This window comes from Pongo abelii, chromosome 12 (genome assembly GCF_028885655.2).
Source record: "Pongo abelii isolate AG06213 chromosome 12, NHGRI_mPonAbe1-v2.0_pri, whole genome shotgun sequence".
Classification (NCBI taxonomy): Eukaryota; Metazoa; Chordata; class Mammalia; order Primates; family Hominidae; genus Pongo; species Pongo abelii.
Genome location: NC_071997.2, coordinates 111,606,748 through 111,678,836, shown reverse-complemented (window position 1 = coordinate 111,678,836; position 72,089 = coordinate 111,606,748). Strand labels below are relative to the sequence as shown.

The 72,089-nt window shown below is 37.3% G+C and overlaps 1 protein-coding gene across 1 annotated transcript; it reads left to right on the top strand.

Moving 5' to 3' along the window:
- Window positions 1-20,958: 20,958 nt before the first annotated feature.
- On the top strand, window positions 20,959-44,329 carry TDRD15 (tudor domain containing 15). Its single transcript, XM_054548336.2, has 4 exons — window positions 20,959-21,141; window positions 24,544-24,654; window positions 35,443-35,528; window positions 38,120-44,329. The coding sequence occupies exon 4, from the start codon at window positions 38,123-38,125 to the stop codon at window positions 43,925-43,927; it is 5,805 nt and encodes a 1,934-aa protein (XP_054404311.1). The 5' UTR covers window positions 20,959-21,141; window positions 24,544-24,654; window positions 35,443-35,528; window positions 38,120-38,122; the 3' UTR covers window positions 43,928-44,329.
- The last annotated feature ends 27,760 nt before the right edge of the window (window positions 44,330-72,089 follow it).

Genomic DNA, 72,089 nt, shown 5'->3' with positions numbered 1-72,089 from the left:
TGTGTATGGTTGCTTCAATTAGGATAATGCTTTTGAGTTATATCCATGTTGTTACATGTATCTGTAGTTTGGGTTTTTTTTTTTTCTTTTAAGTGCTAAGTAGTATTCCATTGTCAAAGTTGACTGTTCTGTTCCATGAATCTATTTGTCTGTATATAAATCACTGTGTTGATTATGTGGCTTTTGAGGATGTCTTGAAATATGGTAGGGCAAATCTTAACAATTTAGTTCTTTAAAATAGGCCGTTTGTAGCTGGGCGTGGTGGCTCATGCCTGTAATCCCAGCACTTTGGGAAGCCGAGTGGGGTGGATCATGAGGTCAGAAGTTCTAAGACCAGCTTGGCCAAGATGGTGAAATCCTGTCTCTGCTAAAAACTACAAAAATTAGCCGGTGCAGTGGCAGGCACCTGTCATCCCAGCTACTTGGGAGTCTGAGGCAGAAGAATCGCTTGAACCCGGGCAGCTGAGGTTGCAGTGAGAGATCGCGCCACTGCACTCCGGCCTGGGTGACAGAGTGAGACTCAGTCTCAAAAAAAAGAAAAAAAAGTGCCAATTGTGATTTTGATTGGGATTGTGTTAACTCTGTAGATCAATTTTGGGAGAACTGACATCTTAACAGCATTAAGCTATCAGATCCATAGCACTGACTATGTCATCATCTATTTAGGTCTTTAAACATTTCCCTTAGAAACATTTTTATAATTTTCAGTGTACAGGTATTCTATATATTTTCTCTCAGTATTCCATTGTTTTTTTTTTTTTTCTTTCTCTCTTTCTTTCTTTTCTTGAGATGGAGTCTTGCTCTGTCACCCAGGCTGGAGTGCAGTGGCATGATCTCGGCTCACTGCAACCTCCTCTCCTCAGTTCAAGAGATTCTCCTGCCTCAGCCTCCTGAGTAGTTGGGTGAGTGCCACCACGCCAGTTAATTTTTATATTTTTAGCAGAGATAGGGTTTCACCATGTTGGCCAGGCTGGTCTCAAACTCCTGACCACAAACGATCCACCCACCTTGGCCTCCCAAAGTGCTGGGATTACAGGCGTGAGGCACCACGCCTGACCTGTATTTATGATGATATTATAGATAATTTTTAAAATTTGTTTTTCCAGTTGTTCAATGCTAACATGTAGAATTGATTTTTTAAATGTTGACTTTGTATCTTATTACCTGCTAAATTTGCTTAAAAATTCTAATAGTTCTGTGAATTCCTTAGGATTTTCTACATACAGGACCAAGTCATCTGTGAATAAAGGCAGCAGTACTTTTCCAATCTAGATGCATTTATTTCTTTTCCTTGATCTATTAAACTGGTTAGAACCTTCAGTACAATGATGAATAAAAGTGGTAAGAGTGAATATTTCTGTCTTGTTTTCTGATCTTATGAGGAAAACATTCAGGCTTTTAAGTGTGGTATTAGCTATAGGAGTTTTTAAATCAAGGTGAAATTCTCTTCTAGGTAGTTCCTAGGTAGTTTGGAGTTTACATCATGAAAGGAAGATGAAGACTGTCAAATGGATTTTCTGCCTTTATTAAGACGATTATATAACTTTCCTGTTTTAATTTCCTAAATTGATGACATATATTGACAGATTTTTAAATGTTAAGCCAACCTGCATTCCCAAATGTCACATGACATTTTCTTTCTATATTTCTGGACTTGCTAATATTCTCTTAAGGAATTTTATGTTTATGTTTGTGAAGGATACTGGTTTGTAAGTTTCCTTTCCTTTTACAGCTTTGCCTAGTTTTGGTATCAGGGTAAGGTTTGCCTCATAAAACAAGTTGTGAAGAGTATCTTTCTTTTCTATTTTTTGAAAGATTTTGCAAAGGATTGGTATGATTTCTTACTTAAATGTTTGGTATCATCCACCAGTGCAAACATCTGGGCTTAGAATGTCCTTTGTCTTTCACTCATGTCAGGTGAATGAGTAAGGAATGAAGCCAACCCCACAGTATATAAGTATTCCTTTTTCTCCACAACCTTGCCAGTATCTGTTATTTTTTGATTTTTTAATAATAGCTATTCTGACTGATATAAGATGGTATCTTATTATGGTTTTGATTTGCATTTCTCTAATGATCAATGATGTTAAGCATTTTTCTCATATGCTTGTTGGCCACATTGTTGTTTTTTTTTTTTTTGATGGAGTCTTGCTCTGTCGCCCAGGCTGGAGTGCAGTGGTGTGATCTTGGCTCACTGCAAGCTCCGCCTCCCGGTTTCATGCAATTCTCCTGCCTCAGCTGGGACTACAGGTGCCCACCACCACGCCTGGCTAATTTTTTGTATTTTTAGTAGAGGCGGGATTTCACCGTGTTAGCCAGGATGGTTTCGATCTCCTGACCTCGTGATCCGCCCGCCTCGGCCTCCCAAAGTGCTGGGATTACAGGCGTGAATCACTGCTCCTGGTGGGCCACATGTATGTCTTCTTTTGACAAGCATCTGTTCATGTCCTTTGCCTACTTTTAATGGTTTTTTTTTTTTTTAATTTGTTTAAGTTCCTTGTAGATGCTAAATATTAGACCTTTGTTGGATGCATAGTTTGCAAAAATTTTCTCCCATTCTGTTGGTTGTCTGTTTACTCAGTTGATAGTTTCTTTGGCTGTGCAGAAGTTCTTTAGTTTAATTAGATCCTATTTGTCAATTTTTGCTTTTGTTGCAATTGCTTTTGGCATCTTTGTCATGGAATCCTTGCCCATGCCTATGTCCTGAATGGTATTGCCTAAGTTGTCTTGCAGGGTTTTTTCAATAAGCCAGATTTTGGGTTCTTTTATTTTTCACTATTGTTTCTTTTCTATTTTATTTATTTTTTGCTTTGATTTTTATTATTTTTCTTTATTCTTATTGATGTTTAATTTACTCTCTTAAAGTGTTTTAATGTAAAAGTTTATAACATTATTATGAGAGCACTTAATATAAATTTCCCTCAAAGCACTACTTTCTATATATTGCATGAATTTTGATACACTGCCTTTTAATTTCCATTTAGTTCAATATATTTTCTATTTCCCTTGTGATTTCTTCTTTTACCCTTAGTTATTTAGAAGTGTATGTTTAATTTTCAAATACTTAGAGTTTCTCTAGATATCTGTTTGTTACTGATTTCTAATTTAACTATTGTGTTCATAGCACATACTTTGTATGACTTGAATTCTTTTACATCTATACAGACTGGTTTTATGGTTAAGAATATGATTTATTTTGGCACATGTTTTGTGTGCAATTATAAAGATTGTTGGGTGGAATTTTTATTAAATGTCAATTTCAAGTTAATTGAAAATATTGGCCAAGTCTTTATACCTTTACTGATTTTCTTTTTACTTGGTCTACATTTAAAATCTTTAACTATAATTGTGAAATTTTCCATTTCTCTTTTCAGTTTTAACTTTTTTGCTTCAGATGTTTAGGATCTGTTATTATTTGTGTATACATAGAAGACCATTATGTCTTCTTAATTACTGAAACTTATATCATTATATATTTACATTGTTTCACTCTGGTAATATTCCTTGCACTGAAATCTGGTTTATTTGATATTACTATGACCACTGAAAGTTTCTTTGGATTGTATGGGCATGGAATTTATTTTTCTCTCATTTTACTTCTAACCTGTCTATGTATTTATATTTAAAGTGGGTTTCTTTTGGACAACATACAATAGATTCTTGCTTTTTAATCCAATCTGACAAACTGTGTCTTTAATTGGACTATTTATACCACTTATATTTAATGTGAGTAATATTATTAATATGGTTAGGTTTTTATCTACCATCTGCTATTTGTTTCTTATGTTCTACATCTTTTCCCTCTTCCCAATTTTCTTGCCTTCTTTTGGTTAAGCTAATTTTTTTTTATAATTTCATTTTTATCTCCAGTCTTGGATATATATTAGATTTTTCTCTAGGGTTTACAATTACATTATGAACAATTTACAGTTGGACATTTAATCAAAATGTACCACTTTCCATAGAGTGTAAGAATTTTAACGCAGTATACTTTCATTTTCCTCTTCTATCCTTTGTGCTCTTGCTATTGTAAAACTTACTTCTAATACGGTATACATTCAACAAACTTTTGGTTTGGTTTTAAACAATTACTTCTTAAAGGTTTTTTTAATGAGAAAAATATTTAATGGTTATTTTACATATTAATAATTTTCAAATGTCTTCTTTCTTTGTGTATATCCACATTTCCATTTGGCGTCATTTAATTTCTGCCTGAAGAACTACCCTTAGTATTTCTTGTAGTGGGAAAAAATTAAAATTCTTTCTGGATGATGAATTTTCTCAGCATTTGTCTGTCTATGAAAGTCTTTATTTAGCTATCATTTTTGAAAGACAGATTTTTTTGCTTTGTATAGAACTCTTGGTTGCCAGTTTTTTCTTTCAGTATTTTAAAGATGTCACAGCATTGTCTTAAAGTCTGTCTGGTTTCTGATGAGAAGTTGCTTTCATTCTTTCCTTTGTTCCGTTGTACATGTAACGCTCCACCCCCGATTCTGGCTTCTTTTAAGGTTTTATCTTTATCATTGTTTTTCACCAATTTGATTGTGATGTGTCTTGATGTGATTTTCTTCATGTGTCCTGCTTAGATTTCAATAAGATTTCCAGATCTGAAGTTTTATAGTTTTCATCAAGTTTTTAAAGTTTCAGACATTATTTCTCCAAATGCTTTTGTTTCCTTCGTCTTTGACATTGTCCCGCAGCTCACCGATATTCCTTCCTGTTTGTTTTTCCCATTGTTTTCACTCTTTCATTTTGGATAGTTTTTGTTGCTATGCCCTCAAGGTAATTTAATCTTTGGTTCTGCAGTGTCTAGTATGCTAATTATTTTTAGTATATTTTTCATTTCACATCTTACATTTTCACTCCTAAAATTCAAGTTGTCTTACTTCTATCTTCCTTGTGTTCATGTTTTTCTCTATCTTCTTAAAGTGTGGAGTTGATTTTGCTGTTCTAACATTCTTATTTGTTAAATTTATCATCTCTGCCATTTCTGGGATTGATTAATTGATTTTTGCCCCCTCTGGCTGTGGGTTGTATTTTCCTGCCTGCTTGCCTAACTGGTGATTTGCCATTGGATTCTGGTCACTGATGGTTGCTGGATTTTACCTCTTTAGATATTTTTGGGCTTTATTCTGAGATTCAGTTAAGTTAGTTGAAATGAATTAAATAGTTTTTAAGGCATGTTTTTAAGTGTTAGGTAAATCCAAAGCAGATTTAGTCTAGGGTTAATTTGCTCCTATTACTGGGGCAATACCTTTTTGAGGATTCTGTTTGATGCTCCCAGTATTAGGAAGTCTTTCTTTCTTGTTGGTTTGAGCATGGACTACTCCTAATGAGAAGTGAGCTGTGAGCATTGTTGCACCTGTTCCTTTCTGATAGTTCTTTCTTTGGTGTTAGGTAACTTCCTTGCATGCTTGTGTAGTTCTGCACTCATGCAAAGACATAGAGGGGAACCCTACTGCAGATCTCTGGTGCTGTCTGTGTGTATCTCCTGACCTCCTAAAACTCTGAATTCTGTCTTCTCAAGTCAGCAAGGCTGCTGGACTCTGTTTTGTTTTCCCCCTTGCACTGTAGTCTGGAAATTCTCTTCAGGCAGTGAGCTGGGGCAATCACAAGGCTTACCTTATTTGTTTCCCTTCTTTTTGGGATTACTGTCCAGCACTGCCTGTTTTTTGATGTCTAAAAACCATTGTTTCATATTGTATCTGCTTTTCAAGTTATTTAAGATGTTAGGATAAATCCCATTCCTATTTGTCTGTCATGGTTGAAAGTGAAATTCTCCCTACAATTTTTTTTTCAGTTTTCCTTGTTCTTTATCTGGCTTCTTGAATTGAAAACTTAACTTATTTAATATAAATGTATGTATTTTTTTTAAAAGTGTAATTAAAAGCATATTAAATGTTATGAAGGCTAGGAATTTAAGCACTGCATTCACTGTTCCACAATTCTACATGTGTTGGTATGTTGCACTTTCAATTCAGTTTGAAATCGTTTAAAGTTTCCATTGTGACTTCGTTTCATGAGTTACGTTCCATGAGTTACTTAGGGATGTAGTTTTAGTTTCAAAATACTTTAAAAAATGCCTTTTATTATTTCTCATTTGGTAAGTTTAGATAATGTGCTGTGTGAAACTATTTTTTTCAAATTGTTGAAACTTTTGTGAACAACTATTTGATTGCTTTTTATATTGTCCCATATATATTTGAAAAGAATGCATATTCTATGTTAGGTGCAGTATTCCAGTTATATATCTAATGGACCACATTTTGTCAAATTTACTACAACCATACCAATTATTTTACCATTTAGATGTATCAATTTCTTTCATTTATTTATTTATTTATTTAGAGATGGAGTTTTGCTTTCTGCCCAGGCTGGAATGCAGTGGCACAATCTCAGCTCACTGCAACCTCTGCCTCCCAGGTTCAAGCGATTCTCCTGCCTCAGCCTCCTGAGTAGCTAGAATTACAGGCACCTGCCACCACGCCTGGGTAATTTTTGTATTTTTAGTAGAGACAGAGTTTTGTCATGTTGGCCAGGTTGGTTTGAACTACTGACCTCAGGTGATCTGCCCACCTCGGCCTCCCAAAGTGCTGGGATTATAGGCATGAGTCACCATGCCTGGCCTTTTAGATGTATCAATTTCTGATAAAGGTATGTTAATTTTTTTTTTACTGTGATCTGATTTGTCAATTTCTTTATGTAGTTTTCAGATTTTGCTTTCTGCTTAGAAGTTTTATTATTACGTTTTTGTGCTATATTAAGTTTCTGGTGCAATATGAGATAATAAACAACTCCAGAATCTCAGTGGCTTCCAAAAAGCATTTATTTCTTGCTGAAAGCTCTGTAGGTCAGCTGGGGTGGCTGTGCTTCAGGCTGCTGGGTAGGGTTAGGTTTATTCCATATTCTGTTAACTCCAGGACCAGTGACTGCTCAGGGCCTTTTCTTCTTAAGAGGGGAATTTATTAGAGAGGAAGCCACACCACAAAAGCATGTTTAAAGCTTCTGGTATATGTTACTTCTGTTTACACTCCATTGGCTGAGATAAATCACTTGGTTAAGCTCAACATCATTAGGGCTGGCAAATTAACCCTGTCCCAAGGGTGGCACTGCAAAGTTATATGGTAAAGGGGATGAATATATAATTCTCTTACATGGGGAGAGTAAAGAATTGGAAGCAATAATCTAATAAGCCACCAAAATTATATATTAATAATTTTGATATCTTCTTGGTGTATTAATTTATTCAACAAATACTTTCAGGATAACTACCACGTATAAGGCACTGCCCCAGGTAGATAGGAAATACTAGTGAACAAAAAAGACAAAGATCCTGCCCTAGGGGAGCTTATATTTTTTCAGGTGAAACATACTAAAAAATAAACACAATAAGTAAATTATATTATTATAGGTGCTATGGAACAAAGAAAATGCAAAACAGTTGAAGGGTGCTTGGGAACTGCAGGAGCAGAAGACAGGCTGTGGTTTTAATACGGTGGTCAGAGTAAAGGACTGTTCCATTATCATCTTTTTTTTTTTTTGGCTGATATTAACATGGCTAAACCCACTTCATCTCCATTAGAATTAATAAAGAAGAAAAGAGAGAAGAATCAAATAGACGCAATAAAAAATGATAAAGGGGATATCACCACCGATCCCACAGAAATACAAACTACCATCAGAGAATACTACAAACACCTCTATGCAAATAAACTAGAAAATCTAGAAGAAATGGATAAATTCCTCGACACATACACCCTCCCAAGACTAAACCAGGAAGAAGTGGAATCTCTGAATAGACCAATAACAGGCTCTGAAATTGTGGCAATAATCAATAGCTTACCAACCAAAAAGAGTCCAGGACCAGATGGATTCACAGCCGAATTCTACCAGAGGTACAAGGAGGAACTGGTACCATTCCTTCTGAAGCTATCCCAATCAATAGAAAAAGAGGGAATCCTCCCTAACTCATTTTATGAGGCCAGCATCATCCTGATACCAAAGCCTGGCAGAGACACAACCAAAAAAGAGAATTTTAGACCAATATCCTTGATGAACATTGATGCAAAAATCCTCAATAAAATACTGGCAAACCAGATCCAGCAGCACATCAAAAAGCTTATCCACCATGATCAAATGGGCATCATCCCTGGGATGCAAGACTGGCTCAATATACGCAAATCAATAAATGTAATCCAGCATATGAACAGAACCAAAGACAAAAACCACATGATTATCTCAATAGATGCAGAAAAGGCCTTTGACAAAATTCAACAACTCTTCATGCTAACAACTCTCAATAAATTAGGTATTGATGGGACGTATCGCAAAATAATAAGAGCTATCTATGACAAACCCACAGCCAATATCATACTGAATGGGCAAAAGTTGGAAGCATTCCCTTTGAAAATTGGCACAAGACAGGGATGCCCTCTCTCACCACTCCTGTTCAACATAGTGTTGGAAGTTCTGGCCAGGGCAGTTAGGCAGGAGAAGGAAATAAAGGGTATTCAGTTAGGAAAAGAGGAAGTCAAATTGTCCCTGTTTGCAGATGACATGATTGTATATCTAGAAAACCCCATTGTCTCAGCCCAAAATCTCCTTAAGCTGATAAGCAACTTCAGCAAAGTCTCAGGATACAAAATCAATGTACAAAAATCACAAGCATTCTTATACACCAATAACAGAGAGCCAAATCGTGAGTGAACTCCCATTCACAATTGCTTCAAAGAGAATAAAATACCTAGGAATCCAACTTACAAGGGATGTGAAGGACCTCTTCAAGGAGAACTATAAACCACTGCTCAATGAAATAAAAGAGGATACAAACAAATGGAAGAACATTCCATGCTCATGGGTAGGAAGAATCAATATCGTGAAAATGGCCATACTGCCCAAGGTAATTTATAGATTCAATGCCATCCCCATCAAGCTACCAATGACCTTCTTCACAGAATTGGAAAAAAAACTACTTTAAAGTTCATATGGCACCAAAAAAGAGGCCACATCGCCAAGTCAATCCTAAGCCAAAAGAACAAAGCTGGAGGCATCACGCTACCTGACTTCAAACTATACTACAAGGCTGCAGTAACCAAAACAGCATGGTACTGGTACCAAAACAGAGATATAGATCAATGGAACAGAACAGAGCCCTCAGAAATAATGCCGCATATCTACAACTATCTGATCTTTGACAAACTTGAGAAAAGCAATGAGGAAAGGATTCCCTATTTAATAAATGGTGCTGGGAAAACTGGCTAGCCATATGTAGAAAGCTGAAAGTGGATCCCTTCCTTACACCTTATACAAAAATTAATTCAAGATGGATTAAAGACTTAAACGTTAGACCTAAAACCATAAAAACCCTAGAAGAAAACCTAGGCAATACCATTCAGGACATAGGCATGGGCAAGGACTTCATGTCTAAAACACCAAAAGCAATGGCAACAAAAGCCAAAATTGACAAATGGGATCTAATTAAACTAAAGAGCTTCTGCACAGCAAAAGAAACTACATCAGAGTGAACAGGCAACCTACAAAATGGGAGAAAATTTTTGCAACCTACTCATCTGACAAAGGGCTAATATCCAGAATCTACAATGAACTCAAACAAATTTACAAGAAAAAAACAAACAACCCCATCAAAAAGTGGGTGAAGGCCATGAACAGACACTTCTCAAAAGAAGACATTTATGCAGCCAAAAAACACATGAAAAAATGCTCACCATCACTGGCTATCAGAGAAATGCAAATCAAAACCACAATGAGATACCATCTCACACCAGTTAGAATGGCAATCATTAAAAAGTCAGGAAACAACAGGTGCTGGAGAGGATGTGGAGAAATAGGAACACTTTTACACTGTTGGTGGGACTGTAAACTAGTTCAACCCTTGTGGAAGTCAGTGTGGCGATTCCTCATGGATCTAGAACTAGAAATACCATTTGACCCAGCCATCCCATTACTGGGTATATACCCAAAGGACTATAAATCATGCTGCTATAAAGACACATGCACACGTATGTTTATTGCAGCACTATTCACAATAGCAAAGACTCGGAACCAACCCAAATGTCCAACAATGATAGACTGGATTAAGAAAATGTGGCACATATACACCATGGAATACTATGCAGCCATAAAAAATGATGAGTTCATGTCCTTTGTAGGGACATGGATGAAATTGGAAATCATCATTCTCAGTAAACTATCGCAAGAACAAAAAACCACTCATAGCATATTCTCACTCATAGGTGGGAACTGAACAGTGAGAACACATGGACACAGGAAGGGGAACATCACACTCTGGGGACTGTTGTGGGGTGGGGGGAGAGGGGAGGGATAGCTTTAGGAGATATACCTAATGCTAAATGACGAGTTAATGGGTGCAGCACACCAGCATGGCACATGTATACATATGTAACTAACCTGCACATTGTGCACATGTACCCTAAAACTTAAAGTATAATAATAATATTTAAAAAAAAAAGAGTTCCTACAGTATTCTCACAAAAGCAATGCAAGGTAGAAGAAAGTAACCAAAATTTTCAAGTTCTAAAAAAAAAAAAAAAAAAGATTAACTTTAAAAACATCTCTAATTCTTTATTCTTCCCTGTATCCACACATTTTGCAAATCACCTGCAGATTTTTACCATTAAGTATAGGAGTTTGTTTCCCTATTCCTTGAATCTGGGCTGGTCTTGTGATAGAATAGAATTTTCTGGAATGATGCTCTGCCAGTTCTGAGCCTGTCCCTCAAAAGGACTGTGCACTTACTCCTGCTCTGTCTTGGAACCTGGCTACTGCCATGTGTACAAGCCCACGCTAGCCTGCTGCATGATGAGAGAAATGTGAGGAAGAGCTGAACCAGCTAGCCACACCCCCAAATACATGAGAGAGCAAAGCTAATCCATTGATAACCCATCAGATGACCCCATCTAACCTATAGATTTGGGAATCACATAAATGCTTACTTTTTATGTGGTTGTTTGTTATACAGGATTATTGTGGCAACAGATAATGGATACATATGGTATATACTTTTTATCCCTTCATTTTCAATCTTTGCCTATGGTGCTTTCTCAGTGTATATTTTGCAAGTCACATATAGCTGAATTTTAATTTTTTTTTGCCTACAGGGTTTGTAACTTTACATTTTAAATAAACTTAATTATACTTGTCTTTTTTTTATAATGCCCAGAGTTAATAATACATAGCTTCATCACACCAAATAAGATAATTCTTGTAAGAGACTTTAACTTCATGCTTATCTGTGCTCCTGTTCCTCTAAAGTATGTTGACATCACCAAGAGTTTTAGTTCTAGATAATGATTCAATTTGTTTAAATAGTGTTCCAGTTTTCTGAGGAGTACACACTTAATTATATGTTGTTTCACAGATGTGTCGCCAGCAATTATTTAAAATTATGCTAATTGCTTAATTCTAAGAGACTCTTTTCCTTCCCATTTTAACCCTTCTGATATAAGGAGGCATCTCAAAATTAGTGGTTACATTTTATATAGTATTTCTCCTTGGTTTATATTATTCTGACATTCCTCTATGTCCTCTGTCTCTGCCTGGTCAAGTCCTCATCCTTAAAGGCTTAATTCATTGTTTCCTCCTCCAGAAAGCTATCCCTAACCTTCTGGTTCCCATCTCCGTGCCTTTAATATCAATCATGTTTTGTTACAAAATCTGTTTGAGCATCTGCATTCCTCACCAGGGAAAGCTTCTTAAGGGAGGTTCTAACTACTGTCCACTTTATATTCCCCTTGGATCTTACATATTTCTAGAGGCATACATAATTAATATATGTGTGTTAAAAGTATAAATTAAACAACAAATTGAAAGGTAGCTTACAAGAACTGTGAGGGGTCTGAGATTTTACTCTGCTGCAAGCTAACAAGTCAGCTTGCCACAATGTCATGGATGCTGACAGAAGACAGAAGACCTCCTGAGTTAGAGTCAAAAACGATTACTCACAGCAAAAGCAGTAGCTGGAGCGCAAACTTGGTTGCATTGGTTTCTGGAGCACCAGTTCTGCAGGGCAGCTCAGGTGGTCCTAGACCTATGCTTGCACAAACATGGGTTGTGTCATGGGAGACGAATGTGGAACCTAGAAAATGTACCACTGACAGCAGCCGTGGACTGAAAGGAGAGCTTACAGCATCTCTCAACGTTGCTCACTGGAAATGGCCATGAGAAATGTTCTAGATAAAGAGTGGTCAGGGCCTTCCATCCTTGGCATAACCCACCAAGACATCCAGGCATTTAAGAGACCCATGGAGTAGTGTTTCTCATTAGTAGAGAAAGCAGTTAGATGCAGATGGTGTTTTTTACTGTTATGATAACAAAACAATAAAAAACAGACATAAGAACATTTGTTACTTCCTCAGGCCACTGAGCATGGGGTTAACAGTTCCTTCCTTGGCCTCCATTGTACCATAATGGAAACTCACAATGAAGACCTTGAACTATCCAGTAAAAGTTAAAACATTTTTTTTTTTTTTGAGATGGAGTCTTGCTCTGTTGCCCAGGCTGGAGTGCAGTGGAGTGATCTCAGCTCACTGCAACCTCCGCATCCTGGGTTCAAGTCATTCTCCTGCCTCAGCCTCCTGAGTAGCTGGGACTACAGGCACGCACCACCATGCCAAGCTAATTTTTGTACTTTTAGTAGAGACGGGGTTTCACCATGTTGGCCAAGATGGTCTTGATTTCTTGACCTTGTGATCTGCCCATCTTGGCCTCCCAAAATGCTGGGATTATAGTTGTGAGCATTTAAGAAGACAGGGTGTGTATAAAATATAATGAGTTTTACAGAAATTCTAGCGGAAATGCTTAAAATAAAGGTTTGGTTTTTAAAAAAGTAAGGTTCAGAAATCTAGAAAGTTAAGGTATATAGAACTAGTCAATCTTTGATAATGGTAGATAAAAATATTCAAAATTCTTCTTGTGAGATTTAAGGTAATGATATGTGGCCAAAGTTGATGTGTATTCATATTACTAAAAACTTTTTTTTTCACATTCTTGCCAGATGCTTATGTATATCTTTTTGGCTACTCATTGCTATATTTCAAATATATAAAATGTAGATTTTATTCAATTTACATTGACACTTTTAGAAGACTTTGAGAATAGCATGTAAGGGATTTGCTTTTCTGTTTCATCATGAATAATTTGACCCATGACTGGATGACATTAATAAATGATGTTCCATACTAAAGGCAATTCTTGATAAGAGACATTATATTGCTCTAGTACACATGAACCATGAACCAATAATTTCCAATTTCTAAAAGAATTCTCCACAAAGACCACAATGAATTTCAAGTGAGATTTAGGATCTCATTTAAATGAACTTAGAAAAACATTTACTTGTATTTTCTCTTGTTTCCCAACTACTCTCTAAATCATAGAATTCATGGGAAATATTAACTGCTTTTTAATTTCTTCTTGGGAAATTCACCAATTTTATACATTCTGAACTAGGAATTTAACTAGCTCCTATACGTTTACAGAAAGAAATTGACTGCCACATATTTGTGACTATTGTTATGAAAAGGTGAACACTTTATCCTCACTACTGAGTTGGGAATATATCTGGATGACATTTATGATTATTTCCTAAATCAAACAAGATATTTGGGGAAGCTCTACTTGCAAAATATATTAAATGGCAAAGAAGTTTTGGTTAGAAGTGAGGAGGGCTATAAGGAAGAAAGAAATAGATAGGAGTAGAAAATAAAAGGGCCAGAATAAATAAAAGAAGTCTATTTTGTAGGCTTGGGGAAGGGAGTGCTGAAGCTAAGGGTGGAGCAATGGCATGCAGAAGAAACAGGGGACTTCCAGGGACAAAGGGGAGGCTGGAGGAGAGGAGTGAGGAAGGGCCGGCGAGGTGGCTCCCGCCTGTAATCCCAACACATTGGGAGGCTGAGGCAGGCGGATCACCTGAGATCAGGAGTTTGAGACCAGCCTGACCAACATGGAAAAACCTTGTCTCTACTAAAAATACAAAAATTAGCCGGGTGTGGTGGCAGGCGCCTGTAATACCAGCTATTGGGGAGGCTGAAGCACGAGAGTCTCTTGGACCCGGGAGGTGGAGGTTGTAGTCAGCCTAGATCACTACACTGCACTCCAGCCTGGGCAACAAAGAGCAAAACTCTATCTCAAAAAAAAAAAAAAAAAAAAAAGCAATCAGGACAGGGATTGGCAAGGACAGGATATGGCAAGCACATCATAGGACAAGAAAGTAGACAGGAGCTTAGGGGAAGGGGCAGAGCTGGGGGTTTCAGGAAATATTAAGAAAAGGAGCTTGAGGGCAATGACGGTGGAGCTGGCTGGCTGCCCAACCACCTGGAGGGCTGTGCTGGGGAACCATAAAGAGCTGTGTGGGAAGGAAAGGGATTGGAGGTTAGGCACGGTGGCTCATCCCTGTAATCCCTGCACTTTGGGAGGTGGAAGCAGGAGGATCTCTTGAGCACAGGAGTTTGAGACCAGCCTGGGCAACACAGCTAGACCCCATCTCTAAAAAAATATTAAAAATTAACCAGGTGTGGTGGCACATGACTGTAGTCCTTGCTACTTGGGAGGCTGAGGTGGGAGGATCACTTGAGCCCAGGAGGTCAAAGCTACAGTGAGCCATGATCACACCACTGCACTCCAGCTGACAGAGTGAGCCCCTGTCTCAGAAAAGAAAAAGCTTATCAAAATGTGCAAAACCATTATAATAAAAGCTCCAAAATATTGCTGAGAAATCTAACAAATAAATAAATGATTATTTGGATTTGTTGTTGTCTTTAGATGGAGATGACATTCTTTTACAGCTTTCTTTATTAAAAAAAATAAATAGACAAAGGGAGTGGGATGAAACCTGGGCCTTGGAGAGGGAATAGGATAAGGAAGTCCTAGAGGAGGTTGGGGAAGAGAAGAACCTGGGTGTGTATGGGAAGCCATAGCCTTCTGCCTGTATAGGAGGGAGGCCACACGGCCGGGACACTGGAGCAGATAAGAGATACAGTGAAAAGGAAGCATGCTTCCTTTTCATGTCCCACTTACAATGGTCTTGTGGACCAGATCTGGTGATATGTATACCACATTTTCAGAAAAATTTAAATAATATCATTTTTATCAGCCTCAGAGCTACCTATTATATGACCAGAATGTGTTCTTGTTGGACATTTATGTTGTTTCTAGTTGATGTTTGTATGAGCATGCTGTACTGAATGTCCCTGTAGCTAAGTCTTTGCTTACGATGGCAATAATTTCATAAAGAGAAATTGCTGGGAATGGGAGAGTGAGTGTGGGGAAGGGGAATGCCAGAGCAAAGGACATAAACAATTTTAAGATTTCAGATAAGTAATTTTCAAATTGCCCCAATTAACATTCTAACACAAGCATATGATGATCTCTGCTTCCCCACGTCCCATTATCACCAAGTATTATTTTAAAAAAAGGTGAGATTTAATTACATCTTAAATAGAAAAGACATCTTTCTTTAAAAAGTGACAGGATGACTGCAGATGTACAGGCATCAAGAGAGATTATCAGTAGGCAAGTTCATGCTGCCTCCCGGTGGCACATAAAAAACTGACAAGATAGAAAACCAAGAAAACCAAGTCCAACCAGATAGGGACTATCTAAGCAAGTCATCAATGTTAATTTATTTAGAGCTAAAGTTTTAGAAAGTGAGTGGAAGAAACACAGAAAAAATGGACTTGATCTTAGCATATTAGAGGATATGGGAGCTAGAAGAAAAACATTCTTACCAATGACTAAAACATGTGACATGATAGTGCGTGATGCACTCAGAGATGATTTATTAAACTGACTGATAACAAAAAAAATTAACTTTTAGATGTCAGGCTCTGAGGAAGGATCACTCGCAACTTCCTTGAAGGGGCTATGGGACTATCTATATCTTGAGTATTTCACATCTGTTTCTTCTACAAGACAGTGAAGACAACAAGGTGCAGTCTTCTAAGATAACTATTTCCCTGAAAAGAACACTCATAAGAGTAATTATGTATTCCGTGTCTCAGACTACGTTTGGGGAAGAAAGTTTATTTTAACACTGAAATTGTTTCTGTGTGCAAAACGCTATGCTCTCTAGGCACAAAGCAGGAAAGGAAAAGGGAAAAAGTTGTGAAGACAAATGACGGTTTTTGTACTAAAAGGAGTTATCTTTTGCTGTTTTCCAGAGTTCCATCCTCTTCTCTGTTTATCTGTTTCTACATGATCTCATCTACTCCCAGGACTGCAAATACCACTTGCACAGTAATCCACTTGCTTATGGAATCTTTGACTTAGATTCACTGTGGATAAACAATATGCTTAGTATTATTTCCATGAGACTTGATGTTGGAGAAACCCACATCAAATAATCATATCAATAGGCATGTATTTCTAGATTATGATAAGTAAGGGAAAAAGTTCAGGTTACTATGAGAATGTATAACTTAGTGGTTCTTAAATATTTTGCTCTCATACCCCTAATGCTCTCATACCTGTAATGATTGATAATTAATTTACTGATAATTGGGTACTTGCCTAGATTCTTCAATCTTTTTTAAAAAAACAAAGTACTAAAATTAGAGACTACCTGACTTGAAAAATGATTTTCTACTTAGCCTTTAGAATGGTCTACAATCTTAATTCCTGGGAAGCTTAACAAAAGGACTCTAAAAAAATTATATGTGTTATTATTTCACCTAGATATGCCTTATTTAACACATATACTCAGAAAACATACTGTTAATTTTAAGATACTTTTTCAAAACTCTTTTTTCAATGAGGTATAACATATATATATAAAGTGCACTCATCTTCAGTGTACAGGTCAATGAAGTGTTTTTGTTTGTTGTTGTTTTTTTTTTTGTGTGTGTGTGTCTCACAGAAATTTGAATAATATGGAAAAAAGACACAATGGCCCTACAAAGGAAGGCTTCACGATGCTACTATTTTAAACAGCTGCTTATTTGTTCAGTTTTCAGGGGAATTTACACTTCAGGGTAACAGACAATAATAAATATAGGGGATGAAGACTTTTTTTTTTTTGAGATGGAGTCTCGCTCTGTCACCCAGGCTGGAGTGCAATGGCGTGATCTCGGCTCACTACAAACTCCACCTCCTGGGTTCAAGCGATTCTCCTGCCTCACCCTCCTGAGTAGCTGGGATTACAAGTGTGAGCCATCACACCCAGCTAATTTTTGTATTTTTGGTAGAGACAGGGTTTCACCACTTTAGCCAGGCTGGTCTTGAACTCCTGACCTCAGGTGATTCACCCACCTTGGCCTCCCAAAATGCTGGCATTACAGGTGTTAGCTACCGCACGTGGCTAGGAGACATCTTTATTTATAAATTGGAAACTGGGCAACAGTGAAAGGGAAGGAGAAAAGGGGAACCAACCAGCTGATTCTGACTTGCAGGTGGTTTGGTTCTTAGGCAGCTCAGCCTCAGAAAAAAGTACATTTAAAAGATGAGGGGCTGAAAATTGATTCCTTTGGGACTCTTATGCCAGTATATCCCCTTGGGAAGCTTTTGGGCATTTCTACATGTATAGTACAGTATTCCAGTCATGACTACTCACCCAGACTCAGAAGTCTTCTCAGAGGAAGCAGCCTATAAGCTGAGAACTGAAGGATGAGTATAAGTTAACTGATGTATAGTTAACGTAAGACCTATATGTTCACGGAGACTTCTTCCAGCAGATTTCAAGTTAAAAAGCATGTAACTTAGAAAGCAGTATGTGTAGCTTGTCTTTTCACTTTGTTAATGGTTTCCTTTTTGGTGAAGAAGCTTTTTAGCTTTTAGCTTGATGTAATCCAATTTGTAATCCAATTTGCCTATTTTGCTTTTCTTGCTGTGTTTTTGAGGTCTTACCTGAAAAATCTTTGCCCAGATCAGTGTCCTGTAGCATTTCCCCAATATTTTATTCTAGTAGTTCCATAGTTTCTAGTCTTAAATTTAAGTCTTTAATCCATTTTGAGTTGATTTTTGTTTATGATGAAAGATGGGGATCTGGTTTCATTCTTCTGCATATGGGTATCTAGTTCTCCCAGCACCATTTATTAAAGAGAGTGTCCTTTCCCAGTGTATGTTCTTGGTGACTTTGTCAAAAATGGGATAGCTCTAAGTGTGGAATTTATCTAGGAGGAAATATCTGCAAATCATCCCTCCAACAAGGGATTAACAACCAGAATCTATCAGGAATGGAATAACTAAATGCCAAAAAACCCCCCAAATAATCCAAATAAAGGATGGGCAAAAGACCTGAATAGATATTTTTCAAAAGAAGACACACAAATGGCCAACAGGTATATGAAAAAAAAATGTTCAACATCACTAATCATCAGGGAAATGCAAATCAAAACAGCCATGAGACATCATCTCACCCCAGCTAGAATGACTATTACTTAAAAGACAAAAAATAACAAATCCTGTTGAGGATGCAAAGAAAGGGAACATCAGTACACTCTTGGTGGGAATATAAATTAGAACAGCCACCATGGTAAATGGTATGAAAGTGTCTCAAAAAAACAAAAATAGATCTGATGGATATCACAATTAATCTGAGAGAATTGTTACACATTGCATACATGTATCAAAATATCATATGTATTCCAAAAATATGTACAACAATGATATATCAATAAAAAATACAAAAAAGAGAAAGGTGTGTATGTGTGTGTTTGTGTGTGTGTTAAAGTGTCCCAAGGTCCCTTGTACTGTTTAAAAAGAGGGTAAAAAGTTAACTTTAGAATTTACTCAATTAAATAAGTGTTAAAAATTGTTGAGTGGCCACCAATATTTAGATAGTACCAGAAAAGATAGTACCAGAAGGTAGTAGATAGTACCAGAAAGATAGTACCAGAAGATAGTACCAGAAAGAACTACTTCCCAAGTGGTAAAGCAGAAAATGGCAGGTGGGGGTAGGGAGTAGGAAGGAGACATGTAGGTAAAGAATAAAATTAAATCAGTTCAAGAGAAAGCCTTCCTGGAGAAACCTAGAAAAAGTAGGAAGACTTAACGCATAAAATAAAATGGTAGAAATCACAAAATATCAGAAATCATAATCAATGTCAATGGACCAAAGGTAAATGCAAGCTTCTAAGACTGACTAAACAAAGAGTAAATAAACAACACTGAGCTACATGTTCTTTACAAAGAGCCACACTAAATCATAAGGACAAGAAAGAAGGTTAGTAAATAAAAGGATATAAAAAGATACACCATGGCAAATACCAACTCAATGAATGTATTTAGCTATGCTAAATAAATGTCAGGTAAAATACCTTAAGGCAAAAAATTTCTTGACATGGAGAAAGTTATTACAAATTGATAAAACGGTCAATTCATCAGAAAGAAATCTTAAATCTTTATGTACTTTAAAAAATATATTCAAAGTATAGAAAAGACAAATAGGCAGACTTACAATATGCTGATAAAAATCACTTTCTGTAACGGATAAAGCTGACAAGCACATCAGTAACAATATAGAACACTTGAACACAATTAACAAACTTGATCTAATGGACATAAATTTTAAAAATGACTAGGTACTAGGGAAGAAGCAAGTATCAATAAATTTTAAGTAACTGGTATCATTGCAGAGCACATTTTCTGGCTGCAATGCAATTAATGCAAGTAAGTTACAAATGAATATCAAAAAGCTAATAACACATTTCCACATACTTGGAAATTAAGAAAAATTATCTTTTACCCAGATGGCAAAAGAAATCTCAGTAGGAATTAGGACAATTTTAAACTGGAAGATAAATAAATTATACCATTAAAAACTTAAGGGATACAACTAAAGTAGTAGTTGAAAGGAAATTCATAGCTTAAATATATTTTTCAGAAAATGAGAAAGGTTAACAATAGAGACAGTAAACATTAAACTGAAGAAAATGAAGTAATAAAGTCAGAGAAACAAAATACAGGGAAAGAATACAGAGAAGGAAAAAATAAAATGGAGAATAATTACAACAAGAAAAAACAATACAGATGATAAGACTTGTCAAGAGAAAAAGATATAAATAATTAACATACACAATAAAGCAGGAAATAGTCGAAAGAAACAGAAAACTTGACACCATCTGTTAGCATGAAACAACTGATGTGAGGCAAAATCTTGTCTCACCTAAAATACCTACCCAGATGACTTAATATAGTTGAGTTTCTAATTTTTCAAAGGACAGTTACTTTCTGTCCTTGTTATATAATGTCATATAAATTGCTGCAGAACACAAAAAATAGAGTTCTGTGGCTCATTTTGAGACTAGTAATTTTTCAAATACAGTGTTTCTTTTAAAATAATTACAAATTTACAGAACAGCTGCAAGAAGAGTAGAAAGAACATGTCCCCTCCCCATTTGAAAGTAAACTGCTGGCATTATGCCCAATAACCCCTGCTTACTTTGTCTATTTCCTATAAACAAGGACTTTTCCCTACATAACCCTAACATACCCACTGGGATCAGGAAATTAATATTGTATACATTAATACCATCTAATTCACGGACCCAATTCAAGATTCTCCAAAACAGAGAAATAGAATTAAATGCAATAACTTAAATATCTGATTAACTGGTGCTCAATAAATAGACATTTCTTTCACTAATTCACTGGGGACTCCTGAGCTTCTATCCTGGTAGTTGCAAGATAGACCTGTCTGCATGAACTCCAACCCTTGCACAGCCAGGAAGTGGGGTGATACCACCCCAATGGTTACACCCATATGACAAGCTACATCCTCTCCACCACATTAGCCCATCCAGAGTCTCTCCATGGCCTGTCCCTGAGAGACAAGTCTGTGAGGCTGCCCACCTGGAGCCTAATGCCAGCTTCAAGAACTCCCAGTGGGCACCACCCTTACCAGTCCGCACACAGCCTCGGTCCTCATGAAGGCAGGGACAGCGTCAGGCAGGACGCTTTGCGCAGCTGCAGGCGTCCCCCGCCGCATTCGGCCTTCAAGCTCGCACATGCTCCCTGGGACCCCATTACGAGGGGGTGGGAACAGGGCCCGAGTCTCCCGCCATCTTGGGCCCTAGCGGTGGCTTTCCAGCTCCGGGAAGAGCGGCCTGACCCGCAGCAGAGATTCTTGGTAAACCCCAGCTCGGCTTATGTATGGTTAGCCTGCTCCAGGTACTATTGGTTTCCATGGTACTTTCCCACTTTTCTCCTCTGACCCACAGGGGCTTTGGCCTCCCAGGGGCGGGCTGCGATCTGAAGTCTGTCGTGGGATCTTCAGCTGCTTCTGTTCTCCCTACCTCTAATGGCGGCGGCGGCTCAGACTCAGCCCTCCCACCCGGGAGCAGCAGCCCTTCCTCGAAAAATGCAGTTATCAGAGATGGGAGCACCCAGCATATGGGGTCAATGATGGCTGATCCTAATGCCAGGCTGTGTGTGAATGTGAGAGAGACCCTAATGCCAGGGTGTGTATGACACAGTGATCCTAATGCCAGGGTGTGTGAGTGTGAGAGAAACCCTGATGTCAGGGTGTGTGTGTGTGACTGAGTGATCCTAATGCCAGGGTGTGTGTATATGTGAGAAACCCTAATGTCAGGGTGTGAGAGTGTGAGAGAGACCCTGTCGGTGTGTGTGAGAGAGACCCTAATGCCAGGGTGTGTGAGCGTGACTGAGAGATCGTAATATTAGGATGTGTGAGTGTGAGAGAAATCCTGTCAGGGTGTGTGTGTGTGAGACCCTAATGTCAGGATGCGTGAGTGTGAGAGAGACCCTAATGTCAGGGTGTGTGAGTGTGAGACCCTAATGCCAGGGTGTGTGTGATTGTGAGAGATCCTAATGCCAGGGTGTGTGAGTGTGAGAGAGACCCTAATGTCAGGGTGTGTGAGTGTGAGAGAGACCCTAATGCCAGGGTGTGTGTGAGAGAAATCCTAATGTCAAGGTGTGTGTGTGAGAGAGAAATCCTAATGTCAGTGTGTGTGAATGTGAGAGAAATCTTAATTTTAGGATCTGTGTGTGAGGGAGAGATCCCAATGCCAGGTTGTGTATGAGAGAAATCTTAGTTCTAGCGTGTGTGTGTGAGAGAGAACGATCCTAATGCCAGGGTATGTGTGAGAAAGAGATTGTAATGCCATGGTGTGTGTTTGAATTAGATTCTAAGCCAGGGTGTGTGTGAGTGTGCGAGATATAATGCTAGGGTTGTGTTAGGAAGAGATCCTAATGGCAGGTTGTGTGTGAGAGAAATCATAGTTCTAGCGTGTGTGTGTGAGAGAGAGCGATCTTAATGCCAGGGTATGTGTGAGAAAGAGATTGTAATGCCATGGTGGGTCTTTGAATTAGATTCAAAGCCAGGGTGTGTGTGTGTGTGAGCTATAATGCTAGGGTTGTGTTAGGAAGAAATCCTAATGCCAGGGTGTGTGTGTGTGTGTGAGTGTGAGAGATCCTAATGCCAAGTTGTGTGTGAGTTGTTGTTGTGTGGGTGTGTGTGTGTGAGAGAGAGTGAGTTAGTGTAGACCAAAAGACCTAGAGTTAAGGTGTGGAGGTGCTTTTCTGAAGAAATTATTTTTGACGAATCACTTAATTATTGTACCACTTTGGTATACATTCAATTTTTCTAACCTTTTGAAATTAAGAAGAAATATAAGCTCTTTACAGCGTGTCAGCTAAAGCAGAGGGTAAAGTGAATTACCTTTTACCCTCTGGAACTCTTTTTCCAGTTCCATTTCCTAATTTATTTGTTTGATACATACCCGTCACATTTTTCTCTATTTGTATATGAACACGTATTCATGTATACACGTAAGATATCATTTTAGTATCTTTTTTATATTACTCTGACCTCCTCCCAAATTGTACAGGATTCTTATGACCTATTCATCAGAGCCAATAGAAATTTTTTATTAGTAATTACAAATATTAAAATAAGTCCTCTATGAATTATTCTGTTCCTCCATTAATGAATATTCAGGTTGTGCATGTGTGTGTATATGTGTGTGTGTGTGTGTCTGTGTGTCTTACAGCTTTAGTGAAGTATATCTGAGATATAACAAACTACACATACTTGAAGTGTACAATTTGACATTTGACACATGTATTCTCTATGAAACCACTATAAACGACATCATAAGCATATCCATCACCTTCAAAGGTTTCCTTTGGTCCCACTCCAGCCTGCACTCCCCTTACCCAAGTCAATCACTGATATTTCTGTTACTATAGATTAAATGGCATTTTCTAGGATGTTATACAAATGGACTCATGTGTATCCTGCCTCTTTGTGTTTCAGCATAATTACTTTGAGAATCATCCATGTTTTTATGAGTATCAGTGTTTCATTCTTTTTTTTTTTTCTTTGAGATGGAGTTTCCCTCTTGTTGCCCAGGCTGGAGTGCAATGGTGGGACCTCGTCTCGCCGCAATCTCTGCCTCCCGGGTTCAAGCAGTTCTCCTTCCTCAGCCTCCCGAGTAGCTGGTATTACAGGCATGTGTCACCACGTCCGGCTAATTTTGTATTTTTAGTAGAGACGGGGTTTCTCTGTGTTGGTCAGGCTGATCTCAAACTCCCGACCTCAGGTGATCTGCCTGCCTTGGCCTCCCAAAGTGCTGGGGTTACAGCATTCCTTTTTATTGTTGGATAGTTTCCATTTTATGCGTTATGACTATTGTATTGTTCCATTGTTTATTGTGTTGACATACATTTGGGTTGTTTTGTTTTTGGCTCTTACAAGTAAACTTGCTGTGAACAGTCTCCTACAAGTTTTTGTATGGACATATACTTTCATTTATCTTGAGTAAATACTCGGAAGTGGAATGGCTGGGTCATGTGGAAGGTATATGGTATATATTTAACTTTTAAAGAAGCTTCCAAACTGTTCTCCAAGTGTTTGTATCGTTTTACAGTTCTTTCTGAAGTCTGTGACCTTTTCAGTTACTCTATACCCTCACCAGTGTTTGGTACGGTTGCCCTTTAATTTCAGCCATTCTAGTGGATGTGAAGTATTATCTTAGTGTGATTTAATTTGCATTTTCTTAGTAACAATGATATTAAGCATCTTTTTCAAATGCTAATTTTCCATCAGTAAATCTTCTTTGGTAAAGTGGCTGCTAAATCTTTTACCTATTTTTAAATTGGATTTTTTTTTTTTTTTTTACTATTGAGTTGTAGAAGTTCTTTATATATTTTAGAGACAGGTTCTAGGCTATATGTTTTGTAAGTATTTTCTTACTCTCTGTGGCTTGCCTTTAGTTTTTTTATTGTGTCTTTGGAAGAGCAAAATATTTTAATTTTGATAAACTCTGATGTATTGGTTTTGTCCCTCTTTAGCAGTTTGAATTTTTTGTGTCCTATTTAAGACGTCTTTGCCAAGTCAAGGTACCTATGATTTTCTGTTTTTTTTTTCTGTGAAGTTTTATACATTTAGTTCTTATATGTGGGTTTATATTCCATTTAGAATAAATTTGTGCATATGGTCAGTTTTTTTCCCTCTTTTAAGCGTATGGCTATCCAGCTGTTACAGCATCATTTGTCGAATTGCTGGCACCTTGGTTGAAAATCATTTTATCTTTTATTGGCTTTATCTAGGTCTTATTTCTGCATTCTGATCTGTTCCAGTGAATTATATTTCCACACCAGTACTACACCAGTACCACAGTGTCTTGAGTGCTGTAACTTTATAATTAGTCTTAAACTCAGGTAAGCATAAGTTCTCAAATTTTAATCTTTTTCAGTTTATTTATTTATAACCTATTTAGACCATTCTGTTCCTTTGCATTTCCATAAAAGGTTTAGAATCGTGTTTGAATTTCTACCAAAATGCATCCCAGGATTTTGATTGGGATTATGTCAGTTCTGTAGGTGACTTTGGGGAGAGTTGATACCTTAAAATTAATTTACATCATCTTTAATTTCTCTTAGCAGTGTTTTAGAGTTTTAATTTTATAAGTGTTTCAACAAACATCTTTCAATATGTATTCTTATATTCATAAGGATAGATTACCAAGAGTAATCTTGGTATCAAAAGATGTGAGGATTTTAATATTAATGGTACTATAAGTTTACATGACAAAAATATTATAAGAATTTATTCTCTTACCTGGAACCTGTGAACTTTCATTCTCCACATATTTGTTTGTTCTGGATATAATCATTCATTTATGTTTTTCCTAATACAGTACATGGAAGAGGAATTTTCATTCTTCTTTTCCCCATACTAGTGGTATGGAACATATTTTTATGTTAAGGATGCTTTTTATCTATATTCCATGTTACAGTTTTTTTTTTAAATCTGTCATTTGTCTATTCATATAATTTTTTTTTTTTTTTTTTTTTTGAGATGGAGTCTCACTCTGTTGCCCAGGCTGGAGTGCAGTGGCGTGATCTCAGCTCACTGCAAACTCCGCCTCCCGGGTTCACGCCATTCTCCTGCCTCAGCCTCCCAAGTAGCTGGTACTACAGGTGCCCGCCACCACGCCTGGCTAATTTTTTGTATTTTTAGTAGAGACGAGGTTTCACCGTGTTAGCCAGGATGGTCTCGATCTCCTGACCTCACGATCCACCTGCCTCAGCCTCCCAAATTGCTGGGATTACAGGCATGAGCCACTGCGCCTGGTCTGTATTCTTTTCTGTATAGCAATTTTAGCATATATGTACCTAACTGTTCTTCATTCCTTTTATGATTTTTGGGTTTCTATCTTTCTTAAGATTGTCCACCTTATCCTAAAATATTTCAAATGTTTTTCTAAATTTTCTTCCAACTTTATGGCATTTTGAAAAGAATTTTGTTTCAGTTTTTTTTTTTTCTTCACTGTCAGAGAAGAAATGTATGGCCATTTATAGAGAAATTCAAAGTGGAAAAATCAGAGAGAAGGAAAAATCACTGTCACTTAATATAATCCATGGGAAAACAATCCATGGGAAACTTTAAAAAATGTTATTTATTTATTTTTTTGACAGAGTTTTGCTCTGTCTAGCAGGCTGGAGTGCAGTGGCAGGATCTTGGCTCACTGCAATCTCTGTTCCCCAGGGTCAAGCCATCCTCCCACCTTAGCCTCCTAAGTAGCTGGGACCAGAGGTGCATGTTACCATGCCCCACTAATTTTTGTACTTATCGCATTGTGTTTCTCCTTCAACAGTTGATGAAATTTGGGTAGTTTTCACTTTTAGTTGTTAGGAATAATGCTACTAAGAATGGCCCTGTCCAAATTTTTGTGTGGATGTGTGTTTTCAGTTTTCTTTGATCTATATCTAGTAATGAAATTGCTGTTTTAACTTTCTGAGGAATCACCAAACTTTTTGAAAATGGCTGTACCGTTTTACAGGTGCAGATTGCAGGAGGGTTCTAATTTCTCTACATTCTTGCTAACGCTTGTAATTCGGTTTTTAAAATACAGTCATCCTAGTGTGTCTGAAGTGGCATTTCATTGTAGTTTGTGTTTTCCTAGTGACTAATGATGTTGACTATCTTTTTATATGCTTATTGGCCTTTTATGTGTCTTTTCTGAAGAAATATGTAGTCAAATCCATTGCCTGTGTTTAGATTGCATTGTCTTTCCATTGTTAAGTTTGGGATCTTTACATATATTGTGCATCAAGCCCCTTATCAGATAGGTGATTTGCAGATATTTTCTGCCATTTTCGGGGTTGACTTTTAACTTTTCTGATGGGTCCTTTGGAGCACAAGTTGTTTTTAAACTTTGATGGTCCAGTTGATCTGTTTTTTTATCTTTTGTTACTTGTGCTTTTGGAACCATATTTAAGAAGCCATTGTCTAACACATCTTGATATGTTTTCTGTTCCTTATAGCAATACCTGAAACTGGGTAATATATAAAGAAAAGGAATTTATTTCTTACAGTTATGGAGACTGAGAAGTCCAGGGTCAAGAGGCCACCTCTGGTGAGGGCCTTCTTGCTAGTGGGGACTCTGCAGGTCCTGAGGTGGTACAGGGCATCACATGGACAGGGGGTGAGCGTGCTAGTTCAAGTCCTTCTTCCTCTTCTTATAAAACCACCAGTCCTACTCCCTGATAACCCGATAACCCATGAATGGATTAATTCATTCATAAGGACAGTACCCTCCTGACCTATTCACCCCTATTAAATGTCCCACATCTCAATGATTAAGTTGCAATGTGAGTTTTGGAGGGGACAAACATTTAAACCATAGTAGTCATGAAGATTTATTTCAAAATTTTTAAGGAGTTGACAGCTTTAGTTCTTACCCATAGGTTTTTTATCCATTTTCAGTTGCTTTTTGTGCAGATGCTCCTCAACTTACAATGAGATTACATCTTGATAAACTCATTTTAAGTTGAAAATACTGTAAGCTGAAGATGCATTTAATGCTGGCAACAAAAGAGATGGTCCCTGACTTACCATGATTCAACTTAGGATTTTCAATTTCACAGTAGTGCGGAAGCAATACACATTCAGTAGAAACTGTACCTCCTCTCCCTCTCCCTCTCCCTCTCCCTCTCCCCCTCCCCCTCCCCCTCCCCCTCCCCCTCCCCCTCCCCCTCCCCCTCCCCCTCCCCCTCCCCCTCCCCCTCCCCCTCCCCCTCCCCCTCCCCCTCCCCCTCCCCCTCCCCCTCCCCCTCCCCCTCCCCCTCCCCCTCCCCCTCCCCCTCCCCCTCTCCCTCCTCTCTCTTCTTCGGTCTCCCTCTCCCTCTCCCTTCTTCGGTCTCCCTCTCCTTCTTTTTTCGGTCTCCCACTGTTATCGAAGCTGGACTGTACTGCCATGATCTCGGCTCGCTGCAACCTCCCTGCCTCGGGCTCCTGTGACTCTCCTGCCTCGGCCTGCCGAGTGCCTGGGATTGCAGGCGCGCGCCACCACGCCTGAATGGTTTTTGTATTTTTGGTGGAGACGGGGTTTCACCGTGTTGACCGGGCTGGTCTCCAGCTCCTGGCCTCGAGTGATCTGCCTGCCTCGGCCTCCCGAGGTGCTGGGATTGCAGACGGAGTCTCGCTAACTCATTGCTCCATGCTGCTCAGGCTGGAGTGCAGTGGTGTGATCTTGGCTCGCTGCAACCTCCACCTACCAGCCTCCTGCCTTGGCCTCTTAAAGTGCTAAGATTACAGCCTCTGCCCCGCTGCCACCCCGTCTAGGAAGTGAGGAGCATCTCTGCCTGGCCGCCCATCGTCTGGGATGTGAGGAGCCCCTCTGCCCGGCCGCCCTATCTGGGAAGTGAGGAGCGCCTCTGCCCGGCCGCCCATTGTCTGGGATGTGAGGAGCGCCTCTGCCCGGCTGCCACCCCGTCTGGGAGGAAGTGAGGAGCGCCTCTGCCCGGCTGCCCCGTCTGGGAGATGAGGAGCACCTCTGCCCGGCCGCCCCCTCTGGGAGGTGAGGAGCGCCTCTGCCTGGCCGCCACCCCGTCTGGGAGGAAGTGAGGAGTGCCTCTGCCCGGCTGCCCCATCTGGGAAGTGAGGAGCGCCTCTGCCTGGCCGCCACCCCGTCTGGGAAGTGAGGAGCGCCTCTGCCCGGCTGCCACCCCATATGGGAAGTGAGGAGCGCCTCTGCCCAGCCGCCCCTTCTGGGAGGTGAGGAGTGCCTCTGCCCAGCCGCCCCGTCTGGGAGGTGAGGAGTGCCTCTGCCCGGCCGCCCCGTCTGGGAGGTGAGGAGCGCCTCTGCCTGGCCGCCACCCCGTCTGGGAGGAAGTGAGGAGCACCTCTGCCCAGCTGCCCCATCTGGGAAATGAGGAGCGCCTCTACCCGGCTGCCACCCACTATGGGAAATGAGGAGCGCCTCTGCCCGGCCGCCCACTCTGGGAAGTGAGGAGCGCCTCTGCCTGGCCGCCCACTCTGGGAGGTGAGGAGCGCCTCTGCCTGGCCACTCCGTCTGGGAAGGGAGGAGAGCCTCTGCCCGGCCACCACGTCTGGGAGGTGAGGAGCGCCTCTGCCCGGCCGCCACCCTGTCTGGGAGGAAGTGAGGAGCACCTCTGCCCGGCCGCCCCGTCTGGGAAGTGAGGAGCGCCTCTGCCCGGCCGCCACCCCGTCTGGGAGGAAGTGAGGAGCGCCTCTGCCCGGCTGCCACCCAGTATGGGAAGTGAGGAGCGCCTCTGCCCGGCCGCCCCGTCTGGGAGGTGAGGAGTGCCTCTGCCTGGCCACCCCGTCTGGGAAGTGAGGAGCGCCTCTGCCCGGCCACCCCGTCTGGGAAGTGAGGAGCGTCTCTGCCTGGCCGTCACCCCGTCTGGGAGGAAGTGAGGAGCGCCTCTGCCCGGCTGCCCCGTCTGGGAGGTGAGGAGTGCCTTTGCCCGGCTGCCACCCTGTCTGGGAGGAAGTGAGGAGCACCTATGCCCGGCTGCCCCATCTGGGAGATGAGGAGCACCTCTGCCCGGCCGCCCCGTCTGGGAGGTGAGGAGCGCCTCTGCCTGGCCGCCACCCCGTCTGGGAGGAAGTGAGGAGCGCCTCTGCCCGGCTGCCCCATCTGGGAAGTGAGGAGCGCCTCTGCCCGGCCGCCACCCCATATGGGAAGTGAGGAGCGCCTCTGCCCGGCCACTCCGTCTGGGAGGTGAGGAGCGCCTCTGCCCGGCCGCCCCGTCTGGGAGGTGAGGAGTGCCTCTGCCCGGCCGTCACCCCGTCTGGGAGGAAGTGAGGAGCACCTCTGCCCGGCTGCCCCGTCTGGGAGATGAGGAGCACCTCTGCCCGGCCGCCCTGTCTGGGAGGTGAGGAGTGCCTCTGCCCGGCCGCCACCCCGTCTGGGAGGAAGTGAGGAGCACCTCTGCCCGGCCGCCCCCTCTGGGAAGTGAGGAGCGCCTCTGCCTGGCCGCCACCCCGTCTGGGAGGAAGTGAGGAGCGCCTCTGCCTGGCTGCCCAATCTGGGAAGGGAGGAGCGCCTCTGCCCAGCCGCCACACCGTCTGGGAAGTGAGGAGCGCCTCTGCCCGGCCGCCCAGTCTGGGAATTGAGGAGCGCCTCTGCCCGGCCGCCCTGTCTGGGAGGTGAGGAGCGCCTCTGCCTGGCCGCCACCCGGTCTGGGAGGAAGTGAGGAGCGTCTCTGCCCGGCCGCCCTCTCTGGGAAGTGAGGAGCGCCTCTGCTCGGCCGCCCCGTCTGGGAAGTGAGGAGCGCCTCTGCCCGGCCGCCCCGTCTGGGAGGTGAGGAGCGCCTCTGCCCGGCTGCCACCCGGTCTGGGAGGAAGTGAGGAGCGCCTCTGCCTGGGCGGCCCATCTGGGAAGTGAGGAGCGCCTCTGCCCGGGCGGCCCCGTCTGGGAAGCGAGGAGCGCCTCTGCCCGGCCGCCCTGTCTGGGAGGTGAGGAGCGCCTCTGCCCGGCTGCCCTGTCTGGGAGGTGTACCCAACAGCTCCGAAGAGACAGCGACCATCGGGAGCGGGCCATGAGGACGATGGCGGTTTTGTTGAAAGGAAGGGGGGGGGGAAGTGTGGGGAAGGGAAGGAGAGATCAGATTGTTGCTGTGTCTGTGTAGAAAGGGGTGGGCATAGGAGACTCCATTTTGTTCTGACTAGGAGAAATTCTTCTGCCTTGAGATGCTGTTGATCTATGGCCTTTCCCCCAGCCCCATGCTCTCTGAAACATATGCTGTGTCAACTCAGGGTTAAATGGATTAAGGGCGGTGCAAGATGTGCTTTGTTAAACAGATGCTTGAAGGCAGCATGCTCTTTAAGAGTCATCACCACTCCCTAATCTCAAGTACCCAGGGGCACAAACACTGCAGAAGGCCGCAGGGTCCTCTGCCTAGGAAAACGAGAGACCTTTGTTCATGTGTTTATCTCCTGACCTTCTCTCCACTATTATCCTATGACCCTCCCATATCCCCCTCTCCGAGAAACACCCAAGAATGATCAATAAATACTTCATAAATTAAAAAAAAAAAAAAAAAAAAAAAAAAGAGTCATCACCACTCCCTAATTTCAAGTACCCAGGGGCACAAACACTGCAGAAGGCCACAGGGACCTCTGCCTAGGAAAACCAGAGACCTTTGTTCATGTGTTTATCTCCTGACCTTCTCTCCACTATTATCCTATGACCCTGCCATATCTCCCTCTCCGAGAAACACCCAAGAATGATCAACAAATACTTCATAAATTAAAAAATAATAATAATAAAAAAAAAGAAAACAGAAATAAAACTTTAATGTACAAAAGGTCAAAAAAAAAAATAAAATAAATAAATAAATAAATAAATAAATGCAGAAAAAAAAAAAAAAAAAAAAGAAACTGTACCTCCTTTTTAAGTTGTGAGGAGCTCTTAGATTTCTATGGGGTTATGTCCCCCAAAATTCCCTGTAAAGCTGAAAAATCTGAAGTCGAATCATCATAAGTCTGAGAACATCTTGTGTATATTGTGTGAGGTCGGGGTCTGACTTCATTCCTTCGCATGTGGGTATCCATTTTTTTTTCAGGACCATTTATTGAAAATATTATTTCCCCATGAAAAAACTTGCCATCTTGTCAATGTTTACCTTTTTCAGTGTGTTAATGTTGACACTGATGGTGCAAAAGCAATGGTGGGTAAAACTGCTGGCACCTCGCTGTGAATCAAGGCAATGGCACCAAACTATTGGTAGTCATTGTATTATTTACTACCAAACACTTGCAATAAAAAAGGTGGCAGTTTCACTTTAAAATGTCCTTGATCTAGCAGTAAAAATGAATGATATTAAAGCATGATCCTTGAAAATATGTCTTTTTAATATTCCATGTGATGAAATGGGAGGTACTCATAAAAGCACTTCTGTTGATACTGAACTGTGCAGATCGACTCTAGGAAAAGCATTTGATGTAACTATTTGAGTTGCAAACCAGTGTAGCAAACTGAGTCAGATTTGGGTACTTTGCACATTGAAGCAAGCTCCTCACTTTAAGGAAAACAACTGACAGTATCTGTCAATGATAAAATCCAAGTTTTAAAGAAAAAATTAGAAAAGTCAGGAAAGTTATGTCTGCCATTTTGAGTTTGATGGTATCCCCATATTTGATGACTTTTCTGATGAGATTGCTGGTGGTACCAGTCAGTTTTGTTTGGGGATGTTAGGTAATGTAATATGTCGACATATGGAAGATCTGTACATCTAACCAATATTTTCAAATTAATCCATGTGATATCTTATAAAATCATGCATATTTAAAAATTTCAAAGTACAAGATAGGTAGGCCAGTGGATTTTAAGATAATACAAAAAGTTCCCTTATGATTTTATATTCCACATTGTAAACTAACTTCGAAGAAACTACTACTCATTGAGTTGTTGCGCATATCAAAGAAGAATGTCTTCAGTTATATGAAAAAGCTTGTAACGTTCTCCTCCCTTCTCCAACTACTTATCTGTGTATAGCTAGATTTTCTTCACATCCTTCACCCAGAATAGCCTATTGCAGCACATTGAATGTAGAAGCAGATATGAGAATCTAGCTTAATTTCTATTAAGCAGACATTGAAGAGATTTGTAAAAATTATAAAACCATGTCACTTTTCACTGATTTTTTGGTTTTAAGAAATATAACCATCTCTCATGAGAATATCTGTGTTTTTAGTGGGTTTAGTATTTTTAAATGAATTAAATATATTTTAAATTTCTATTTTTATTTCTAAAATGATAAACGTTGGTAGATATAAGTCACATAAATGAAAACTCTTTGAGATCTTCAGTGATTTATAGGACTATAAATGTGTCCTGAGAACAAAGGTTTGAGAACCACTAGTTTAATAGAATTTTTTTGTTGCTTTTGGTAGAGAGGGTAGGGAGGGGCTAGGGACTATTAAGTTTGTGGGAGGTTACAGTTTTAATTAGAGTAGTCAGGGAATGCTTCACCTAGAAGGGGATCTTCTGACCAAAACTTGGAGGAAGTGAGGAAGCAAGCTGTGCTCTGACAGCAGTTAAGCCCAAAGCCCAGAGGTGAAAAGATTCACGGAATGTCAAGGGAGGAATTGCAGCTTCAGTGTAATAAGTGATGGGAGTGTAATAGGAAATAAGGTAAGAGAAAACATGGGAGGTTTTGGTGGTGGTGGTGGTGGTGATGGTTAGCTCTTTCGGACTTCATAAAGCCATTTTTGATGGCTTTAATTTTCACTCAGTGAAATTAGAAGCCGCTGATTTTTTTTCTCTCTTAGCATTTTGTATCTTATATTTTAAAAAGATCACTCTGGTTACAATGCTAAGAATGTTCACAGGTTGGGATAGGGTGGAGTTAAGGCTAAAAGACTAGTGAGGAAGGTAGTATTACAGATGACAGAGGAAGATAGTTTAGACCAGGATTGTGGCAGCAGAATTGCAAGTGTCAGATTTTTATATGCTCTGGAGATGAACCCAGTAGAATTTCCTGGTGGATTGTGAGTGGAATGATAGTGGAGTCATAGATGATGAAGATATTTGGCTTGAGAAAATCCTTCATGCAGTAGATTAAATTGATTTTAATGTTGTTTATAGCTTCATTTTTTGCCTATCATTAACAAAACTAATATATTAAAAAAATTTTATGACCTCTGGGTTTTGTCTTCTAAAAGATGTCTCCCTTAGTAAGATTAGAAAAATATTGTATTTTCTTCTAATTCTTTTAGATAGTTTTAATAAATTAGTTCTTTTATCTACCTGGTATTTATTTTTGCTCTCACTAAAGCAGAGTTTCTCAAATTCAGAACTGTTGACATATTGGGCTGAATAATTCTTTGTTTGTGGAAGAATGTGCTCCGCTGTGCATTACAGGATATTCAGTGGCATCCCTGGCTTCTACCCACTAGATATTGGTAGCACTCACTTCCTACCTCAGTTAAGACAACTAAATGTATTTCCAGATGCCCCCAAATGTTCTCTTGGGGAAAAAATTGCTCCTGGTTGTGAACTTCAGTAAAGAATGTTAAAAAAAATGAAGCCCTGATTCTGAAATATGCATACTCAAATAGTATATCCAGTTTTATTTTCATCACATCAGTGTCGTTAACAAGGTGAATCTAGAAACTATTCTGAGTATATGGAAAAGATGGGAGGAGGAAAACCAAAGCACAGATGCTTCAACTTGCAGTCTTTTGGAACATAGTAACCTTACCAGAATAGTGGCCAAAGTTTGAGCAGAATGACCTTAAATTTTGAAAAAGGAAGAATTATTAAGCAGATTCTGTCCCAGAATGGTGCTTTGCTTGTTTGTTTTTGTGGGGTTTTTTTTCTTTTGTATTTGCATCTTTCATTTTTATTTTGGCTCTTGTCCATGATTATGTACTTTAGTTGAAACAACAGTGTAAAGCAGTAGAAATGAAATAATGTACATAGTGAACTGGACTGATAATCAGAAAACCTAATCAGACACCTAAATCTCTTTTTAGATTTCAATTTTGATCAATTTCGGTTTCAGTTGATCTTCAGTTCTGTGGTCCAAAAAATGAAGAATCTTATTGTGAAGATCAGTTAAACTAGTGTACTAAAAACCTTTAGAAAATTTAAAGCATTATAAGGAGTTATTAATACAAGGAACTATTATTTTACCTGCTTTAAGATTTTTGACAAAATTTATATTTAAAACTTAAAATTGTATCATAGTTCTAGACCTGTACGTTGAAATACTGTAGTCACTAACCACATAGAGCATTTGAAATGTGGTTAGTCCAAATTGAGATGTATGCTAAGTGTAAAATGTACACCATAGTTTGAAGACTTAGTATTAAAAAGAAATCAAATATAATAATAATTTTATGTTGATTACATGTTGAAATGATAATAGTTTGGATATATTGAGTTAAAATAGATTATGAAAATTAATTTCATTTGTCTCTTTTAAATGGTGTTACTGGATTACTTTATTTATATGGCTCAATTGTGTTTCTAGGGGACTTTACTGGTCTGGACTTGTTTGATGTTAATTTATAGAAGATAAACTCCAATGAGTGCCATTGTCTATAATATATATTCTATAGAATCAGGGAATTTTAGTATAGAAAGGGTTTTCTCTATCAATTTTAATAGTATTTATAGATTATATTTTCCTCCAACCTCAGTGGAACTGTGATGCTGTATATTTTTTATTTAGATTTAATTTAGGTGTTTGGGAACTTTAGATTTAAATTTGATTTTTTAAAATATAATTTTTATATAAAACATTCAAATATTATATACTAAATTTAAAAGCAGAAAGGAGCACTAGTTAGTGCTGTTAGATTAACTCATTGATTATTTAAGTTGTGGCTCTCCCATATTTTTGTTTGACTCTATCTGTGTTGGATCATGTATGATTTTGGAAGCAGGTGGAGTGTTCCATATTTGTGAGCCTGATTTTCCTGATACGTGCTATCAAACATCATAATAAGTCAAATTATATGATGAGGCTGCTCTCAGCTTGTGTTTAATGGAATAACTTTATTAGACTCATTTACTGACTTCACAATTAAATTTTATAAACGTATGAAATTGTTAGAACACTAATGAATCCATTTTATAGGTATTTTTATTTTTGCAAAAAATATCTTTTGCATTTTACATTTTAAGATTTCTGCTGCAGAAAAATGGTTTGAAAAATCCTAATTTAATTAAACTTTTCATTTTACAGATTTAGAATCTGATTCTAAGGAAAAATAGTTTCCCAAATTTCACACAATTAATTGAGTACTGATATCTGAATCCTGTGTATACAGTGTAAGTACTTTCTGTGATATAGTATTCTAAGGATTATCATATTTGAGTAGGGGTTGGATCTAGAACATCTTGATTTAAATTATGTCTTTAAAATAACACGTTTGTTCATTGTGTAAAATAATTAGTTTAGTTTTAAATTTTATATATAAATTGTATTTATATATACAAATTACATGAATTAAATATAATTTATATATAATTATATTTATATATAATTAGTTCTAAATTTTATATATAATATAAAAATATGTATTAAATATAAATATATATATAATGTATTTTATATATAAGATATAATAAAAAGATATATATACATATTTTTATATATAATAAAAAAGATGTGTATATATATATATATATATATACATCTGAATTTTCTTTGAATTATTTTCATTTGGTCTTTAGAGGCACAAGGGTAGGAGCTTTGTCCATGACACTGGGAACTTTCTTCATGACCCTATTGAGTAAGAATTGTAGAGGCAGGTGAAAGAGTTTGACTGACATCCACAGGATAGGTTATGCTGTCTACCTGATGAAGAATTTTTTTTCATTGTGGGGCCCTCTGGTGAGCATCACATGGGACCTAAAATTTTCCTGTGTGCCAATTTATAGAGGCTCATTCACATATCTTTTCTTCAGACATTTTTGTAATAAGTCTTCCAGTCTTGTTCCTTCAACATTCCTAATCATCCTGCAGAAACTATTAGCCATTGCATATTAATATGCATAGGTTATTAACTCAAGCAATTTCTTCTTTAGGCAAAGTAGATGTAATGGTAGGTCTTTCTACTGTGAAGATTTTCTTTCATTTCTTAGCCACCCTACCCTCCATCCCCAACCCCGCACCCAGGTTGGGGTGTAATGCCTCAGCAATCTATTTCTGGATGTTACTGGCATTAAGTGAGAGCCATGTATAAACCAGGTGTTTACCCCCTCTGATGTGAAATTCCCCAGGAGGCCATCTGTATCGTTTGAGGGAGAGATAGTGACGTGGAGGAGTAGGTTTTTGATAGTTTGAGTAACCTATTTAAAAACTTCCTTGTGCCTTTGGGTTTGGTTGTCTTATATGTACTGTATATACCACCTCTGTTTAATGAAGGAGATCTTCTGGGTACATCTACTTTTTATACATAAAAAAGGGTGTCATGGTTCCTGAAAAATGTATGTAAATTTTTTCTTTCCCATATGCCCATGTGAATGGTCACAGGGCCCTTTAGGTGAATGCCAGGAAGACAGTTTTGGTGTAATCCAGTATAGGATTCTTTGAGAGTACCTGGTTGTCCCTTCATGTAAGGAATTAATGGGGCTATAAACTGAGTAAAGTGTGGGAATTGGGTGAAGGCCTGTGACTAAATAATGAAAACATTTAGACTTTGGTGAGACTTTATATTCTGTCCCTACATACTCCTCTTTCATCCTTTTATCTTTTTCCTCTGAGCTTTGGGGTATTCTGCCAAAATTTTCTTCTAATTTATCTTTATTTTAGGTTTTATTTTCCCATTATACTTTTAAATCTATCATGTGTTTATAGTTCATCCTAATATCAGTTGTTATATTTTCACCTTTTGACCTTTTTGAGAACAGTACTTTGCTATTTCTTTCAGTACATCTATTTCTATGGAGTAGCATTTCCTTGGTTTCTTTTAAGAGGTTCCCTCATTTTTGGGGGGAAGGCATCCAATGTTTTTCTCTTACTCGTCCTCATAGAAATAAATTAATGCCTGTCAACTGTTAACTCAGAGTCAAGGAAGAGTTTAGCTGTATTCTGTCACAGTAGATGATGGTTCTTGCCTGAAATTGGGGATTATTTATATTTTTTGAATATTTGCCTTATTTTTAGAATCCTAAAAATCCACAGATTAGCTATGGTAGAAAATTTTGCCTTGATGCTATAGATTCCTTCCCTTTTCCACTTATTGTGGCCAGTCATGCCAGCGATAAGGTCTGGATATACCTAACCTACTTCAGTGTCTTTCTATGCTTAGCTTCCCTAAGTGGTGTCCAGGTCTCAGCTGATTTCCCTCAATCAAAGATGAATCCCGGGGCTGCATAATGATGCTGATAGAGTCCAAATATTGCGAATTCAGCACAGAGTAGGGAGTGCAAACAGTGTGCCCTTTTTGGTTCACCATCTGCCCTTTCTTCTAGCACTCACCTCTTTCAGTTATAGGTTGTTGGAAAGAGTCTGCATGAAGGAAAGTGGTTGTCTCACAGGAGAAGGAGGTCCCCAATGAGGCTAACTTGGCTCCTTTCATTACACCACATCTGTCCAATATCCAGCTGGAATTTGTTAAAGTTTCTGGAAAATAAAGGTTACTCCTCTCTGTTTTCCAGTGATGGTATTCTTCCTCTTTAAAAAAACATTTTTGTAATTATTTCAATGAAAAATTTTAAAAGTGTAGAAAGCAGTGAACGTTAGATTTTGTTTATTTCACCAGCATCTTATTCGATGTGTATAATTTTTATCAACATGTTTAAATTTGATAAAATACAGGCATATAATTATTTTTAGTTTTATATTTGTATGCCAAACATAAGGCTAATTGCAGTTAACTTTGATAGCTAATGAGTAATTATTATTTGCTTTTTAGAAAATGGATTCTACATCTCTCTTACCAACATTTTTAGATGTGGATCTGACAATATCACATATTAAATGTCTTCCCAAGGATGTTCTGGTGAAATTTCAAGGCATAAATAATAATGAATGTGAGTTTGACTACCACATATTGCAGAGAGAAATACAACATACTCCAAAAGTGAAAAATAATGTGGAAATTGATGAATTTTGTTTGGTGGAAGAAAGAGTATCTGGAGAATGGCAGAGAGGAAGAGTCGTGGAAAAGAAAAATGAACTCTATACAGTGCTCCTCATAGATCGTGGAGAAGAACTAAGAGTTGCTGGTCCACAGATTGCTTCAGCCTGTGGCAATTTATTTGAGCTACCGCCACGGGTAGTATTTGGTATTTTTGCGAATATACTACCAGTTGGGGATAAATGGTCCCCTAAAGCTTTGAATTATTTCAAGTCATTAGTAGGAATACAAGTGAAAGGTTATGTGCAGGCTATTTTACCTCTGCAAATGTTTCTTTTTGAAGTGCCAAAAATTATATCTCAGGCTCTCGAGTTACAATTAGGAAGACTTGTTGATGGAGATTCATTTCGTCTTATTGTGGAAATGTTAGAAGAATTCCCTCAACAAATGCCAGATTTATTGCAACATAAAAGACCTGAATTGTCATTAGGTAATAAAGATACTTCACTTGATATTCAACATGTTCTGGATAAGTTGCAGCCATCTTTGTTAGTAGGAAGTACTGAAAGTGTAAAGGTATCATCTGCATTGAGCCCAAGTAAATTTTATTGTCAGTTAATTAAATGGACTCCAGAGCTAGAAAACTTGACAGCGCATATGACTTTGCATTATGATACCATCTGTCAAGAAACTAGTCCCACGTGTGATAATTTTGGACTACTTTGTGTTGCCAGAAGGCGAAATGGACAGTGGCATAGAGGAATTCTTCAGCAGCTCTTGCCCCCAAATCAAGTAAAAATTTGGTTTATGGATTATGGCAGTAGTGAGGCTATACCCTCAATTTATGTAAAGAAACTTAAACAGGATTTTATTTTAGTACCATTGTTTTCATTTCCATGTTCTCTGACATGTTTGCACAGTCCAGATAGAGAAGCAAGAACATTTCAACTGAGTATATTTAAACAGGCATTATTAGGACAAGTGGTATATGCACACATTGATTGGTTCAATAAGGATGAGCGTTTGTATTACGTGACATTACAAACTCAAGAGTCTACAGTTAATTCTAAGTGTCTACGGAAGACTGTAGGCACACAAGTACTTTGTCCGATGTCTGATTCAAAGATCTCCAATATCTTGAGTGAGACAAGTGTGTCTGATGTAAACAGCTTTGCAGTTGAGAGTTTTATGGGAAATATTGAATGGTCAATAGACTCTCTAGATAAAAAAGGCATTTTAAAAGTAGGTTTTCCCATTAAAACAGTAGAAATGGAGATAGAGGCTGCCTACATAGCTTTTATAGCATATGTATTAAACCCATCAAATTTCTGGGTACGCACTAATGACCATCAGAATGAATTTCAAGAAATAATGAAAAACATAAACAAATTTTATGATTTATGTGAAAACGATGAAATGATTCTAAGAAAACCTGAACCTGGATTATTTTGTTGTGCTAGATATAGCAAGGACAGACGTTTTTACAGAGCTGTCATCACTGAAATTAATGGTTATAAGATTAATGTTTATTTTTTGGATTATGGTAATACTGATTCCATACCATTTTTTGATGTAAAAATTTTGCTTCCAGAATTTTGTGAGTTGCCTGCCTTAGCGATGTGCTGTTCACTTGCACATATATTTCCTGTTGAAGATTTATGGACTAAGGCTGCAATTGATTATTTTAAAAAATTAGTTTTGAACAAAGCAATTTTGCTTCAGGTTATAGCAAAAAAAGATGACAAGTACACTGTAAATATTCAAAGTGTTGAAGCCTCAGAAAATATTGATGCTATCTCTCTTATGTTACAAGCTGGATATGCAGAATATTTTCAAGTAGAACTAGAATATTTTCCAAAATCTGTAAGTGAATATTCAATGTTAAATTCAAAATCTAAAAACAAAGTTAATATTAAAAAAGTCATATCTGCCCTTCTTGAAGGACCTAAATCTAAAAAGTACCATTCAAATAACCTGGTGGAAAATAACTTGTCTTTGCCAAAGTCCCTAGCTGTTAATATCTCAGAATTAAAAAATCCTTTCACCTTGTCTGTGGGACCTGAGTCATCCTGGCCTTATAAAGAATATATTTTTAGACCAGGAACAGTTCTAGAAGTTAAATGTTCCTGTTATTATGGCCCAGGCGACTTTTCATGCCAGCTCCAATGTAAGGTAGAAGACCTAAAATTACTAATGGAGCAAATTCAGAATTACTATAGTATTCATTCTGATCCTTATGAGATTGGGCAGACTGCTTGTGTTGCTAAGTATTCTGGGAAGTGGTATAGAGCTGCTGTTTTGACTCAAGTGTCAAAAGAAGTTGACATAGTGTTTGTTGATTATGGTTACCAAAAAAGTGTTTTAATTAAAGATCTTTGTGCAATTAATCCACGTTTTCTCTTGTTAGAAAGCCAAGCCTTCAGATGTTGTCTTAACCATTTTATTGAGCCTGTTAGTTGTAAATTATTCAGTTGGACAAGAAAAGCATTCAGAGACTTGCGGAATTTTATCTCTTCATCTAGAGGGTTATTAACTTGTATCATCTATGCCTTAGTTATTATACATCCAAACCATTTATATAACTTAGTGGATTTACAGTCCTCATTTACTAGTGCAAAAGAATTTCTTATGAATCGTGGCTCTGCTCAGTATATCACATTATCAGAGACATTCCCATCTTTAGTTAGTCTTTACAGTTACTGTTATTCTTCCTTTAATATAAAAATTGGAAGTGAAGAAGAAGTATATATATCTCACATATATAGTCCCAAAAAGTTTTATTGCCAGCTTGGAAGAAATAATAAAGATCTAGAAATGATAGAAACAAAAATCACAGAGAGTATTAACCTCAAAAATTGTCCAAAATATGATTCTAATAAAATGAGAGTGTGCATATCTAAGTATGTAGAGGATGGTCTCTCATATAGAGCTTTAGCAATACCAACAGATTCACCATCTGAGTTTCAAGTCTATTTTGTAGACTTTGGAAATAAGCAATTAGTAGGAGAAAATATGTTGAGGGCCATTTCAGCTCAGTTTCCAGAGTTGTTATTTACACCTATGCAAGCTATTAAGTGTTTTTTGTCAGATCTTAGGGATGTAGATATTCCAGCAGAAATCAGTAGTTGGTTTAAAGACAATTTCTTGGGAAAATCATTAAAGGCGATAATATTGTCCCAGGAGTCAGATGGACAGCTTGGTATAGAATTGTATGATGGATCTCAATATATAAATGAGAAAATTAAAGTGTTGCTTCATGCCTATGGAAAAAGACATTGTGACCAAGCATGCTGCATGGAAAAGAGTAATAAAATAAATGAGAATAAGAGATTCACTACTTCTTTGAAAGGCAAAAAAGGAAACAACTATCACCATAATGTGATAAATAAAACTAGTCCAGTAACATATTCTGAAAGAAAAATAGATCAATTGATGCATCCCAAAAATATACATGCCAGGTTTTTGAAGCCATCAGTTTGTTATAAAATGGAACCTGTGTCAAAAAACAAAATGAAGAATTCTTTGAATGATGGGCTTAAAGGTATAAAAATTGTCCCTGGAGCTGCACGTATTCTTGAGAACAGGGGTGTGGGCCAAAAATCAGTAAAGGTTGTATCACAGTCTTTTATCAGAGCATTAAATCAAACAACCTCACAAAACCCATATGACCTTATTAGGCCACAGATCAAAGACCTTCCTCAACCGCAAATTTATTTGAATGCCAAAGTTAAAGGGTATGTATCTAATATCAGTAATCCAGCAAATTTCCATATTCAGCTTGCTGAGAATGAAAGTGTAATTATCAGACTTGCTGATGCTCTAAATGCAACAGCAAGGAGATTGAGAGAGAGAAAATCAGTTAAACCTCTAGTGGGAGATCTTGTAGTTGCAGAATATTCTGGTGACAATGCCATTTACAGGGCAGTTATTAAGAAAATTTTGCCAGGAAATTCTTTTGAAGTAGAATTTATTGACTATGGTAACTCTGCAATAGTAAACACATCTAAAATTTATGAACTTCAGAGGGAATTTTTATCTGTTCCTCAGCTAGGAATCCATGCTTTTCTTAGTGGAGTAAAATGGAATGAGCCTGATGAAATATGGGATGACAAAACTGTGGATTATTTTACTTCAAAAGTAGATAACAAAACAGTTTATTGTGAATTTTTGAAAAAGCATGATCAGAAATGGGAAGTAAATATGATTTGTGATGAAAGATGTGTCATTAATGAACTACTGAAATGGAAAGCATGTTCAAAACTGCAGAAGTCAGCATTGCAAATGCCTCAGGTTCTCTCTCAAAAGGTGAGCCCAGGTGATAATGAAATGAAGAAAGGAAAATCAAATGAGTCTGAAGGTTCTACGAATTTGAACCAACAGCTGTTTAAAATTCCTTTGGAAGAATTCAAACCTGGACAACTTGAAAAAGCTGAAATGCTTAATGTTTCAAAAAGTGGAAGATTTTATGTGAAGTTATCCAAAAATAAAAAAATTTTATCAGATTTAATACTATTAATTACTAAAGAAGAAAAAAAATCCCCTTTTTTATCAATGGAAAGTATTGAAAAAGGTTTAGAATGCTTGGCAAAATCTAAAAATACCTTGAGATGGCATCGATCAAAAGTAGAAGAAAAGTATGTTGATGATAAAGTACTTGTTTTTTTAGTAGATTGTGGTATCTATGAAATAGTGCCTCTATGTAATACCAAGTTGCTTAGTGATGAAATAAGAAATATTCCTAGACAAGCTGTACCTTGTAAATGGATTTGGTTTGAAAATTCTAAGAACATGTCATTTGAGTGCTTATTTGCTGATTTGGAAATAAATATTCTTTTCCTGAAATATTTAGATGCTGTTTGGGAAGTAGAAATTTTGGTAGATGACCTGTTACTTTTGGAATACTTAAATTTGAATACAGTTCCTATTGAAGAAAACAAACTTAGACCTGCAGAAATTGTTTACAATATTGAATCTAAGACTCCTGTATCATCATGCGCAATAAAATCATTTACTTGGGTTCAATTCCAAAATGATAGACAGTATTCTGGTATTGCAACTGCTGTTTCTGATCCATCAGACTTCAGTATTCAGTTAGAAGATTTCTTTGACATAATGAAGTGTCTTTTTATGTTGCTTTCCGATCTACCAGAGACCTTACAAACATTGCCTCAGGAGTTCTTAATTCCCGGTTCTAGTTGTTTGTTCAAATATAAATCGGAAGATCAGTGGAATAGAGTAGAAATTTCTGAAGTCTCACCTCAGTCTTTATGTCTTGTGTTGATTGACTATGGATTTTCTTTTTATGTACATTATTCAGAAATTATAAATCTTAAAGTTGTTCCTGAGGAACTTTTGAATTTGCCAAGGCTGAGTTATCCATGTATTTTATATGGTATCTTACCTGCTAAAGGAAAACACTGGAGTGAAGAAGCCAAAAGCTTTTTTCGAGATTTCCTAAGTAAACCAGACTTAGTTTTTCAGTTTAGGGAATATCATTCTGAAACAAAACTGAAAGTAGATGTCATTCATGAGAGAAACAATTTGGCAGATATATTAGTTGCTTCTGGTCTCGCAACTTATTCTAAAGATTCAGCTCATCTTGATGCAATTACTGCTACTGAATCTACTAAAAATCCAATATGAATTACAGAGTAAGCCTATTTTCCTATTGTTAGATCAAAATTGTTACAAAAAGCAAAATATAAATTTTACATACACTGAGAAACAAAAGTGTAAACAGAAATCTACTAAGAGGAAAGATGTCTGTAAGAACCTCTTAAGGAAAATTCGTATTAGTAAAAGATCACATTCTAGAAATTTAACAGTGAGAAAGAAAGTTGGTAGTGGAAAACATTTCCAGAGTACCATTTTGTTTGATATATGTACAACAACTTCATTTTGCAAACTGCCTGATGGTTTGAAGAACAGCAGTTACGTTGAAGACATTTTTGAAAAACTACCAACTGAAGGAATACAGGAAAATAAGACAACTTGAGAACAGCAGTAAAAACATCGCATGATAATGAAAAAAAAAAAAAAAAAGAAGAACACTTAAAAGGTAAATAGACATTTTTATAAAGTAGATTATTTTCTGTAGATTCTTTTTATTTGATTCTTTAAAAGTTTTTCGTGTACTAACGTCCAAACTGAAAATATATTGCAGGAAAACTTACTAGAAAATCTGGATAAACGGATGAACTGGAAGTGGCCACTATGATTATAAAATGTTGCTTCACTAACTTTACATTTTTTGAATGGTGAAGTTTTTAGAATGTAGTGAAAGATTTTAACCACACATGCATGCACACACGCATGACATTTCACAAATAATTTCAAGCGTTTCATAAAACTAAATGTCTGTAGATCTCATGTTAATAAATCTTGCTATTATTAGTGAGCTTCCTGCGCTCATTTTGAAGAATCATTTTTCTGTTATATATAGTTTTATATCATATGAAATGTCTTTAGGTTTTTTGAGTGTGCTTCTAGCATATTTCTGAACCAGATAAATTTATAAATAAACTGACTCTAGCATATTTTCTCTTAAATCTTTTAGATGTCAAACTGATTGTAAAATATTGTTAAAATTTTAATATTTTATGCACTACAATATTGTCTGATTTTGTTTATCCACATTACATTCATTTTCTGTATGGATTAGTTACTGAGGATTTTGTAGGCTGTAAAGAATGTTCCCCGGCAAATGTTTGTTTTGACTTTATAAATAAAATGTATATTATTCCACATTCTGTATTATAACTAATATCATAACAGGCTATACTCTTTCAGTGAGTGGAAATGTCTTGTTTTTATTGATGAAATGTTAGAAGGTATTTTATTTGAATTTTACCTAGATGTTTTATAGTGAATTGATAAATGCTTTACAACTGGCCCCCTTTTCTATCTAATTTTTGAATCTTTCCTGTTAGCAGTAGTGGTTATGGTAGCGATAGAAACAGCTACCGTATTTTGAGTGCTTATTATGCTTCAGGCACTGTTCCAAGAATCTTATATGTATTGTCTCATTTAATGCTTATTACAACTCTACGAAGTATGTTGATATAAAGGTTTAGGAACCTAATAACTAGTACTCCACTTCAAGTTTTAAACCACTTTCAAATAAACCTCTTCAGAAGGAGAAAGATAATTGTTAAGCAAAATGTCACACTTAAACAAAATAAATAAAACCAAAAACAATATTGAAGACTGACTTATATTCATGGAAAAATTGGCTTACCAATAATGAAATAAGGAATTATTTAGACTTACACAGACGGTTATAGGCACAGACAAGAGAATCTTCTTGGGAGGGTACCCATGTAAAACAGCCTGAGGCAGTTCTCCCAAAAAAGAAAAGGAGGAGGAAGAGGCTAATCTGACATATGTCTTTCTCCTTCCAAATGGACCAATGAGATTGACCTTCTGGAAGGCATAAGTCAGAAGAGCAAAGAGGCTAGGAGTATTATGCTAGGAGAGTGCCCCACCCATGAACCTCCACATGGAAGGAAACATCAGGAGTGGGAAAGAAGCATTCTCCTCCAAGCTATTATCACCACTTTATGGATGAGTCTCAGGGAAATTAAATATCTTGCCCATTAATTTAAAGTTGGTAAGTAAGGAACTGAGATGTTCAACTCAGATTTCTCTGACTGCTTTTGTTTGTTATTTATACTGCCTTCTGAAAAGTAGTTAGCTTACTTGGGGAAGAGTTTCCTATAAACTGTTGGCACCAAACCATACATTTTGGCTCTTATATCCTTTACTATTCCCTTACCTGTGTATATGTTTACCTTCTTTTATGTTTTTTTTTTCCCATCAAATTCTTTAAGAGCCCACTTTGGGTCCCTGCTTCTATCTCATAGCACTCCTAACACCCAGTGAATCACTAAGTGAGTTAAAGTAGCTGTTGTAAAAGCAGTTAGAAAACCAAACATTAAATTATACTTCAGAACACAAATCTGAAGTCGTATGTAAGGAAAAAAATCAAGACTTTGTTATGACAAATATAAGAAATATGGTTTCATGGATTAGTAATAAATGTCCATACTTGCTATAATCATAGCCTTAAAACAAAACAAGAAAACAACATTAAAAAAAACTGGTTTTTATTGCCTTTACTATCTCAGCTCCTACCACCTCTATTACTCTTCCACTATTATTGCCTGCAGGTACTCTGGGTCTAGAGCAAAGTGATTTTAGTAGTTCCTCTTGGTTTAAGACATCAATATTTGAAAGAGTCTTACCTACTAAAAAAGCATAAAAAAGGGACTCTATTACAGTGGTTCTCAACCTTGACTTTGCATTGGAATTAACAAAGGAAGCTTTCAAAAAACTCTGACGCCTGGGTCCCTGTTAAAAATTAAACATTGTTTTAATTGGTCGAGAACTGTGGCTTTACTAATGGGTGTTTAAAGCTCTCCTGGTGATTCTAATGCACAGCTAAGGTTGATAATCACTACTCTAGAGAGGACTGTGGATAACTTCCTGAATTATTTTGTGAGAAAAAATAATTTTAGGCTTTCTGTGTAAAAACTCTTAGAATCTCTTCTTCCTGTATTTGAAGTCCAGACTATACCTAATGAGTCACAGTAATTTTGAGCTAAACTTAATTCAGAGTAAATAGTAAAAATATTATGTTAGAAATGGCCTAGATGTATATTACGTTTACTTTATCTTGCCCAGGTATTGTTCTAAATGCAGAAGTTGCCACCCTTTACATTTAGAAAATTGGCTTAACTTTCCCATAGTTTCAGCCTATTTTAACATCAGTGTTTAAATATTCAAGGTAATTGTTCTTATCTGTAGACTATTTTCTCCAGAACAAACTTGTTAGTCTTTTTCTAGGGTGTTTTCTCATTTGTTTTTGTTTTTTAAAATCATGTTTGCTTGCCCACATGCTTGTTTTTGCCTGACAGTCCTTGTATAGATTATGAGAACTAGAGAATGTAATAACCCATTCAAAAAAGCACAAGAAATACTTGTTCATTCTTTGCTAATGAGGCAGTGCTTAATGGTAAATATGTGCCTATCCTTCTGCAGTTGCTTATTTAACTGGAAGTCATCTTTGAAAGAAATCTAGAATGACAACCCATTTTTAAAGAGGAGTTTTTGATATTTTAAATATGAAGTAACATCTAGACATCCAGAGGAGACTGACTGATAGCCATGTGAAATGTCAGACTGTGTCTTGAGAACACAACACTATTGAGTCATACAGATTTATGAATCGCTTGCATTGGGTAGTTATTAAAAATATGGGCACTGAGGCTGACTCCCTGAGTGTGAATATTTGCTTTATCCCTTATTAGTGATAAAACCATGGGTAAGCTTTTAAACTCTTTTGTGCCTCAGTTTCTTCTTGTGTAAAATGGAGATCATAATAGTAACTACCCCTTTGGGTGGTTGTGAAGATTAAATAAATTAAAACATGTAAAGCATTTCAGTGTTGCCTGGTACATCATAAATGCTCACTAACTGTTAGAAATATAATCATCCTGATAAAACTATTTGTTTTGAAAGTATTTTTGTGAAATCATAAGTTAAAATAATTTTTGATGCTGCTAAGCAAGAAACTGAACTATAGTTAGGGTGAATACACACAGGTGTATTTAGTATTAGTATAATGGTTACATTCATCATTAAATTTCTATTCTGAAGATAGGATTTATGAGTAAGAGACGATTTATGAATAAAAGACAATTATAGTCCCAGATAAAGAATAGAATAGGTTATATATATTTTTTCCATTGTGGACATATATTTCTAAATGAACAAGATGTTTTTAGTTGCCACATAAAATTATATATATAGCATATGTTATATAATTATAGTATATGTTATATATACTATATGTTATACATATACTATACATTATATATACTATATGTTATACATATATGTATACATATATGTTATACGTACTATATGTATATGTATAACATACATATGATGTATAACATAGTATATATATAACTTGTTTATGCTCAGTATTTTTCCTTGTTTACCTTTTATACTGTGACTTTTAGGAATTGTTAAGTAAAATGAATTGTTAAGTAAAAGTTTATAGTTTATAGGAGTTTTTAAATGAATAAGTCTTGAGTAACTCTTAATGAGACCCATAATGCTTTGAAGATTATATTACAATATACTCATGATTTTTTGTTTTTCAGTAGAAGAAAATGGAAGCTCAGATCGCTTGTGCGTTAGTTTGGTAACAAATGATATATAGGATACCCAGTAATTACTGTCTTGGTTTAGACACTGTAGAGCTGGAGTAAAGGTGTTAAGCATAGTACAGCAACTTCCAATATTAAATCATGTTAAATGAATCTAGATTTTTCAGATTTTTTTCCCCAGGAGACCATGTTAGATTGTTAGATTGCTGTAGAAATTTTCTGTGACCTAGGACATGATGTGTTGATTTTTAAAAGATTATTACTTAGTAAATGTGGTTCACCAGTGTGAGATAGCTTGTAAATATTTTATTTGATGAACTATTCTTCTTTGTATGTGGTTTCAAAGGCAATAAATACCATTTTACCTTCTGATACTTTTCACATGTCTTCCCTGGCCTTTGTTTCAGTCCCTACTTTGTTGAGTTATAATTGCAACTGTGGCTAATATATAGAGAGTTAGTGCTACCATTTCCCTGGAAAATAGAAGTGCTTGTAAGAGTGTCATTTATTAAAAGGAAATAGAGGAAAAATCAGACATAATCTCTTCTTTCCTTGTGTTTAGCTCGTAATATGATAATTTTCTATCATTTTATTTTTAGCAATATTTAATTTTAGTTGGGTTTTATATTTTTGGTTATTAGGTTATTAGCTACTTGGAGATTTGTGATATTCAAGAACAGTATGTCCAGTGGGGAAGGGGAATCAATATTTTGTCATTGCATTTACTATTGAATTGGAATTTATTTCGTAAGTAAATATTAATTGAGCAAGTTCAGAGTATTATTTTGATGCAAAGATAGAACCATAAAATTATACAAGTGCACTGAAGAGTTAGCATAAGCCAAACAATTCTGAAGAACGGGATATGGGGTGATTTAAAGAATATTTGCAAAAATTTAGAAAATTCCTAAGCAAGCTAGGGACAATCAAGTGTGTTAATATCTGTATGTCTGTATTGAGCATGTTGATATTGTCATTTCTTTGATGTTGGCAAATAATTTCCAGAAACACTGTAAGTTTGAATTTGGTATCCTGAAAGTTAAAGTTACTTAAGAGTTGGAAACTTTATGTATGTATTTTTTCAAACAAGTTCATCTCTAGTTTGTGGTTGTTTTAGAACAAACAATGTAACATTACTTTTTGTAACCTAAACTCTCTGAACACTTTTGTGTCATTCCCCCTCCCCTAAGCCCTGCCAGATCTTGAAGATTATTTCCACAATTATGAAGAATATCTCCTTTGGAAAAGAATTCATTTTACACAACAACTTTTTTTTTTTTTTGACAAAGTCTTGCTCTGTCACCCAGGCTGGAGTGTAATGGTGCTTGGCTAATTTTGTATTTTTAGGAGAGACGGGGTTTCACCATGTTGGTCAGGCTGGGCTTGAACTCCTGACCTGAGGTGATTCACCCGCCTCGGCCTTCCAAAGTTCTGGGATTACAGGCATGAGCCACTGTGCCGGGGCCCCACATTTTACAGAACTTCTATAGCTGTTGTATCACTGGGGTGCTTTTGTTGTTTAGTCACCATCAAATATGGCAAAGTTAATAATTTTGGTATATTAAAAAGAAAATGAGTTTGAATGTCAAAGAAAAGACATTATAATGCCTTTTTTTTTTGGAGGGGGACACCAATTTAATCAGGAAGGACCAATCATTTGCCTTTAGTTTTCAGAGTTCCCTTAACTTCGGTTATGTCTTAATGTATAATATTTTATATTTGGAAATGATAAAAATATACAAACTAGAAAATGTATTTGCAGCATTTAAATTATTAAATCCTGTAGAAAATGATGTTTTGACAAGTCTACATTTCAGTTAATTTTTTTTTTTTTTTTTTTGAGATGGTGTCTCACTCTGTCACCCAGGCTGGAGTGCAGTGGCGTGATCTCGGCTCACTGCAACCTCCTCCTCCCGGTTTCAAGATACTCTCCTGCCTCAGCCTCCCGAGTAGCTGGGACTACAAGCACCCACCACCATGCCCGGCTAATTTTTGTATTTTTAGTAAAGACAGAGTTTCACCATATTGGCCAGGCTGATCTTGAACTCCTGACCTTGTGATCTGCCCGCCTCGGCCTCCCAAAGTGCTGGGATTACAGGCGTGAGCCACCGTGCCTGGCCATTTCACTTAATTTTAATTGATTTTTTTCCTATTTGGACAGAAGACCAATAAAGAAAATAGCTGAAGATATGTTTGAAACTAGGTTGCCTTCTTTTAAGATAGTTTATAATTTAAAACTAGCTTTTTTGTTTTATTTTTTATTTTGAAAGTATTATTTTTCAGCCTGTTATTTTATTATACTGTATAATTATAACTAGAAGATGTGTAGTAATAGTGTAGTTTTATTCAGAGTACTTTCAAATAAAAACAAAAAGTAGTGTTTTTATCTTAGTATTTATATTTTCTTAGGATTAAGTTTTATTTTATAGGTTATAGTCAATATTAGAATAATGCTTTTTTTCCGCCCTAAAACATTTGTGTTAATTTAAGTTAGTAAGATCTGTTATTTTATAAATGTTGGCAACAGGTTTTTATTTAAAAATTTGGAGAACAGTAGAACATTTAAGTTACTACATAAAATACTATATTTCAAAGCTTAGGATTGTTAAATCTTTTTAATTTTTTCCTTCCTAATTTTATTCTATATAAAGAATGAGTTTTCAATCTAATGTAAAATGACTTTCAACTTAGAAAAAAAGTGATTCGTTAGTACACTGGTTAAGATTATTGATATTTTTAAAAATAACATTCACATATACATTTTCAAGGCTGTATATTGATGTGAAATAAAACACTCAGGTCCAAAACTGTTAAATAAAGACAGATTATTCAGATATTTGTATTTTCGTAGCATAATTATTGTGATTTTAAGTCTTCTCCATGAGCGCCTGAGTGGGTTAAATTTCAGAGGCTCTGAACTTGTTTTTACTTTTTAAATCTGTGTGTCTTAATATCAGCGTAACTTTTTTGATTTTTAGAGGAATATTGAACTCTAATATCACTTTTTAAGCAGTTGTGATATTGTTGCTGACTATTATTTGTGTAATCCAAGGGAACTTTTTTTGGTTTTGTATATTGATTATTTTGAGTTAAAATTTTTTTCTCAATAAGTGTGTATTCCTAAAGTCTGAAATTATGTATGTGTTTTTGATATTATAATATGAACTTCTTGTGATGAAATACTGAATTCACTTTAAAATTTCTCTTGACCAAGGATAATCATTACACATTTTTTCTATTTCCAAAACATATGAGTTCTTTTTTGTTCTTTCTTTCTTCTTTCACTTTTATTTATTTTTAATTTTAATTATATGTTCCAGGGTACATGTGCAGGATGTGCAGTTTTGTTACATAGGTAAACATGTGCCATGGTGGTTTGCTGCCCCTATCAGCCCATCACCTAGGTATTAAGCCCCAGCATGCATTAGCTATTTTTCCCAATGCCCTCCCTTCCCCCACGCCACCCCCCAACAGGACCCCATGTATTTGTTCCCCTCCCTGTGTCCATGTGTTCTCATTGGTCAGCTCCCATGTATAAGTGAGGACATGTAGTGTTTGTTTTTCTGTTCCTGCCTTAGTTTTCTGAGGATAATGGCTTCCAGCTCCATCCATGTCCCTACAAAGGACATGATGTCATTCCTTCTTTATAGCTGCATAGTATTCCATGGTGTATATGTACCACATTTTCTCTATCCAATCTATCATTGATGGGCATTTGGGTTGATTCCATGTCTTTGCTAATGTGAATAGTGCTGCAGTGAACATATGCATGCATGTATCTTTGTAATATAATGATTTATATTCCTTTGGGTATATGCCCAGTAATGGGATTGCTGGGTCAGGTGATATTTCTGGTTCTAGACCTTTAAGGAATCACCACACTGTCTTCCACAATGGTCGAACTAATTGACATTCCCAGGAACACTGTAAAAGTGTTCCTATTTATCCACAAACTCACCAGCATTTATTGTTTCTTGACTTTTTAATAATCGCCATTCTGACTGGTGTGAGATGGTATCTCATTGTGGTTTTGATTTGCATTTCTAATCATCAGTGATGTTGAGCTTTTTTTCATATGTTTGTTGGCTGCATGAATGTCTTTTTTTTTTTTTTTTTTGAGACTGAGTCTCGCTGTGTCGTCCAGGCTGTAGTGCAGTGGTGCGATCTCGGCTCACTGCAAGCTCCGCTTCCTGGGTTCACGCCATTCTCCTGCCTCAGCCTCCTGAGTAGCTGGGACTACAGGCACCTGCCACCTCGCCCGGCTAATTTTTTGTATTTTTAGTAAAGACTGGATTTCACCATGTTAGCCAGGATGGTCTCAATCTCCTGACCTTGTGATCCACCCTCCTTGGCCTCCCAAAGTGCTGGGATTATAGGCGTGAGCCACCACGCCCACCCGTGAATGTCTTTTTTTGATAAGTGTCTGTTCATGTCCTCTTTCTACTTTTTAATGGGATTGTTTGTTTTTTTCTTGAATATTTAAGTTCCTTGTAGATTCTGGCTGTTAGACCTTTGTCAGATGGATAAATTCCAAAAATTTTCTCCAATTCTGTAGGTTGCCTGTTCACTCTGATGATAGTTTCTTTATGTCAATATCCCTCGTGAACACTGATGCAAAAATTCTCAATAAAATACTGGCAAACTGAACGTAGCAGCACATCAGAAAGCTTATCCACCATGATCAAATTGGTTTCAATCCTGGGAGTCAAGGCTGGTTCAACATACACAAATCAATAAACATAATTCATCACATAACCAGATCTAAAGACGAAAACCACATGATTATCCCAATAGATGCAGAAAAGGCCTTCAATAAAATTCAGCATCCCTTCATGTTATTAAAAACTCTCAATAAACTAGGTATTGAAGGAACATACCTCAAATTGATAAGAGCCATTTATGACAAGCCTACAGCCAACATACTGAATGGGCAAGAGCTAGAAGCATTCCCCTTGAAAACTGGCAGAAGACAAGGATGCCCTCTCTCATGACTCCTCTTCAACGTGGCATTGGAAGTTCTAGCCAGGGCAATTAGAACAGAGAAAGAAATGAAAGGTATTCATATAGGAAGAGAGGAAGTCAAATTGTCTTTTTTGGCCCATGACATGATCCTATATCTAGAAAAACCCATTGGCTCAGCCCAAAAGCTTCTTAAGCTGATAAGCAACTTCAGCAAAGTTTGAGGATACAAAATCAATGTGCAAAAGTCACAAGCATTCTTATAAGGTAAGCAGAGAGCCAAATCATGAATGAACTCCAATTCACAATTGCTACAAAGAGAATAAAATACCTAGGAATACAGCTAACAAGGGAAGTGAAGGACCTCTTCAAAGAGAACTACAAACCACTGCTCAAGGAAATTGGAGAGGACACAAACAAATGGAAAAACATTCCATGCACATGGATAGGAAGAATCAATATCATGAAAATGGCCATACTGCCCAAAGTATGTAGCATTATAGATTACATGCTATTTCCATTAAACTACCGTTGACATTCTTCACAGATTTAGAATAAACTATTTTAAAATTCACACGAAATGAGAAAAGAGTTCTTATAGCCAAGACAATCCTAGCAAAAAGAACAAAGCTGGAGGCATCACACTACCAGACTTCAAACTATACAAAAAGGCTACAGTAATCAAAACAGCATGGTACTGGTACAAAAATGGACACACAGAACAATGGAAAAAGAATAGAGAACTCAGAAATAAGACTGCACATCTACAACCATCTGATCTTCAACAAACCTGACAAAAGCAATGAGGAAAAGATTCTTTAGTAAGTGGTACTGGGAGAACTGGCTAGCCATATGCAGAAAATGGAAACTGGACCCCTACCTTACACCTTATACAAAAATTAGCTCAAGATGGATTAAAGACTTAAATGTAAAACCTAAAACTATAAAAACCCTAGAAGAAAATCTAGGCAATACCATTCAGGACATAGGCACGGGTAAAGATTTCATGATGAAATCACCAAAAGCAATTGCAACAGAAGCAAAAATTGACATATGGGCTCTAATTAAACTAAAGAGTTTCTGCACAGCAAAAGAAGGTATCCTTTCACCTTTAGAGGAACATTGGATTATTTTTATGCATCCCTTTTAAAAATTTATTTGGTCTGTAGTTTGTATAATAATTATCTCAATCTTTTTCAGAAATCTCCAGTATTAAATTTAATTTTTTTCCTATATATAACTTCTAGAATAATTTCTTTCAGTATGGATTTTATAATGGAACTTAAGAATATGTAAGATTAGAATAGTGGTTCCCGTTTGGCTATATAATACACTAACAGTTCAGTGTGAAATCTAAGTAATATCTTCAATTTATTTTCTTTTCTCGATACTATTCATATTGTTTTTCCTTAGCACAGTGTTTCTTATTTCTGTTTTTATGTCTTTAAACATACTGATATTTCTGAAGATCTTCTCCTTCCTACCAAATTATCCTCTTTTATAATCTTGTCACATTCTCCTCTAAGGTGCATCCATTCATCAAACATTTCAGAAGTGACCATATTAAATATTGGAGATACAAAAATGAGTAAGTGAAATTCCAGTTCCTAAGATATTCCCAGTACAGTGGTGGAAACAAATAATCAGTTATATTAAGATACATACTTTGATATGTAGCAAAGGTATATAATAGGTGTTCTGGATGGAGGGACAGTGTGCCAAACTTCCTAGGATTGAGGAGACAGTTGAAAAGGAGTCTCAAAAATGTGACCTGTGAGCCTGACTCTTGAAAGATAAGTGGTACAATTTTCTAGGGAATTTAGGCAAACACCTAAGAAAGGAAATTACAGAAGGTGTAGTACAGTTAAGCAAAGTTGACACATTACAAACACACTGCTTTTGTTTGAAAATATTATTTCTTCTGTATACATGAATAATAGTTGCAATAGATACACAATTAGAAATGGAGAGTTATTTTCCCTCAGCATTGGAAAATGTTCCATGCTCTTTTGACTTCCACTTTTGATCCTGAGAAGTTTCCTGTCTGCTTAGCAATAATTCATTTTCCTTATGAGTAGTCTTTTCCTTCCTGGTCCTGTACATCTTCACGTTGTATTTGGTGTTTCACATCTAACACATTATTAACATTGTTAATTATGTTTATCCTGCTTGAGACTCTGAAATTCCTGAATCTAAAGATTGGTCTTTTTGTCCATTCTGGGATATTCTTAGCTGTTATATCTTTGTGGATTTTTGCCCATTGTATTTTTCTTTGTACAGCTGTTTTGATACATGTGAGTTATTATTATTATTATACTATGACTCAACGTATTTTCCATGTATTAGTCTCTCTGCCTTGCATTCTGGGTAATCTCTTTACACCTGTCTCCCAAATAAACTCTTCAGTGGTATTTAATTTGCAGTTTATTTTGAGTTACTAATTTTAATTATAGTTTTCCACTCTAGAAGTACTATTCCTTTTATTTTCATATTTGCTTGCTCATTTTTATTCTCTTCTATTCTATCCCAATTTCAGTGTCTTGTTTTATTTAACATATTAAGAATACTTAGTTTATACATGTATTTTATAATACCAGTATATACATTCATTGTAGATACAAATTTGCAGTTTAATAATTCTGTGAATTATTTTTTACTTATTATACCTTATTTACCCATATGTTTTATGATTTTATTGTTGACTCGTGTTTCTTGGTACGTTAGCTGTGGAAATTCTTTAAGACCTGTGTTTAAAGTACTTCCTGCAATTGGAATTTGCAGGTTCTTTTGCCAAGTGCCTGAGGGCACTTTCAGACCCAACCCCTGGCTTAGAGGTATTTCTTGTGTTCAGGTAGTGTAAATTCGAGCTGCCAATGCTCAAAGTTAGGAAAGCTTCAGAAAGTTGTTGTTTTTTTTTTAGTTTTACTTAAAGTCAAAATGCTGAAACATGTAAATAAGCCATTTTGTCTCGCAGTAGGTTGCTTTTTATTTCAGTCACTGGGATATGACTTTTGGAATCAGGAGTTATGCAAGAGTTTCTGATCAAACTTTTTACCCTGCTTGATTATCATTCAGTTTACTACTTTGCTTGTACTTACATTTGTACTTTTGAAACACAGGTTTAAGTGCTTTGGGTATCAGGAGCTGCATTCTAGCACTTGTTTACCTCTGTGGATTAGGCATTGATTTCTTAGATATGACTAAAATCACAAGTGACAAAACTGGACTTCTCAAAGTTCAAAATTTTTGTTTCAAAGGACACCATCAAGAAAGTGAAAAGACTACCTACAGAATGGGGAAAATATTTGCAAACTATATAATAATTAACTAGTATCTACAATATATAGTGAACCCTTAGAACTCAACAGTTAAAAAGACAACCCATTTTAAAAATGGGGAAAGGTTTTGTATAGCAGCTTCTCTCAAGAAAATACACAGTAAACCCATGAAAAGGTGCTCACCATCACTAGCAACTACAGAAATGCAAAAATACAACTAAATAGCACTTGATATCCAGTGGATTGGCAAAAAAAAAAAAAGGTTATAGATAACAAGTACTGATGTGGATGTAGAGAAATTGGAACTTTCATACATTGCTAGTGGGATTGTAAAATCATGCATCTACTTTGGAACACAGTTTGATACTTCCTCAAAATGTTAATTAAGATTGAGTTGATACATGACCCAGAAATTGCATTTCCTGGGTATACACTTAATTTAAAAAATATATCTACACAAAAAATTGTGCACAAAATTTTATGGTAGCATATTCAGAATAGCCAAAAATAGAATCAAATCAAATGTCCCTTAATGGAAGAGTTTATAAACAAAGTTGATATATTCATGCAATGGGATATTATTCAGCAAAAGAAATGAAAATTGGTTCAGGGAGTCTTCAAAAATTCATAGAAAATGCATATTATGAAAAATCTATGCATGGATTTCAAAAAAATTTTTACACCAAAATAAACTAGTACTAACTTGATATTATATATCTGAACAGGATCTAGTTTGAGGCACTAAAAAGGATAAGACATCAGTTTGAAAAGCAGAGCAAGATGCATTCTGCTAAAATTGAAGCAAGAGTAGACATCAAATTTGTGATGATGCTTGGGTGGAAGAATGGCAAAATCATTGGTGCTTTATGAAAAGTTTATGGGGACAATTCTTCATAGAAATCAGCAGTTTATAAATGGATAACTCTTTTTAAGAAGGAATGAGATGATGTTGAACATGAAAACTGCAGCAGCAGATCTCCACATCAATTTGCAAGGAAAAAGTTACTCTTGTTCATGCCTTAATTGAAGAGGACCCATGATTAATGGCACAGATAGTAGCCACAGCTATAGACATTTCGACTGGTTCAACGTATACAATTCTGACTGAAAAATTAAAGTTGGGGCAACTTTCCACTTGATGGGTCCCAAACTCATTGCACACAAATCAGCTGAAGACAAAAGCCGAGCTTTCAATGGAAATTTTAAACAACTGGGCTCAAGATCATGAAACAGTTATTCAAAGAACTGAAACATGGGTTTACAAGTATGACCCTGTGACAAAACACAATTAAAGCAATGGCTGCCAAGAGTGGAAGTGGTCCAGTCAAGGCAAATTGGACCAATCAAGGGCAAAGGTCATGATAACAAATTTTGGGGATCTAAAGGAATTTTATTTTATTTTATTTTCTGGCAGGCCAAAGGATGATGACATCTGCTTACTTACCATGAGAGTGTTTTGAGAATGTTAGCCAAAGCTTTAGCAGAAAAATGCCCTGGAGAGCTTTACCAGAGAGTCCTTCTCCACCGTAACAATGCTTCTGCTCATTCCTCTTGTCAAGCAAAAGCAATTCTGAAAGACTTTCAATGTGCAATCATTCATCCACCTTACTGTCCTGGTTTGTCTCCTTCTGACTTCTTGTTTTGTAATCTTAAAAAAATCTTTAATGGGCACCCATTTTTCTTCAGTTAATAAATGGATAACTGCATTTGATGCAGTAAAAATGACTGCATTGATGTGGTTAAATTCCCAGAACCCCCAGTTCTTTAGGGATGGACTAAATGTCTGGTATCATTGCTTGCAAAAGTACCTTGAACTGGATGGAGCTTACATCGAGAAGTGAAGTTATATATTTTTTATTTGTCATTTTAATCCAATTTTCCCATAAACCTTTTGAAGTCCCTTTGTACATGCTATGCCATGAATGAATCTCTAAAACTGATGCTAAGTAAAAGAAACTAGTTACAAAAGGTCACATATTGAATAATTAGATTTAGGTGAAATGTTCAAATTAGGCAAATTCTTAGAAAGCAGATTGATTAGTGGTTGCCAATGCCTGCGGGGAGATGAGGATGGGAAGTGACTATTAGTGAGTGTGAGGTTTCTCTTTGGGGCAGTGAAGATATTCTCAAGTTAAATAATTTTGGTAGTTTATTAACTTTGTAAATATACTGAAAATCAATGAATTGTATACTCTTAAAAGGTGAATTTTATGGCAAGTGAATGACAGTAAAGGGGTTATTAAAAATTACATGTATTATACTATGAATTCACTTGAGACTAAAGATGAAAAGAAGAATGTAATGAAAAATTATCTACTAGAGGGATTTTGAAATTAACTAAATGGAATAAGATCTAAAACCTCAAAGAAAACAAACGAACAAAAAGAACAGGCCTGGGAAGGGGAAAATAGCCATTCCTTTGGCAGTATCCTCAGCTCAGAGCCTTCTATTCATAATATTATTATTTGGTGTGTAATAATGTTGATGTGTAACATATTTTTTACATTAACTATTTAAAAATGCAACAAAGTGGAAAACACAAAAATACACATTTTGAGGGTTTATTTTAGATTGTACACCTGTGTAACCACCAACATAGTTCAGTAATAGAACAGTGCTAAGACTAAAGGAGCTCTTTTTCTTTGCCTCAAATATTTATGCCCTCCTCTCCAAATGAACTGCTATTTTGACTTTTGTAGTAATTCCTTTCTTTAAAATTTTTTTTTGTCACTGAATCTTACCAACAACAAAAAAATAATGTTGCCTTTTTTTGGGGTAATGCCTATATATGGAATTTGTGATAGGCATATATATGTGGTCTTTTTTTCCACAAATTTTTATATATGTGAAATACATCTACGTTTTTGTGTGTAGCTGTGATTCATTAATTTTCGTTTCTGAATAACACTTCATTATAAAGTATTATAATACTACTTTTGATGACATTTATTTCCAATTTTCATCTATTGCAAATACATATAGGAACTACTGTTTACCATTTTATGACTATATATATGATTTCTGTTGGGTGTTGCTGGGTCCCATTGCTAAAACTGCTGGGTCATTGACTGTACAAATTTTGCACCTTGTAGAGTGGATTTCCAAGAAAAAAAAATTGAAGCAAGATCTTGGATGCAGTTACTTTATTTGGGAGCAGGAAGAAGGGAGCAGGGGAGCACAACACAGGAGAGGAGGAAAAACTAATATGGGGTGCATTATTGAGGTCGTTGTTAGGTGCAATGGGAGCTCAATTTCTAAGAAGGTGTCAGAATGAATACCAGAATTGCCCATCTGAAGGATGGGAGTTGAAGCAGGTTCTGTAGTGTTAGAGAAGGTCCTCAGACAGAAGATGGAAAGACACACTGCTCATGCTTGAGGTGAATTGCCATTACAGCACTAGAAACTGTCTAGGCTTGTGGGATACCGCTGTTATGACAGAAATTAGAGTTACACTGAAGTCATTTGTCAGGGAACTAGTGGCAATTGCTTCAGCCCATTCTTTAAGCTGCTCACATCTACCTTGCCAACACATTAAGTCCAATCTGTCCTTTAACTCTTCAAGTAGATGACTAATTACAGTCTCTGGAAGGGTTAGTGGAACATAATAGACTCCCCATGGTTGAAACTGTTTTCAAGTTTTTAATTTATATTCATCATCTCCTGTTTTCTCTACTATTTTCGGTTTCCTGTACCTTTGGCCAGCATTTTGGCTGCTCTGGACCCATTAGGTTGCTACACTTGCCTATTCACTATTGTCATCAGGCATGGAAGTACCAAAAGGCATCAGTGAATCCTCTGAGTTCCAGGCATAGTTGTCTCTGGCTTCATATTTAGTAGCAAGTATAGCTCCCCATGATACTTGAAATAATTCTCCTGTGCCAATATTATGACTAGTTTAGTTATCTTCTGATTTATCAGCATGAAGTATGAAAGAGATTAGGCAGAAATCATAGTTTCGGACTTGGAAAAATTGTATTAAGTCCCTTGGTGGAATTATCACACCCTTTCCACCCAAGAAACAATATTCTTGTAGACCCTGAGGTTGTAGGGATGGAAATAATATTTTGAGGATGAGTCACTAAAGAGAGGGTTAGAGGGGCTATTCCTACTTAATACCACTTGGTTTAGGCCCTGTGTGTTCCAGCTATTGGGTACAACACACCATACAATGGCCATTGTTTTAGTACTTTGACTCTAGAGTGTTTTTGCTTATCTGGAGGATGCACTGAAACTTTAATAGGTCATTCTACCATTGTGTTAGACTATGGCAGTTAATGCAATATGTGGTAAGATGAGTAGTTGCCACAGTTGTGCACTTATTGTTGTATCTCTTTTGTTTTATTATTTTTTTAGACAGAGTTTTGCTCTTGTCGCCCAGGCTGGAGTGCATTGGTGCAATCTTGGCTCACCACAACCTCTGCCTCCTGGATTCTGGTGATTCTCCTGTCTCAACTTCCCGAGTAGCTGAGATTACAGGCATGCACCACCATGCCTAGCTAATTTTTGTATTTTTAGTAGAGACGGGGTTTCTCCATGTTGGTCAGGCTGGTCTCAAACTCCTGACCTCAGGTGATCCACCCGCCTTGGCCTCACAAAGTGCTGGGATTACAGGCGTGAGCGACTGCGCTGGCCTGTTTTATCTCTTTAACATAAAATGTGTCTTCGTATCTGAGGTGATGATGCTATATGAGATCTTTTGTTACTAACTAAGTTGTAAGTTCTTACACTGTGGGGCTGACAGACTTACTATAGCCAAGGAAGTTAACCCACATTCAAAAGTTGGTACCAGTTCTGTTAAGGATTGTCATTACTGTCTCCAGCATAGAATGAGTTCAGGGTGACATATTTGTCCCAAGTTTCTGGTTATTCCTGTTGAGAGATGCTACCATAGTGAGGGTTCATCATGGCTCTCTTCTGCTGACAAAAGTATCTGCAGTAGGGGTTGTTACATATGACTTAGTGAGAAGCAGCCACATACTGTACTCATTGATAATATCCATCTCTTCCACCACGTTACCATTCTTGGACCATTTGTACATAGACTAATATTATGGGATCTTTGGGGTGTTGCTTTTCTGGCTGGAAACCTGTGGTCAGTGACACCTTTGCCTAAGGTCTGCTCGGGCCCACTGGGCTTGTTTCCATCAGGCTTCGCTCAGCTCATGCTGCCGGCCTGGATCCCATGGCTCCAAGGGAGACTGGAGTCAGATGTGGAGTGGTGATGGATGTGTGAGCAAACGTGGGGTCTGGCCACTGCACAGTCAGACACACCAGCCACTGCTGCAGGGCAGGCAACTCCAGGTGCCGGCATGGGTGCCAGCTCTCCGCAAGGCTGCAGCTGGACCAGGCATACTGCAAGCAGCTTCCCCGGCTGGCACTGGAGAATGCAGTGGTACCCAGAAACATGAAAACGCCAGGAACCACAGGGCCACAAAGAGGGAGTCATAGCTCTGGCTTGGGAAGCTCCCAGGTCTGGGCTTCCCAAAGGGCCACAGCTCTTCTCTCCTTTTTTTTTTTGCTTGCAACATGGCAAGCAAGGGGCATGTTTCAGCCCTGTTTGTATTACAGCAGCTCTTTCATTCTTGCGACTCAGCAGGTCCTGAGTTCTTGTCCTGTGACCAGGAAGAATGAGGTATGCAGACCAGTGGACGGTAAGCAAGATGAAGAGGAGCTTTATTGATCAATAGAACAGCTCAGGAAAGACCTGCAGTGGGCAGCTCCTCTCTGTAGCCAGGGTGTCCCGATGAGCATTCAGCTCCTAGCAGAGAGGGTAGCTCCTCTCTGTAGGCAGGTCATCCCAACAGGTGTTCAGTTCTCAGAAGAGAAAGGATAGCTCCTTTCTGCAGCTGGTTGTCCCAAGTATTTAGCTATCAGCAGAGAGGGTAGCTCCTCTCTGTAGCTGGTTGTCCTGTCATCTGCAGCTGTTGGCAGAGAGTAGGCCCCAGAGTGGGTGGCTCCTCTCTGCAGGCAGGTTGTTCCGTTGTTTGCAGCTCTCAGCAAGGAGGATAGCCACTCTGCAGCTGGTTGTCCCATTGGCTCTCCATCCTCTACTCTGCTCTGGCTGAGCCCGGGGCTTTTATAGGACTCAGAGGGGAGGAAGTGCATGCTTATTGGTTCATGGGCAGCCATGGGTGGGCCCAGAAAAGGCACCACAAATCCCAACTCCAGTCCATGGGACTGGCAGCTTGGCCCCCAGCCTTCAGGCCCTTCTTGGCCTGAAGGTGGGGCCTCATCAGGGACCTGCTTCCTTCTGCCCAGGAGCCCATCTGCCTACTGCCACCATCCATGGCACTGAGGCTGCTTGTGCCAAGGGGCACCTGGAGGCCAGTGTTAAGCCACCCTCAGCCCCTCCCTCAGCATTCCCCCGGTGCTTGTTGGCACCCACAAGGTACAGAGGGGGCCGAGGTGGCAGGAGGCTGACATGTCAGTGGTTCCCTGAGCATGCACACACCTGGCCAGGGTGTGATAGCATGGGGGCTCAGCTCCAGCTTTGCTCTGACATTGCAGTGGGCAGCTGCAGCTGCATCTGGGAGGGTGGGGCTGCTACTTGCTTCTGGCTCCTGATGGCTCTGTGGAGTACGCAGCCCCAGCTTCACCCCCTCACAGCCTGGGGTAGAGGTTCCAGGTCCTCGTGGGCCAGGCCGGTGTCCAGGGCAGGGGCACATCTCCACGAGGTCACCCCATGGCCTCAGTGCTCAAGGGTGCCCAGAGCTCCTCCTGTAAAGGCTTGCGGCCCTGCCCAGGGGGGTACCTCTGTATTAGTCTGTTCTCATGCTGCCAATAAGGCATATGTACCCAAGACTGGGTAATTTATAAAGGAAAGAGGTTTAATTGACTCAGAGTTTCACATGGCTGGGGAGGCCTCACAATCATGGCGGAAGGCGAATGAGGAGCAAAGTCAAGTCTTACATGGCGGCAGGCAAGAGCGTGTGCAGGTGAACTCCCCTTTATAAAACCATCAGATCTCATGAGACTTAATTCACTATCATGAGAACAGCATGGGAAATACCCGACCCCATGATTCAATTACCTCCCACCAGGTCCCCCCAATGAAACTGTGGGAATTATTGGAACTAAAATTCAAGATGAGATTTGGGTGGAGATGCAGCCAAACCATATTAGCCTCCTGTAGTGGATTGCGGCCTGCCTTGCTGTTTGGAGTGTCAGGCCCAGCAATCACCCAGATGTGGGGTGGACCCCCGGGACATGGCCCTGGGTGGTCCTAGGCAGAACCTCCCCTGAGGCACAGGAACCTCACAGGATGGCTGCAGTGACTGCATCGCTGACTGGGTCCCTGAGGTAGGCGCTGCTCCCACTTCCCGCCCTGGGCCCATGAAGCAAGGCCCCAGCTCCACCTCCTGCCTGAACCCTCCCCGTAGCAGTGGCGGCCAGTGTCCAGAGAGTGGGGGCTCTGGGCCTGGGGGTGGGTCCTACCTGGCTACACTAGGGTCGGGCGGTGCATTTGGCTGCCTCGGGGACATGGGGCACAGTGGACCCACCACCGCCATTGCTGTTCCCACAGGTGCTTCTGCTGCCACCACCACCTCCCGCACCTCCCTGCTGAGGATAGCCCACCACTGCCATCACTAACATGGCTGAGAACAGAGGCTCTATAACACCCACCCAATGGGTGGTCTCGTCACCTGGTTTTTGAGTATCTTTTCTGTGGTGGATACCTTATGATGAGTATTAGTATGAATCAAAAAAAGATTTACATACTCTGTGGCCATTACCACTGGTCCATTCAAATGCCTCTTCTCCAGATTTTCTTGTCTCTAATCTTCCAGACTTGTTCCTTCTGAGCCCTGACCAACCACTTTAGCCAGTTGCCACTGTCTGGCAGTCTGAAACCTACCTCAGGTTTCTTTTATTTCCATTCAAAAAGGATGTGGGTTCTGCTCATAGGAAAAGTTTCTTCTCATTGTTTTTCATGAATGCTTCTGAATTGAGCTATAGTTTAGCAATAGTTCATATTGGCTGGAGATGACGTTGATTTGACCAATTTATGGAACAGGCTTCCCCCCGCTCCCCCCTGCCCTTAAATTGTCTGTCAGGTGATCCTAGGAAATCCTTCCATGAAGACAAAGAGAAGTGTTTGATTTTTGAGTGTCTGAATGTCATATCAATTTTAAATTCCTGGGTTAAATCCCACTTAGATGTGCTATATAATCTTGTTGATATCTTGCTGAATTTGGTGCTAATATTTTGTTAAGGAATTTTGCATCTATATTTATAAGTAATACTGGTATGTAGATTTATGGTTTTTAAATCATGTCTTTGTCTGGATTTTGTATCAGGATACCAATGGGTTGGGAAATGACTGAAAACATTTTTGTAAGGTTGATATTATTTCTTTCTTCAAAATTTAATCGTATTTACCAGTAAAGTAATCTGAGCATGGGCTTTTCTTTGTGGGAAAATTGTTAATTACTAATTTAAATTTTATCAAGTTATGTAACTATCACTATAAATAAGTTTCAATACATTTTTATCACTGCATTATCATTCCTGTGTCACATTACTGTTAATCCCTATGTACTGTCTTGCCTCTACCCTCTGCTCCAGGAAAATGCTAATATCTGTCTTTAAAGCTTGCTCTTTTCTGAATATTTTATGTAAGTGGAATCATACCATACATGGTCTCTTCTGTTTGACTCCTTTCACTAAACAAAGTTTTTTTGAGATTCATCCATCTCATAGCATCTGTCAATAGTTCATTCCTTTTTATTGCTGAATAATATTCCATTCAGTGAACATATCACATTTCAGTCATTTCTAAGTTTTGGTTTGTGATTATGATTATGATTATTGCTGCTAGGAACATATGTATGCAAGCCATTAGTAGATACCGTTGGTACAGTAAGAATGAAGAGACTTGGTAGTGAGTAAAGTAAGAGTTTCAGTGAAAAACTTTGTGATACATTTTTTTTTCTGCCTAGAAGCTTGCTTGCTTATTTATTTACTTGGTGTTGGGATACTAAGTCATGTGACTATATCTGAGTTTCTAGATAGTTGATGTGTCACTGTATATTACTTTGCACTGGTTTATTATAACATTCTGTTTAATTTGCATTTTGTTCTCTCCTACTTGGTTAAAAACTCAATAAATGTAATGATTCTTTCAGTTTGCCTCCATATTTTATACATAATACATGAGATAAATGTATATTGATTAACTAAATTTAAAATTTTATCATCTTTTCAAGGGCATATTTCACGAGCTTTTAAAAATAATGTGAAAACACTATGGATATCTTAGTAAATAGGGACTATAGGTTCCCTATTTACTAAGGGATTAATTAACCAATATTCCCTTTATTAATAAGGCTTACAGTCTGACTTTTAAGGAACTTTATTTCTCTTTTGGTAATCTGTACTTCTAATTTGAATTTGAATATTGTACAAGTCAAATATACTAAGAGGTAAAGATTGTAGATAAAAGAGCAAATTTTCCCAGCAGTTAAGAAAAATGTTTCTATATTTTTTTGGGGTGTTTTTACTGACATCTAGTGGCATTCAGTCCTGTATGTTTAAGCTTGCTTTATTTCTACTTGTCTTTCCATGACTATCTTATGTTTTAAAACTTAAGGAAAAAGCCAGTTCAGGTGTCTAACGTGAGGATAGCATTTTTTGGAGGATTCATGATATTATGCATATACCTTGTATATTATTTGACATAAATGGATAAATATGACTATGTCATTCATTCCTAAGTGTAGTTTTTTCCTGTACTTTTTCATTTCCTTTATTTGCTTGGATTTCCTTTCCTTCTCCTTTCCTCATTGATATAATCCCTCCCTTGCCCTGAGGTAGGTCATTATAACACTAGAGATTTTCTCCATGTGCATGTAAATCAATGAATGAGTGATTATACATCTATAAATACATATATACCATGTACACATTCGTGTTATTTGTTCTAGAAAAATAAGATCATACATAATTTTTTGCATTTTGCTTTTCTTAGCTTACCTCTTGAAAATCTTTTTAAGATAGGTAATGTAGTTCTATTTGTTCTTTTAAATGTATGCATACTATTTAAAATTGTGGATGTATTTTAATTTTGTTTTCAGTAACTTTTTTATTGGTGGCTACTCATCATTAAATTTTTTTTTTGCCACATTGAGGATACTTACATTACACATCCATGCCTGTATATCCTTACATAGGGTAACTTTGACTCTTTGAGATAGCTTTTTGTCAGTGAGATTGCTGGGTGAAATAATGTGTTTAATTTTAATAGATGTTATCATATTGCTTTCAAAAACAGCTGAAATATCTTTGAGCAATGTATGAGAATACCTTCCCCACATCACCATTACTAGAATATAATTTTTGATATCTTAATTATAAAATAGTGTCACAAACAAAAGAAATATTTTAATATATTCTTTAATTTCATTTTTTCTTATAGTATGTTTAAATTTCCAAGAAAATAATTAATAATATTAATTGAATACTACTCTAGTTACTGATTTAAATAGAAGTGGATTTAGTTTTAGAATATAGGATATTTGGTCTTGGTTTTTAATACGTGGTTTAAAAGTTTATATTTAACTAGTTTCCTTCTAATTTTATTCTACTTAGAGTTTTTGTTATGAAGAGCTGCTGAATAGTATTAAATACCTTTTAAGTACTTACTAATATGATCATGCTGTTTCTACCTTTCATTTGTTGATACAATCAATTATGTTGATAGATTTCCTAAATCTGAATTATTCTTACATTTCTGGAGTAAATTCTGCTCAGTTTAGATAAAACTCAGCTGTGATCTCATATGGTCCAGTCTTTTAGTAAATTGTTAAATAAAACATACATAAAAGAGAGTGTTTTTCAACATTTATACCCTTTACATATCTAGTATATATTTGATTTTACTGCTCACGTTTGTATGTCTGAACAATACATTTTTAAATTTTATCTTGTTAAAGTTATAAAATAGAATCCTACTTAATTCTTCTGGCTTATTCGGTCATTAGTATGTTTTTGAGGTTCATCCACTTTGATGCATGTAGTTATGGCTCATTAATTTTCATTGCTGTGTAATACCTTACTATATGAATATACCACAATTTAGCCATTGAGCTTGATGGGCATTTGTGTTGTTTCTGATTTTGGTGTTCTACAAATAATGGTATCATAAAATATTTTTAAAATATGCCTTTAGTACAAATGTACAAGAATGTGTCTAAGATGTATTCTAGAACTTGAGCTAAGGTTTGTCTCGAGTTCAAATGGATAGGGTTTGTCCCTGTTCAATTTTGTGAGTTACTGCAAGACTACTTTACACGTTTTTGAAATTACAATCACACCAGCAGTTTATGAAAATTGCCATTTCTCCATATTCTCGCCATCATTTAATAATTTTTGAAATTTAAATGTTTACTAATATGGATGCGAAATGAATCATATAGTTTAAAAACTTTATTTTGAAATAATTTTAAAATTATAGAAGTATTGCAAGAGTAAAATGATTCCTCTTATTTACCCAGATTCATTGGTTCACCATATTTGCCTTATTTTTTGAATTTGTATGTGAATGTATGCATGTGTGTGTATTACTGTATGTATATATATGTAAAATACATATATATACACACACACACATTTATACATGCACATATATATATATATATGCACACACATTTTTTTCCTTATCCATTTGAGAGTAAGTACATATACTATCTCACAACACTTCAGCATGTATGTCCTGTAAATAATGCTTTCTGCGTAATGATGCTACATCAATTGGAATCAAGAAGTCAACATCGATAACACTCCTACCATCCAATACCTAGAGCTCATTCACATTTGCATTTGACATGGTGGCTATAGGATCAGGTCTCCTCTACTCTGGTGACTATGTTTCCATTGCAGTTTTTATAAGCATTTCTTAGATTACAAATTAGAAGAAACTTTGACTTATTGGGAATTTAGATGCTGCTTTTGAAAATTTTCTATTCCTTTCTTTTGTCCTCTCCCTTCCTATTTGGATTCTTGTTTTTTTTTTTTTTCCTATTGATTCTGGATATTTGCAAATATCCTCTAGATTCATTGGTTTTCTTGAATCTGTGTATTGGTATCATTCATAAGTCTGGAACATTCTTACCATAATATCTTTCAATATTCCTCTGCCCCATTCGCTTTTGAAAACTTCGTTTAGATGTAAATTAGATGTTCTCATTCTCACTTCTTTAAAACTGTATTCTATATATTTTTTAAATTCTTTGTTTCCTGTGTTCTGTTCTGAATAATTTCTATCAGTCTGTCTTCCTGTTCAGCAATTATTTCTTCAGACTTTAAAACCAAGCCATTTAGTTTTTGCCTACAATTTAAGAATTATTTGACATTTTATGACCACGAAAGTAATCTAGAGTGTTTTTTTTTCAAAAAAGCTTTATTGTATTACCTTTTACATTTAGATTTAAAATAGATTTTTTAGTATGCTGTGAGATAGGGGTAAAGATTCATATTTATGTATATGGATAGTCAGTTGTTCAGTACAACTTATTGAAAAGTTTTTCCCTATTGCATGATAGTAAAATGCAATCAACTGACTGCATGTGTGTTGGTGTGTTACCAGATTCTTTTCCATTGATAAGTTTATCTCTTTTTTTTTTTGCAAATACCAAATTGAATTAACACTCTAGCTTTATAATAGATCTTGAAATAACACTTCAATATACATGTAAGAACATGTTCCAGGGATGGATCTTTATGATAATTTAAAAATATATAGCAACAATGAAATTACTCAGAAAGAGAATGCATATATTTAATTTGACTCAGAAGTGTTATATTGCTTTCCAGAATGACTTTACCAATCTATACTCCTCCCAGCAGTGATCATTCCTGTATATGTTCACATTTCCACCAACATTTGGCGTTTCTCAGCATTCATTTTATTAGTATTAAAGGTATAACAGTGATATAATGTTTTAATATTTATTTCTCTTATTAGTATATTTGAGCATACTTTTTATGCTTGTCAGCCTATACTTATCCTTTTCCTATTTTCCTGTTGGCTTTTTAAATCCTTGTTGTGCAGGAATTCCTTATATATTCTAGATTGGAACTCTCTAATAGATATTTCTGTGATGATGAAAGCATTTTATTCTGATATGTCTAGTACAGAACCACTAGCCTCATGTAGCTATTGAGCATAATAGCTACTGAAATGGAGAAATTACTTTTTATTATTTTTCAGCATTTTTAGAATTTATTTTTATTTCCGAGATTTTGATGCACCCATCACCAGAGCAGTGTACACTGTACCCAATGTGTAGTCTTTTATTCCTTATCCCCCTCCCACCCTTTCCCCCGAGTCCCCAGAGTCCCATGTATCATTCTTATGACTTTGTGTCCTCATAGCTTAGCTCCCACTTGTAAGTAAGAACATAGAATGTGTGGTTTTTCATTCCTGCGTTACTTCACTTAGAATAATAGTCTCCAATTCCATATAGGTTGCTGCAAATGCCATTATTTCATTCCTTTTTATGGCTGAGTAGTATTCCATGGGTACATATGTACTGCATTTTCTTTATCCACTAGTTGATTGATGGGCATTTGGGCTGGTTCCATATTTTTGCAATTGCAAATTGTGCTGCTATCAACATGTGTGTGCAAGTATCTTTTTTGTGGTTTTGATTTGCATTTATCTGATAATTAGTGATGTTTAGCATCTTTCCATATGCTTGTTGACCATCTGTATATCTTCTTTTGAGAATTGTCTATTCATGTCTTTAGCCCATTTTTTGATGGGATTATTTGTTCTTTTCTTGCTGATTTGTTTGAGTTCTTTGTAGATCTGGATATTAGTCCTTTGTCAGATGTATAGATTGTGAAGATTTTCTCCTACTCTGTGGATTGTCTGTTAGCTCTGCTGATTATTTCTTTTGTTGGGCAAAAGCTTTTTAGTTTAAGTCCCATCTATTTATCTTTGTTTTTGTTGCATTTGCTTTTGGATTCTTGATCATGAAGTCTTTACCTAAGCCAGTGTCAAGAAGGGATTTTCTGAGGGGTTATCTTCTAGAATTTTTATGGTTTCAGTTCTTAGATTTAAGTCTTTGATCCATCTTGAGTTGATCTTTGTATAAGTTGAGAGATGAGGATCCAGTTTCATTCTTCCAAATGTAGCTTGCCAAATATCCCAACACCATTTGTTGAATAGCGTGTCATCTCCTTATTTTATGTTTTTGTTTGCTTTGTTGAAGATCAGTTGGCTGTTAAGTATTTGGCTTTATTTCTAGGTTCTCCATTTTGTTCCATTGGTCTATGCGCCTATTTTTATACCAGTACCATGCTGTTTTGGTGACTATGGCCTTGTAGTATAGTTTGAAGTTGGGTAATGTGATCCTCTGATTTGTTCTTTTTGCTTAGTCTTGCTTTGGCTATGCAGGTTTTTCTTTGTTTCTGTATGAATTTTAGGATTGTTTTTTCTAGTTCTGTGAAGAATGATGTTGGTATTTTGATAGGAATTGCATTGAATTTGTAGATTGCTTTGGCAGTATGGCCATTTTCACAATATTTATTCTACCAATGCATGAGCATGGGATGTGTTTCCATTTGTTTGTATTATCTATGAATAAATTACTTTTTAATTTTACTTAATTTAAATTTAAATAGCCACATGTAGATATTGGCTCATAAGTTATAGAGTCAGCTCTAGATATTATTCCTTTATAATTCTGGGGCACTGCAAATATCTTCTTTTTATCAGTGGTGTTCAACATGGTACAGAAATGGGGAAAGGACCTGAATAGACATTTCTTGAAAGAAGACATACAAATAGTTGACAGGCATATAAAAAGGTGATTAGCATCACTAATCATCAGGGAAATCAAATCAAACCACAATAAAATATCATCTCATACCTGCTAGAATATCTATGATCAAAAAGAAAAAAGGTAGCAAGTATTGACAAGGGTGTGGAGAAAGGGAGACCCTTGTACACTATTGTATAAATTGGTACAGCCATTATAGAAAACTATGTAGCGATTCCTCAAAAAATTAAAAATAGAACCAGCCACATTCATCAGTTTCTCTTCTTGGTATATAAACAAAAGAAATGAAAATAGTATATTGAAAGGAGATTTGCACTCTCGTATTTGCACAGTTGCCAAGATATGCAAACAACCTAAATGTCCATTGATAAATGAATAAAGAAAATGTGATATATATACACATACACATACACATGTACATATATGCACATATGCAATGGAATTCTAGCCAAGCTTTTATAAAGAAGAAAATCTTATCATGGTGAACCTGGAGGACATTATGCTATGTAAAATAAGCCAGACACAGGCAGAAAAATATTGCATGATCTCCCTTTTATGTATGTCTTATTTCATCTTCTGTTGTTATAACAATATTATAAATTGACTAATT

Excerpts from the sequence above, each read along its gene's own strand:
- TDRD15 (XM_054548336.2), top strand. The coding sequence starts at position 38,123 with ATGGATTCTACATCTCTCTTACCAACATTTTTAGATGTGGATCTGACA.